A 59,366-nucleotide genomic window follows, 5' to 3' on the forward strand; every position below is an offset into this window, starting at 1 on the left:
TTAATCACGGCGCTCCCCCCTTAGCCACCCACAGACACCACACGTCCGACATGGCCGCCCACCCCTCCAGCCCGCCGTGTCCGTGGCAGCCCCGCCCCGGTGGGCGCTGAGGGCCGGGGTGGGGCAGAGGGCGAAGGGAACGGCCCTGGGGCAGAAAAGTGACCGACCCCAAGGGCAAAAAAGGGTCAAACGCAGGAAAACAAAGGGATTGTTCTGGAACAGCAAAGGGACTGCTCTGAAGGCAGTGAAGGGACCGACCCAGGGGTAGCTCAGCCATCACAAACACCCCAGTTAGAACAGGGACGGAGCCTCAAGCCCTTTTATTGCCCATTCCTGGCAGCACTGGTGGCTCCGCGCTGCTGGGGTGGGACAAGGGACGGGAGCAGGCCTGGCATGGGGACAGCGGCCCTGCCTGGCTGTCACAGCCCCACCCAGGGTGTCCCCGAGGCCGGTGGGCTCCAGGCGCTGAATTCCCCGGAATCCGTGATGTCCTTGGCGGCCACCTGGATGTGGTGGAGGCTGCCGGGCTCCAGGTCCGTCAGGGTGTGCGATGTCAGCTCGTACGGCCCCACCTGGGGACAGCGGGGTCAGGGACACGCCGGGCACAAGCACAGCTGTGCCTCAGTTTACCCAGGGGGGTGGCAGTACCGTGGTGGGGACGGAGTCGTTGTCCCGGGAGTAGCGGATGCAGTAGTGGAGCGGGAAATACTCCGGGAATGGCCAGGAGGATGGAGGGTTCCACTCCAGCAGCAGCTTCTGGGGCTCCCCAGGGATGGGGGAGACCCGCAGGGCCTCAGGGGGGTCTGGTTTTACTGGGGAGACAAGGAAGGAGAGAATTCCAGGATGGTTTGGGTGGGAAGGGACATTGAGGATCATCTCATCCCACCAGGGACACCTTCCACTATCTCACGTTGCTCCAAGCCCCCATCCAACCTGGCCTTGGACAGTCCCAGGGATCCAGGGGCAGCCTCAGCTTCTCTGGGAATTCCATTCCAGGCCCTCACCACCCTCACAACCAAGAATTTTTTTCCAATATCCCATCTGAATCCTCCTTTAGATTAAAACCAACTCTTTTGTCCCACCACTGCATGGAAAAAGTCACTTTCCTTCATTTTTAGACAAAGGGGGGATGTCGTGGCTGCAGGATCCAGCATGGGATTGTTGGGAACAGGGCCCAGTCTGAGCCCCAGCAAATCGTGGCACTGGTGATCCCACATGCCAAGCAGGGGAGAGCCCCAAAGGGTGAGACAGGAGGGTCGTGCAGGGGACCCCGGTGTCCCCATCCCGCAGCACTCACTGATGTTCTCCAGGAGGAAGGGCAGCACTCCAAAGGCAGCTCCCAGGGGGTTCCGGGCAGTCACGTTGAGCTCGTAGGGAGTGAGGGAAAACACCTGCAGGTCCCCGAAGGAGCAGCTCCGCGGGCCCGTCAGGGTGCACTCACCCGTGTCTGTGCCATGCCTGGGGACACAGGGACAGCTGCCAAGGGCTGGGTGACACGGGAGAGCCTTTGGGGACCCCCACTCACCTGTAGGTGGCCACGAAGTCGGTGTCCAGCAGGGGATCGGGGCTCAGCCCCCAGGAGCAGTTCACAGCCTGGGGGTAGCTGCTGGCCCAGCACTCGATGGCCGGTGGCGGGGGCGGGTCTGGGACAGGGGACAGGGGTCACCCCACTGCCAGCACCCCCAGGGACCCCCGGCCAGCGGCGGGGTCACAGCAGGGCTGGGGGCACTCACAGCCCAGCCGCAGGCAGATGGTGGCCCAGGTCTCGCCGGTGACAGGGTGGTGGCAGCTGTAGTGGCCCTCGTGGGCCAGGCTGGCATTGGGCAGGGCCAGCCCTGGGGCCGGGGATGTGCCCAGGACGGTGCCACCCCGGCGCCACTCGGCCTCACCCTCCGGGCACAGCAGCAGCACCTCCGTGCCCAGGGAGCCGTGCTGAGGGGTGCAGGGGGCTGGGGACACATGGGGACATGGCAGGGACACTGCATCAGGAAGGGTCTTGGCCTCCCTGGGCCCCTCAGTGCCATGCCCAGTGTCCCCAGACCCCCAGCTCTCCCCCTGGTCCCCCCATGTCCCCAGGCATCATCAATCCCTCCATGCCCGTCTTCTGTACCCCAATGTCCCCAATCCCTCCAGTGGCCCCACACTTCTCTCCCTTGAGACCCTGTCATTGTCCCCTGTCCCCTCACTGTCCCAAATCCCCTCCATCTCCAACCCCAGTGCTCCCAGTCTGCCCAGTCCTGCTGTATCCCCAGATCCCCCCAGCCTCCATCCCAGTCCCCCCTACCTCTGTCCCCGCTGTCCCCATCCCCAGTGCTCCCCGCCGTGCTGTTGTAGGGGACAGTGCAGGCGGGTGCCACCAAAGCCACGACCCAAAGCCACCTCATGCCAGGAGACTCAGCGGGGCTGCCCAGGCACCTGTGGGGACAGGCAGGACGGTCAAACCCCAGCACTGGGGACAGCACAGACACCACATGTCCCCAGGGGGAAAGGGACATCACCCTGGGGCCACCCCACATGCTGTGCCTCAGTTTCCCCCTGGCCCTGCCACACACCCTGCAGAGGGATGGGTTCCAAAGGGGTCAGACCCTACAGCCAGGACAGAGAGGGGGTGAAAATTCCCCTGTTCCTGCGGTTCCCCAGGGGGACGTGCAGCCACCCCTGCAGTCCCACACCTGGGATCAGGGGTTTGTGTCCCTCGGGTGGGTCCCCACCTCCACCCAGGGCAGGACTGTCCCCCGCAGAGAAAGCTCCCTGCTTTCCCCAACCCAGCACTACAGGGACAGGTCCTGCCCTTGTCACCTCCCGCCACAGCCATGGGCTGGCTCACCCCCCGAGGGGACATCCTCTGCTTTCCCTGGCTTTGGGGGTGCCCCAAACCCGACCCCCAAACCCCAGACCCCCAACACCCCCTGCTCTGCCCGTGGGGATCCCAGTGCCCCCAGACGCTCACCGCAGCAGGGCCAGCTGGGACCGCAGTGTCCCCGCAGTGTCCCCGCCGGATCCCGGCGCTTCCCAGCCCATTTCCTCGCAGGAAGCGCCGTTCCCGTGGGGCCGGAGCCGCTTCGAGCGTGCTGCCACCCCGCCCCGCGCCCCTGGGAGAGGGATCCAGCCCTGGCCAAGACGGTTCCCACCTCTCCCCTTCCTTCACGGTCACCTTTCCCCTCAAGGGACGGCAGGGCTGGAGATGGTGGCACCAATCCCCTGCTGTCCCCAGGTCCCCACAGCCCCCCGTGCCCACCCCGGTGCCCCCAGAGAGGAGCCACCCCATTCGTGTGACTATAAATAACTTTATTGCTGCTGTGCTGGGGGTGGGCTGGGTGGCCGGACAAGCAAAGGGACACACAGGGTGCTGTGACAGACCTGTCCCCCCTGTCCCTGTGCCACCCGTGCTGGCAGGGGCTCATCTGCCCTGCTCCTGCAGCCGCTGCATGCTCAGGATCTGGCACAGGAGTCTCTGCACGTCCTCGTCCATGTGGCCCTGGGGTGGAGGGGACATTGGTGGGCACGTTGGAGTGGGGACATCAGGGAGGCTCCTTGCGTGTCCCTGGGCTGGCACCCGGCTCAGCCCCCACCCCAGTGTCCCAGATGTCCCCAGCCCTGTCCCCAGCTCACCTGCACAGCATAGAGCAGGTGGCTCCGGTAGAGTGTCACCACCTTGCTGTGCCTCGTCTCTGTCTCCTGCAGCACAGGGAGGGGGTTTGGCCACAGGGCTGGGGGCTCGGGGGAGCCCCGAACCCCGCAGGTGACCCACCTCCAGCTTCTCCTCCAGCTCCTGGATCCGTGCCTGGAGCGCGGCCGTGTTGGGTGGGGATTGTGGGGGCCCCCCCGGCTCGGGGAGGGCATTCAGGGCTTCCTTCAGCCTGAAAACCTCCTTGGAGAGCTCCGTGATCTGCAGGGGCACAGGGGTTACGGGGTGCCCAGAGCAGCTGTGGCTGCCCCATCCCTGGCAGTGTCCGAGGCCAGGCTGGACGGGGCTGGAGCAGCCTGGGACAGTGCAAGTGTCCTTTCCCATAGCAGGGGGGAATGGGATGAGCTTTAAGGTCCCTTCCAACCCAAATTCAGTGACTCCACATGTGCAAGGCCACCATTCCCCTCCGAGCAGCCCCTCATGATTTCCCATGCCCTACCTTCCTGTCCCTGTCCCTGACCAGCCGTGCCGCGTCCTCGGCGTGGCCGTGGAGCTCCCGCAGCCGCCGCGCCTCGTCCTGGGCCTGCTCCAGCTGCTTCTGCGCGGCGCCCAGCCTGTCCTCGGCCGCCTGCCGCTCGCTCTTCATGAACAGCGCCTGCCGCTGCACGCGGAACACCTCCTCGCACGTCTTCTCGTGCCGCCGCTCCAGCTCCTGCAGCCGCTGCGCCAGCGCCGCCGCCTCGGCCCGCAGCCCGGCCTCGGCCGCCTCGTGCTGCGCCCTGGGCACGGCCGCCGCCAGCTCCGCCTGCAGCCGGGCGGCCTCGCGGGCCTTGGCGTTGGCCGCGGCCTCGAGCTGCGCCAGGCGCTCCCGCAGGGCCCGCGCCTGCTCCTGCAGCGCCGCCGTGCCGCGGGCGTGCTCCTCCCGGGGCACCCAGCCCTCGGCCCGCGCCCGCTGCGGCCACGCCGGGGCCTCCTCCTCGTGCTTCCGCAGCCGCTCCCGCAGCGCGCCCAGCTCGGCCTCCCTGCGCGCCAGCGCGGCCCGGAGCTCTGCCAGCTGCGCCTCGGCCTCCGCCTGCTGCCGCTCCGCAGCTCTGGGTGCGTCCCGCGGCCTCGCCTGCAGCTCCCGCCGCAGCGCCTCCGCCTCGGCCTCGGCGCGCCCGCAGCGCTCCAGCAGCGCTTCCTTCTCCCGCGACGCCTCCTCCGCAGAGGCTCCCGGCGAGGCCGCGGCCTCCGCAGCCTCCAGCCGGGCCTGCAGCTCCTTCAGCCGCCGCTCCCGCTCCTCCAGCTCGGTCTGTGCCCGCTTCAGGGCCGCCCGCGCCTCCGCCAGCTCCGCGCCCGGCTGGCCGGAGGGTGAGGAGGAGGAGGATGTCTGCACCCCCAGCTCGCCCAGCGCCGCCTTGCACTCGCCCCAGGCCCAGGCCGGCTCCTCGGTGGGCCGGGGCCCCGCGGTTCCCCTCAGGCTGGGCTCCGAGGCCGCGCGCTGCCCGTCCCCTCCGGCCCGCGCCGTGCCCTCCCTGGCCTGTGCCCGCAGCCGCTCCAGCTCCCGCTGCAGGGCCTGGTACTGACTGGCGGGCACCGTGTCCCCCGGGGCAGGGGGGCTGCTCTCGTCCCGCTCGTAGTTCTCCAGCACCTGCCGAGAGACCATGAGGCCACCGTGGGCCAGGGGACAAGGAACAGAGGGACAGATGGACGGACAGAGGGGGACGTGCCTGGATTTTCTCTCTCAGCTCCTTGTTCTGCACGGTCAGGGACTGCACCTGCCCCCGGAGCGTGGCCAGCAGCTCCTCAGCCGAGGGGCTCAGCGTCTTCTTGGAGAGCAGCATCTCTGCTCCTGCAGGGCACAGGGACCTGGGGCTGTGCCCACCTGTGCCCCCCTACCCAGTGCCACCTCCCCAGGGTGTCACTGGGAGGCTGGCAAGACCTACCTGGGAACTCAAGCGGGTCTCCCTCCTCGTCCTGCAGCGTCTCAATGTCGTAGCTCGTGTTCTCCTTCTCATTCTGGGGGTGCAGGGTGGAGGTGATGCCCCTGTCCCAGCCCTGGGCACTGCCAGCTGTGTCCTGCCCACACCCACCTCCATCGAGGACAGGCGGCTCCGCAGAGCCTCCACCTCCTTGCCCAGCTTCTCCTTCTCCCCGTCCCGTGCCACCAGCCGCTCCTGCAGCTCCTGGATCTGCAGGGCAGGGCATGGAAACAGGGTCCCTTTGCCTCCTGGCAGAGTCCTGGTGGCATTCCCGGCACCAGGACCCCTTGGAGAGCTGAGGTCACCTCCAGGCTCTTCCCTGGCCTCACCTGTTTCTCCATGGAGCGCAGGGAGGCCTCATCCAGCTCTGCCCGCTGGCAGGACCCAGGGAGAGAACAGGGAGGGATGAGTGCTGTCCCCGTCTCCCCTGTCCCCTCTGCATGTCCCCAGGACCCTGCAGCCGGTACCTCCCGTCTCTGCTTCTCCTGCTGCTCCAAGCCCCGGATCTTCTGCAGGAACTGGGCCCTCTCCTGCCGCAGCCGCACGATCTCCTCGTAGGCATCCCGGTCCTCCTGCAGGGAATCATGGAAAGCATTGAGTCCAACTCCTGGCACAGGAAACCCCCAAAATCCCACTGTGTGCCCCAAGGGGCTTTTTGGCACCGAATCCTCCAATGAGGAGACCCTTCATTGAGGTGTTTTGGGCTGCTCTGCACCTGCCAGGCCAGGTGAGCACCTGGGGACCCATTTCTCACCTGGCTGGGGGTGCCCAGGGGAGGCAGAGGGGCCTTCCTCTTCCTCGGGGTGCTGCTCTTCTCCCTGACAGATGACTGGCTGGGCGAAGACGTCTGCGGACACCCCAGAGCAGAGGGGACGTCACACCCACAGTGCCCTCCCTCCTTCCTGAGCCAGGGGACCCTCCAGGGACGGCCACCAGCCCCTCACCTGCGACGCCTGCTCAGTTGACTCCTCTTCTGTGGGGCACAGTGGGAGGGAAGAGAAATTGGGGAGATTCAGGGGCTCAGAGCTGAGGCACCTCAGCTGGGGACAGCCCCAAACACCCAGGAAAAGGGGACACATCCAGTGACAACCCCCAGGGATGGTGACAGGGAGCCCCGGCAGCCTCACCGCTGGCCCAGGAGCGGCGCTGGGCCGCCTCCTGCAGCAGGTGCTGGATGAGGGCGTTGCCCGTGGCCAGCCCGTAGTGAGCAGCATCGTGGCCGGTGGCGTCCACCACGCCCACGCGGGCACCGGCGCTGACCAGCACCTCCACGGTGTCCACGCTGCCGCTCTCGCAGGCCAGCATCAGCGCCGTCCTGGGCACGGGAGAGCGTGGGTGAGGGGACAATCCATCCCTGGGACCAGCCCGGCCCCCAGCGCCGCAGCCCCACCTGCCCTGCAGGTCCCGGCAGTTGACGGCGGCCCCGCGGTGCAGCAGGTACCGGCACAGCTCCGAGTGGCTCATCTTGGCAGCCAGGATCAGCGGCGTGCAGCCCTCCTGGGCAGGACGGGGAGCAGAGGGGGTTCAGATCCCCCCACGGGGCAGCCTGCTCCCGATATCACCCCAGTTTCCATGTCCCACCTCAATTTCTACGTCCCACCCCAATTTCTATGTCCCACCCCAATTTCCATCTCCCACCCCAATTTCCACATCTCCCACCCCAATTTCAATCTCCCACCCCAATTTCTATGTCCCACCCCAATTTCCATGTCCCACCCAAGTTGTGCTGTGTTTCAGGACAGCCCCAGCCTGGCACAGCAGGACCAGGAGCAGAGGGACCCCACCTTGTCCTTGCTGTTCAAGGGAGCCTTGAAGTCACAGAGGATCTCAGAGCAGGAGATGCAGCCGCTGGCAGCTGTGGGCAAGGACAGAGGCTGAGCAGGGGGGACAGGAGCAGGACAGGGCTGGCACTGCCCCCAAGGGGACAGGAGCAGGACAGGGTTGGCACTGCCCCCGAGGGGACAGGAGCAGGACAGGGCTGGCACTGCCCCCGAGGGGACAGGAGAAGGACAGGGCTGGCACTGCCCCCAGGGGGACAGGAGCAGGACAGGGCTGGCACTGCCCCCAAGGGGACAGGAGAAGGACAGGGCTGGCACTGTCCCCACTCACCCGCCAGGTGCAGCGCGGTCCGGCCACTGCCATCGGCCACATCCACAGGGCAGGAGGCCTGGGGAGAGAGCCTGGGTCACGGGAGGAGGGGGACAGAGGGACAGACTGCTCAGGTGACTCTGTGGCACGGTGAAGGACAGGGGACTGACAGACTCTGTGGTGTGGCGAAGGAGTGGGACAGACAGACAAACCCCCGCTGGCTCCGCGCTGTGGTGAAGGACAAGGGACAGAGCCCTGTGGCTCCCTGGTGCCAGGCAGCAGCACACAGAGCTGGGAACTGCCATGCCAAGGCACTGCTGAGGGAAGGGGGTTCAAGGGCAGGGCGGACACTCTGCTGGCACAGCACCTCCCTCCCTCCCTCTGTCCCTCCTCCCTCTCCCTGTACCTGCAGCAGTTTGCTGACACACTGAGGGTGCCCGTGCTTGGAGGCCAAGTGCAGGGCAGTGTAACCTGGGAAGGGACAAACAGGTCAGAGCACGGCCAGCAGGGCTGTGCCAGAGGGGACAGCTTGGGCACAGAGAGACAGGAACAAAGCAGGATCTGCTGGAACAGGGGGACAACCCCAGGAGCTCATCAGGCACTGCTTGAGCTCCTTTAGGAAACTGGGACAATTTACAGCCCCCCAGGTGTGGCCACCACCTCTGTCCCCTCAGCCTCAACACCTGGGGATGACCAGTGGCTCTGTGTGGCAGGGACACGTGGTGGCCATGCCCTCACCCGAGCTGTCCTTGGTCATGGCATCCACGCCGTGGGCCAGCATTGCTTCCAGGCAGTCCACGTTGCCCCGTGTGGCGGCCAGGTGGAACCTGCAGCGAGAGCAGGGGCTGTGGGACTCTGTCCCCTGTCCCCAGCCGTGTCCCCAGGGCAGGGCCTGGCACTCACGCGGATTTGCCCTCCGAGTCCAGCTTGGTGGGCACCAGGCCCTTGCGGAGCAGGAGCGACGTGACCCGCCCGGCATCGTTGTAGTCCACGGCCTGCAGCAGCTTCTCGTCGTTCTTGGTCCAGTCCTGGCTCTGCAAGGGAGCCCAGAGGAGGCTGTGACAGTGTCAGCTGGGACAGTGCTGTCCCCAGGGCTGGCTGTGCTTGTCCCCAGCCCTGCCGTGCTCCATCCAGCCCTGTCCCTGAGGGTGGCTGTGTCTGTGCCCCTCTCCTGGCAGCTCCCCCCCAGGTACGGAGAGTTCAGCAGGGATTGGGATGAAAATCCCCTCCAGCCCCTCCAGTTTGCAAGGGATTTACAGACACAGCCCAGTTTAGCTGTGCCAGGCTGGGATTTGGGAGTGAGCCCAACTGCCCCGGGGTTTGCCCCTGCCACCCTGAAATCCCACAGCTAAACCCAGCCAGCACCCATGGGAGCCCCATTCTCTCCTGATCCCATTCCCAGCCCTGCTTTGCTCCCGGAGGAGGAAGGGATCAAACCAGGGCGGGCACAGCTGGCAGCGAGAGCAGATCCCCGGGGATGCTCCAGCCTCCCGGGATAACGGGGCACAGCGCTGTGCCCCCCAACAGGACCGCGGCTGGTTGGGATTCGCTCTCCCTGTCCCGAAGGAGCGACCGCAGCGGGACAGGACCAGGACAGGGACTGCAAGTCCTGGGTTCACCCCGCAGCCCGTGACGACAAAGCGGCGCTGGCTGCGCTGGCGGCGGCAGGAAATGGATGTCACCTTTCGGGAGCCGCTGGCACCTGTCCCAAACCCGCCTGTGCCCGCCGGGTGCCCCCCGAGCCCCTCCAGCCCGGCGGGACCGGGGACAGGGAACAAAGCAGTGTCCCAGGGCTCTGGGCAAACTGGGAGGGTGGTGCCCGCTCCCCCCACTCCTGGTCAGGCAAGGACAAAGCGGGATGGGCAGGACACGGGGGAGCCCCGGGATGATGGGGATGGGGATGGGGGGCGCAGGTGGGGCGGGGGGGACGCGGCTCAGCCCGCGGGACGCGACCGGAGGGGAGCGGGAGGGGAGAGGGACGTACCGCGAAGGAGGCGGCGGCACAAAGGCAGATCTGCTTCATGGTGCTGAGCAGGAGGCGGCGGGAGGACGCCATGCGCCCCCCGCCCCCCGGCCCGGCCAGCACGGGCACCCCCGGGCCCGGAGCGCTCCGGCATCGCCCGGGCGGGGGCCGGGGCTGCGGCACTGGGAGCCGGACCCGCCTCCTCCACCCCCGGCCCTGCCTCCTTCCCTCCCTCCTCGGCGCATCCCTGCATCCCCGCATCCCGCCTCGGAGCGGGGAGCAGCTCCCACGCAGGGCCCCGCACCCAAAGCGGTCCCAGTTAAAGCGGGAGAGGTTACGGGGGGGCAGCTGTCCCACCTCGTGCTCAAAAGCACCCCCAAAGCAGGGCTGAGCATCCTCTTGGCCCCCGAGGAGGGGGACCTGGGACCTGGGAGGGGTAGATTCCCCCTTCCAAACACCCCTCAGAGAGGAACCCCAAAACAGAGAGGCTCCCCAGGTGCTGTCTGGGCAGTCCCGGTGCCAGCAGGACCTCGGGAGCCTCTCAGGGCAGTGTGGGGAAACTGAGGCACGGAGCACCCCAAGCAGGATGGTCCCCCAGACTCCAGGTGAGAGGCTTCAAACTGTGTCCCCATGTCCCCACCTGTGTCCCTCCCAGTGCACTGGGGAGGGACAGCGCTGTCCCCCTCTGCCCTCTGCGGCCCCGTGCCAGGCTGCTGCTGAATAATTGAGGAGCATCGACAGGCTGGTTGCACGGGCTGTGGCAGCTGGCAAAGCGGCACTTGTCCCCAGGAAGGGGACAGGGAAGGGACCTGGCACCCGCTTCCCTGTCCTTTGCTGTGCCCACTCCCAGCAATGGCTCTGGGAGCACTGGGGGTGCAGTGGGGGCTCAGTTCCACCAGCCAGAGTGGCAGTGCCAACCTCCGTGGGGCTGCTGTTCCCTCTGTGAGTGACCACCCCGTGTCCCTGTGGCACTGGGGGCATCCTGGGGGAAATCCCCAGGTCCTCACATCCCAGTGAACATCCCAGGGCAGGTCCCCGTGTCCTCATGGACATCCTGGAGCAGGTCCCCGTGTCCCCATGTACGTGCTGGGGCAGGTCACTGTGTCCCCATGTCCCCAGGGATGGCACTCACATCTGCCTTCTTGAACCTGGCCTTCAGGCTCTTCATGGTGGCTCAGCCTCAGCCCTGCGGCACCTGCTCGGGGGGATGATGGCCACGCTCCAGGAGGGTCTGTCCCTGCCCGGGGACAGCCCAGCGCCCCCGGTCCCGGTCCCGGTCCCGGTCCCGCCGCTCCCAGCCCGTCCTGGCGTTCCCAGCGCGGCGCCCGCAGCCGGAACCGGAGCCGGGGATTGTGTTACGGCCGCGGCTGCGGTTACAGCCCCGAGCAGCCGGGGGGGCCGGCCCGGGCTGTGTTTGGGGACAGGGACACGGCCCGGGGTGCTGGGGGTACCTGGGGAGGGCTGGACCCTGATGGTTGGCACCCTTTGCCCATCCCAAACACCCCTGCCCTTGGTGGCACCTCTTGTCCTGACCTGACATCCCCCCTGGCTCTGCCAGCACCTCCTGTTCTTGTCAGCATCCCCTGCTCGTCCCTGGCACCCCTGTCCTTCCCTGGCACCCCTGCCTTTGTCAGCATGCCCTGTCGTTCCCTGGTAGCCACCGCTCTGCCCTGGCACCCCTGTCCTTGCCAGCACCCCCTGTCACTCCTTCCTTCCTTCCTTGGTTTTGCCAGCACCCTCTGCTCTCCCTGGCACCCCTTGCCCTTGGTGGCACCTCTTGTCCATCCCTGGCACCCCTTGCCCATCGCTATTTCCCCCCGGGCCGGGGTTCAGTGCAGGTGGGGCAGTGTCGGGGCAGTGTCGGGGCAGTGTCGGGGCAGTGCCGGGCTCGGGGTGAGGGCAGTGTTGAGGGACAGTCGGGACAAGGTGAGGGCAGCGCCGGGGCAGTGTCCGGCAGTGTCGGGGCAGTGTCGGGATATTCTCAGGTTCAGGGCAGTGCCGGGGCAGTGCTGGGACAGTGGCACGGAGGTGTCGGGATATCTCAGGCTCAGGGCAGTGCCGGCACAGTGCTGGGACACTCAGGGCACCACCGGGGCGCTGTCGGGACGCACTGAGGGCAGCCCCGCCTTGCCCGTCTCCAAGATGGCGGCGGCGGCCCCGGGGCGTGTCCCGCGGCCCCGGCCCCGCCCGGCTCTTCCGGCCGCGCCGCGGCCGCGCCGATGGCGGTGAATTACGCGGCCGGGCTGTCGCCGTACTCGGACAAGGGCAAGTGCGGCCTCCCCGAGGTGAGCGCGGCCCCGCCGGGTGAACCCCCGCCCGCCCGGGGGAGCCTCCGCCCGCCCGCGGCGCCCCCCGCCCGCCCGGCGCTCCCCCGGGCCCTGCGCGGCCCGGCGCGTTCCCATGGCAACCGCGGCCTCGGCCCCGCACCGGGAGGCACCGGGAGGCACCGGGCCCTTGGTGTGTCCCCAGCACCGCCCGCGGCTCCCTCCCCGTGCCCCTTCCGTGGCTGCCTGTCCTCAGACACCCCATGGCTCCCTCGGCCCCCTCATGTCCCCCCCCAGGCCGCCCCCAGCTCCCTCCATGTCCCCTTCCATGGCCTCCCTGAGCCCACCCGGCGGATCCCCCCGTGGCTCCGTCCGTGTCCCCCAGCGGTTCTTGGGAAGCTTAAAACGGAGTTTGGGGGCAGCCACAGGGACATTCATGAGCCTGTCCTGAGCCAAGGGGATGGTGAGGGGACAGGGACACGCAGGGTCCTGTTCTCGTCCCTGTCTGTCCCCAGGAGATGGGGCTGGAGAAGCGTCTCAGGAATTAAATCTCGTGCCCAAACCAGTGCCTGGTGTCCCCACCTCCGTGGCTCCCGTGTCCCTCGCTGTCCCTCGGCCCTGCCCTGTCCCCAGAGCTGGTGGCACTGCTGGTGACAGCTGGGGCTCAGCACACGTGGGGTGGCCCCGGGTCGCTCCTGGAGCCCAGCCTGGGCCGGCTGCTGTCAGAGCAGCAAGCTCCCTCTTGGTGTTGGGTGTTCCCAGCCCTGTCCCTGCACGGAGATGCTCCAGACAACGCGGAGTCTCTTCTATCAGATGTTTCTGTTGTTAAGGATGGCAAAATCCTTCATGGATAAGGATTGTGGGTTACTGGGGCTCTAGAATCATGGAATCCCGGAATGGTTTGGGTTGAAGGGGCCTGAAGGGTCATTCAGTCCTTCAGCCATGGCAGAGACACCTTCCACTATCCCAGGTGCTCCAAGCCCTGTCCAGCCTGGCCTTGGACATTCCAGGGATCCAGAGGCAGCCCCAGCTGCTCTCGAAATCCATTCCAGGGCCTCCCCACCCTCACAGGGAAGAATTCCTTCCCATATCATCCACCCCACCATCTCTCCATCCCACGCTGGTTTGTGTTTTCCCAGATTTTTGACCCTCCGGAGGAGCTGGAGCGGAAGGTGCAGGAGCTGGCAGAGCTGATCCGCAGCTCCTCCCATGTGGTGTTCCACACGGGGGCAGGGATCAGCACGGCCTCGGGCATCCCTGACTTCAGGTAAGTTTGAGGTGGCACCTCCTCGAGTCCATCATCCTTGGTGGAAGGCTCTGATTTAACCCAGGCCCACCCCATCCCTGCTGTCCATCCTGGATCCAGCTGCAAACACCATTTTCCCTCTTGCACATCCCAGCTGTTGCCACAGAATCCCCACATGGTTTGTACCAACCCCCAGAATCCTGCTGATCCATGAGCTCTGCTCCTCCCAAGGATGGGGCACTGGAGCCTGAGCTCTCCCTCCCTGCTCTTCCCAGGGGCCCCAATGGTGTGTGGACTATGGAAGAGAAAGGGCTCTCCCCAAAATTCGACACCACCTTCGAGAATGCCAGGCCCTCCAAGACTCACATGGCGCTGCTGGGGCTGCAGAGGGTGGGGATCCTGAAATTCCTGGTCAGCCAGAACGTGGACGGCCTGCACGTGCGCTCGGGATTCCCACGGTATTTCCCAGCCCCACACTGAGGGTTTCATCCCCAGGGAGTCCCTGCCCTGTCTGATGTGGGGAAAGGGAAGCTGGAAGGGGATAAACCAGCTGGAATTTGGAGGGGAGAGGTTCTGGTTCTGAGGCAGAGGGTCTGTTTGTGCACAGGAAAAACAGATTATGGAATCATGGAATCGCAGAATGGTTTGGGTTGGGAGGGACCTTAAAGCCCATCTCATGCCCCTGTGCAGGGCCAGGGTTTGAATTCAGTGATCCCTGTGGATCCCTTCCAGCTCAGGACATTCTGTGATCCCTGGGAACAGTCAGGGATGGGGTTGGAGCAGCCTGGGACAGTGGGAAATGTCCCTGCCCATAGCAGGGGGGGTTTGATCTTTTCAGGTCATTTCCAACCCAACCCATTCTGTGATTCCATGAGTCTGGAGGTGACTGAGGAGCATCCCCACAAACACCTTCAGCCAGAGCTCCAGGGCTTTTCCTGCCACTACAAGCCCCAAGTGCCGGCTCCTGCTCCCAGCCCCGTGTTTGTGTGTTTAGTCTAAGCAGCCATGGGAAAAGCAGCAGGGAATGATGACAGAATTCCATGGTGCTCCCACAGCCCGCAGCCACTGGCTCCTGTTCAGTTCAGCCCAGCTCTGCCTCCCAAATGAAGCCTGTGCTTGAGTAAGCTGAACTGGGGCCAAACTGGGGGAAATCAAGTCAGTCCTGTCTCAGGCAGCCTGGAGGAAGTTCCCAGTGAGCGTGGGGCTCTGAGGAGAACAGGGAGAGCATGGCCGTGTTTTCCTCTGGCTTCTGCTCTGAGCCTCAGGGGAATTTTAGGTAAAACAGGTGTCAGAGGGCTGGAACAGCACAGGGACAGACAGGAATGTTGGGTACTGGAAAAGCAAAGATCTGGATGCTCCCAGGAGCAGAGATATGAGTGGATCAGGAGCTGCAATCAGTGCTGCAGATGGAAACATTAAAATTAAAAGGCCAGGATCTGCTGTCCCTTCTTAAGTCCCTGTTGGGGGATGAACCCAGCACCTGGCAGGGCTGGAATGCAGAGAAGCCCTTGAGGTTCCTGGGGAGGAGGTGGGGTCCCCCCAGGCTTCCCCACCCTTCCCCAACTCACCTGTGCCTTTCTCCCACAGGGACAAGTTGGCCGAGCTCCACGGGAACATGTTTGTGGAAGAGTGTGTGAAATGTGGGAAGTACGTGAGCCCTGGGGGGAAACTGGGCTGGGATCTCCATTCCGGGATGGGGGCTTGGCTGGATTCTACATCCCAGGGAGAAGCTGGGCTGGGGTTCCCATCCTGGGGGAAACTGGGCTGGGGTTCCCATCCCATTCCAGGCCGAGCTGGCCTCTCCAGCCCCTGGTGAGCAGCTCTGTCCCCACAGGCAGTACGTGCGCGACGCCGTCGTGGGCAGCATGGGGCTCAAGCCCACAGGACGCCTCTGCAGCGTCACCAAGGCCCGGGGGCTGCGGGCCTGCAGGTAGGGATCGCTCCTGGGGTGTGGGAGGGGGATGTAGGGATCCCTCCTGGGGTGTGGGAGGGGGGCACAGCCCAACAGCCCCTCAGATTTGGGAGAAGCAGCCCAAGGTGCAGGAGGATCTCTCTGGGTGCTCTCCATCCCTTCAGTGTGGGGACAGGGAGGGCAGGACAGGCTCTGGTCATTGTTCCCTTTGCCAGGGCAGCTCTGTTCCTGTTCTCCTGCCTTCTCCAGGGAGAACCACGGTCCCTGTGTGTGTTTTGCAGAGGGAAGTTACGAGACACTATTCTGGATTGGGAAGATTCCCTGCCTGACCGTGACCTGACGCTGGCAGATGAAGCCTGCAGGTACTGACGCCCTGCTCAGGAGGGGAACAGTCCCTTTCCACCCCTCCATGCCCTGGTTCTGGATTTCTCCTCCTCCCTGCAGGAAAGCCGATCTCTCTGTCACCCTGGGGACCTCTCTGCAGATCAAACCCAGCGGGAACCTCCCGTTGATCACCAAGAAGAGAGGAGGGAAGTTGGTCATTGTCAACCTCCAGGCAACCAAACACGTGAGTGAGCGTCCTACAGCGCTGCACTGCTCCTTCCCCCTCCTGTCCCCTGTTCCAGGCCCATCCCAAGTTTGTCCCTGCACGTTGTCCCCTCCCAGGTGGCCTCTCTTAGCAGGCAAACAGGCTGGGAGTCCTTGGTTGGAGGGTTTAAACCTGCAACTCCTGCTAAACACGTAGAGATGGCAGGTAAATAATAGAATCATGGAAAGGGCTGGGTTGGAAGGAACCTTAAAGCTCATCCTGTTCCCTCTCCCATGGGCAGGGACACCTTCCTCTATCCCAGGCTGCTCCAAGCCCTGTCCAACCTTATCCAAACAAGTCTTAGGAGCAGAGTAAAAGCTCAGCCTGGAGCCTGCTGTGTCCTCTTGGGGTTTACAGCCCATGGAAGGGCCACACACACAGAGCCTGTGGAGGACACGCTCAGTTCCTGCTCAGTTCCTGCTCAGATGTTGGTGCCCCAATCATCCAAAGTCTTTAACACCCAGACCTGGGGGTTCCTGGGATGTCACCAGAGCTCCCTTGTGCCTGTCACACTGTCCCTGCTCTGTGTGTGTGTCCCCATCCCCAGGTGTGGCTCAGCCCCAGGGCCAGCTTATGTCCCACTGGGAATGACACACGGGGGACATGGCCATGGCCTGTTTGTCCCCTGAGCTGTGTCCCTGTGAGGAGCTGTTTGTCCCAAGCCATGTCCCTGTGGGGAGCCATTTGTCCCCTGAGCCATGTCCCTGTGAGGAGCTGTTGTCCCCTGAGCTGTGTCCCTGTGAGGAGCTGTTTGTCCCAAGCCATGTCCCTGTGAGGAGCTGTTGTCCCCTGAGCTGTGTCCCTGTGAGGAGCTGTTGTCCCCTGAGCTGTTGTCCCCTGAGCCGTGTCCCTGTGAGGAGCTGTTTGTCCCAATCCATGTCCCTCTGTCCAGGACCGCCAGGCCGACCTGCGCATCCACGGCTACGTGGATGAGGTGATGATGAAGCTGATGAAGCACCTGGGGCTGGAGGTGCCCGAGTGGACGGGGCCGGTGGTGGTGGAGAGCGCCGAGCTGGCCGAGGGCGAGCGGGAGCAGCTCAAGGAGGAGCCCCTGGGGCAGCACAACGGCACCGCAGCGCCCCCAGAGCGCCTCAAGCAGGAGTGCCCCAGCCCGGACACGGGGCCAACGCCCGTGAAGAAGATGAAGGTGGAGCCTCTCCTCACCTGACCTGGACTGTCCCTGTCTCACCTGGGCTGCTTTTCCTACTACCGACTTTTTTTTATACCCTTAAATATTGTCCCTTTTTTTATGTCAGTATTAAACATACTTGAATTGTGGCTCGCGGAGCAGCTGCACCCACGGGCCTGAGGAGGGCCTTGCATAGGGAAATTCTTCCCTGTGAGGGTGGTGAGGCCCTGGAATGGAATTCCCAGAGAAGCTGTGGCTGCCCCTGGATCCCTGGAAGTGCCCAAGGCCAGGGTGGATGGGACTTGGAGCACCTTGGGACAGTGGGAGGTGTCCCTGCCCATGGCAGGGGTGGCACTGGATGGGCTTTGAGGTCCCTTCCAACCCAAACCATTCCATGGATGGGAATTACAGAATTCCATTCTGTAATTCCACGTACTTGGTCATGGAAGGGGACTGCAGCTGGCTGGATCCCAGTTGGACTCAGGGCTGGGAGCTGTGGGAGGGTGCCCTGGCCCCAGCTCCAGGTTGGGCATGGCCGTCTGTCCCCCCACATTTCTGGGCCCCTCATGGCAGCTGGGCTTGAGGTTACCCTGGCCCACAGCTCCTTGAAACCTTGTGGATCACCCTCTTAAATTACAGCAGGTGGATTTTTTCCAAAATATCTTATATTTAGAGATGAAAATAAAATTCTAAAACCAAAAACCAAACCAAAACCAAAACAAAACCAACCAGTTGCACCATCAGCAGCCAACCAGGGCAGGGCCCCTCCTGCTTCTCAGCCCCATCCTGAGCGACCTCAGGTCCTTTCCAGAACTCCCACTGTGCCAGAGGGGCAGGAGCAGCCCCTGTCCTCCCAGTAAGGCCAGTGGGAACCGGTCTCCTCTTCCCAGTTCCCAGAATCCAAGCAAAGCCAAGCAGGTCCAGCATCCGGAGGCAGATCCTGGAGGGGTCCCCCCGAGGGTGTGTCCTGTAGGGGACGAGGTGCTGGCACCCCGTGGCACCCCCGTGCCCCCTGCTCTGCCTACAGCTCCTCCGCCGGCTCCAGCACCGCGGGCTCGGACCACGCCAGGGATGCCAGCCCCGGGTGTGGCACGGAGCCATCCCCTGGCACAGCCTCGGCCTGCTCCCCGTGCTCGTGGCTCAGCCCCTCGGTGCCCGATGGCCGTGTGTGGTTCTGGAGGGCCCCTTTGGCCGGGAGTGCTGGGGACGTGTCCTGGAACGCCTCGTGCAGGGTCTCGGGGGTCTCGTGCAGGGGCTCCGACCACAGCGGCTCCGGGGGCTTCTCATCCCCGGCCTGGGGCTGGGTGTGAACCACGCGGGAGGCGGCGGCGTTGTGCAGGGACCTGGAGAAAACTGAGCCCCACGGAGGGTCAGGGCCTGGGCCAGGGCCATGCGGGTCTGGCACGGCTCTGGCTCAGCCCAGCCCAGCCCAGCTCAGCCCTCACCTCGCACGGGCCTGAAGTCGCCGTTTGCCTCAGCCTTGCTGGGGGCGAAGGGGCTGATGGAGGGGAAGACAATGAGGGTGAAGGAGAGCAGCAGGACCTGGGGACAGAGGGGACATCACTGAGCACAGCAGGGGAGAGGAACCAGGAGCTGGGTCACAGCTGGTGGCAGACCCAGGAGTGCATCTATTCCTCCATCCCTCCCTTCTGGTTCATGTCCTACCAGTCCACTTCCATCCATCCATCCATCCATCCATCCATCCATCCATCCATCCATCCATCCATCCATCCATCCATCCATCCATCCATCCATCCATCATCCATCCATCCATCCATCCATCCACCCATCCATCCATCCATCCATCCATCATCCATCCATCCATCCATCCATCATCCATCCATCCATCCATCCATCCCTCCATCCATCCATCCATCATCCATCCATCATCCATCCATCCATCCATCCATCCATCCATCCATCCATCCTCCCAGCCCATCTCCCAGGCTTTGGAGGCCCCACGCACCGCCAGGCAGGTCCCTGTCTGTGCTGCCTTGTTGCTCGACTGAACCACCATGGCCTGGAGCTTCTTCAGCTGCTCCAGGAGGGATCTGGGAACAGGGAGAGCCCATGAGCCTCCACGCCAACACTTCCCACCCCACCTTGTCCCCATCCCACCGTGGAAACACCTACGAGTTCTGCTTCTCCAGGTGCAGGACCTTCCTCTGCAGCTCCTGGTTCTGAGCCGTGCACGCCAACATCCTGGGACAGGGAGAGCAGCGGGGCTCAGGGGACAGGGCTGGCAGGGAGCAGAGTGCCCGGGGTGCCACCCTGGGGGTGTCACCGTGCCCAGGTGAGGGGCTGGGCTCTGTACCTGCTCTCCAGCCCATCGATGTACTCCTTCTTCTTCTTGCGGCTCTCCTGGGCCGACTGCTTGTTCCGGATCTTCCTCCGGATCTTCTTCAGCACCCGCTCCTCGTACTGGGGGAGACACGGGGGGTCAGGGCCACCAGGGAGGGCTGGGACCCCCCTCCACACCCCCCAGGTGTCCTGGCACCCACCTTGGTGAGGGGCAGCTGCGTGGGCAGGGTCACCCCCTCCTTCAACAGCAGCTTCTTCTCATCCTCTGTCAGCACCAGCTCCTGGAAGTGGCCCTGGCTGGGCCGGAGCAGGGAGCCAGGAGCCTGTGGCTGCTGTGGGGACATGCAATGGTGACACCTTTGGGTGGGGTCACCCCCCACCTGGCCCCAGGGACCCTGGCTGGGACCATGGTGAAGGTGCTTTGGGCCAGGGATCAGAGACAGGAAGGGAAGGGAACAAGTGAGGACAAGGAGGGATAGGGATGGGAATGGGGGATGATCAGGGTGCAGGAAGGGACAGGGCTGGGGACACAGGGACAGGGACTCACATTGTCAGAGCTGCCCGAGAGCAGCAGGTCCTTGACGGTGAGGGCACAGGATGCGGGCGGGGGGACCACAGGCGGGTCCTGGCTCTCCTCCAGGAAGAACCCAGGGTGCCACATGTCTGGGTGAGGGCAGAGCAGGGCTGTCAACAGTGCTGTGTCCCCTCTGTCCCCAGTGTCCCCACTGCAGGACCCTCCCCTGCCATGGCCCCAGAACCAGGGAGACTTGCTGCCCAGTCCAGTGCCCAAACTGTCCCTCTGGTCCTGCCCTAGTGCCCCCCACCACCAGTGTGCCCAGTTCACCCCAGTTCCCAATCTCTCCATACTGTCCCTATCTCTTCCCTAGCCCACCAGACCTCCCAGTTCTTCCCAGTTTCCCCCAACTCCCTCAATGTCCCCACAGTCCCCACTGCTCCCCAGTGTCCCCAGTCCCCCCAGCCCGCTCCTTTCCCAGTGTGCCTCACCCAGGTCGATGGAGACCTCGGACTGCAGGACCCCCGACCCTGCTGGGAGGGGCTGGGCCTGGTTTGGGTCAGTGTAGGGGTACAGAACCTCTCGGGGACCCCCGCCACAGCTCCGGGGGGGGCTGTCATGCTGGTCAGAGGGGGGGTCCTCGGACACCCCGCTGTCACTGGTGGCCGGGGACCAGCTGGGCGAGTCCGACACCGAGTCCCCGGAGCCCAGCACGGAGCTCAGGAGGTCACTGCTGTCCGGGGCACGCTGTGGGGACAGGGCACTGTCACCGGGAGCACCGGGGTGTGACGTGCCAGGGCTGGCACCCAGCAGGGACAGGTGGGGCAGGCTCAGGCCCGGGGCTCACCCTGTCCTGGGGCCAGGCCCCCGGTGGCGTCCCCAGCTCCACCTCGCGCAGGATCCCGTCCTCGACGTCGAAGAGGAGATCCAGCAGGTCCAGGCTCTCGAGGCTGCCCATGCTGGAGGCCATGGCTGTGGGATGGCAGGGTCACTGCCCAGCCCAGGCCCCGTGGTACCCCCCAGAGCCACCCCCACACCAGCTGCACGGCCCCAGGGACACCCCGAGTTGTGGGGCAGCTGGGAGGGGGCAGGGGAATGTTGGGATTCACCTGGAAAAGCCCTACAGGTGTGGGATAGGATGTGGGGGCTCCAGGCATGGCAGTGCCCCCCTCTCCTCCCAGTAGCTGAAGTTCCCAAATCCTCCAGTTTTCCACCCAGAGCTGCCCAGCCCGGGGGTTCCTCCTGGAGGTGGCCGTGCTGGAAGGGCTGGTTAATCATTCTGGGTGGCCAGGGGAGGGGAGGGGACTGCGGCCACCGGTCACCCCAGGGAGGGGACCCAGTCCCTCACTGCTACCCCAGGCTCTGCTCGAGACCCTGACTCAGAGCTGACCACTAACCCAACTGGCCAATCAGCCAAGTGACATCCCAACTACCCGAGCAGCTGACCCACTGACCAACTGGTTGACCAGTCAGTCAATGAACTGATCAAGAGACAGACCAAATGGTCAACCTGTTGGCCAAATGACCAATGGATGTACTGCCCCAACAACCAGCCCACGGACCAATGGACTGACCAGTCAACTCTTCGCCTGATTGACCAACCAACCAACCCACCACCCACCCAACTGGCTCAAATGTCCTCCAAGCCAGCTGGGGACGGTTGTCATTACTTGACATTTGTCTGGCCAAGGTGGACACGGTGGTCCTTCACCCTCAATCCTCTCAGAGAACCCTGATGGCCCCATGGGATCTTGTTGAGCGGTGGCAGCCAGGACATACCTGAGGGAGATGCCATTGATTGTCCTCTCAGCCCTCTCTGAGCACAGGGAGCGCAGTGGACAACAAGCTGGGCCTTCACCCTCTTCCTCTTCCTCCTCCTTTATGATTCCCTGACCCGAATGGCAAAGTTTAAACTCCAACTGCACAGAAATAATATCCTAGATTGCAAAATGTCCCAGCCCTGATTGGGGCCGTCAGAGCGAGATGGCAGGGCCACCCCGGGGCTGGACCCGTAACTCATTAGCCAAATGTTTTTGTGCTCCTCTGCCAAGCGGGGCAGGAGGGGCCGGGGCTGCCGGGCGAAGTCCAGGTGCTATAATTGTCCGTGAACCTTCACCCACTTTTGGGGACAGTTTCCCTTTTTCAGACGTCTCGGCGTTAATCACATTCGATGACTGCTGAGCGCAATATCCGGGGACCTTTGCTTGGGCTCTACCACTTGTGGTTTATCCAAAACCACCTTGGTGCCCTGTGGTTCTCCTGGAGAGAGACCATTGGCAAGGGATGGAGGGACAGCACACAGGGAATGGCTTTCCAGGGACAGAGGGCAGGGATGGGTGGGATTTTGGGAAGGAATGGATGTGAGGGTGGGCAGGCCCTGGCACAGGGTGCCCAGAGCAGCTGGGGCTGCCCCTGGATCCCTGGCAGTGCCCAAGGCCAGGCTGGACAGGGCTTAGCACAGTGAAAGGTGTCCCTGCCCATGGCATGGGTGGCACTGGATGTGTTTAAATTCCATCCCAACCCAGCCCATCCTGGGATTCCGTCAGTCCCTCATGGCTGTCTCGGGTTCACACGCTGTGTCCCCTTCATCCCCCTGCACTGAGGAGCACCGGCCCAGCTGCACCTGCATGCCCTCAGTGAATGGCACCCCGGGCACAGGGACAGAGGGGACGGAGCTGACTAAGGCTCCGTGTGGCTCAGGCGTGGCGCAGGGACAAGGCCACGGCCCCTTATCGGCCGCCCCACGGCCTCTGCCCGGGCAGGCGGCGGCTGCTCCCCGCTTTATGGCCCGCCGGGACCGGGCAAAGGCCGCCCGCCCGCTGCCGCCACCCGGGGCCGCTCAGGGCCGTTCCTCAGGAGCCTCGAGGGTCCCGGGGTCTGGATGGGGCATGGAACGGGATGGGCAGAGCAAGCAGCGGCTGAGGGGCGGCTGCCCGTTGCTAGGTCACTAACTAATGTTTATTTAATTAACGCTCCGCCCACACAGCCGGAACTCCCCGGCGCTCCTCGGGTGTGGAACCTCCGCCACAGCCACCACCTCCTTCTCTCCCTCACGGAGATCTCGCGAGACTTCGCTCCGCCGCGCGTTCTTCCTGGCGCACCTAGGCCCCGCCCCCTGTGCCTGTACAGGGCCCCGCCCCTTCGGGCTTTCCGTCCCCACCTCTCGGAGCCTCCGGTCCCGCCTCCATAGGCCCGATCGTGGCCCCGCCCCGCTACCGGCAGTGTCCCCGCCCCCAGGCCCGGCCCCGCCCCCGATTGGCCCGCCCTGGCCCCGCCCCCGCGCGCCCCCGCGCCCGGCCGCGCCCCCCCGGCCCCGCAGGCGCGGCCCGGCCCGGCCATGCCGGCCAAGAGGAAGCCGGTGCTGCCCGCCCTCAACATCGCCCCCAGCGCCGCCGAGGGGCCCAGCCCCGACGGCTCCGCAGAGTGAGTCAGGCCCGGCCGGGACCGCCCCGGCAGCGGGGCTGGGCCTGGGGGGGACGCGGGGCCTGGGGGGGACACCGGGCCCGGGCAGAGCGGGGAGGCCGGGACAGAGCGGGCACCGGGCCCGGGGGGTCGGGGCACGGCGGGCACGGGGCGTGGGGAGGGCCGGGGAAGGCCTGGAGGAGCCGGGACAGGTTTGGGGAGGCCTGGGAAGGTCTGAGGGGGGAGCTGGGGCAGGCTCGGGGGGACCGGAGCAGGCCTGGGGGGCTGGATGGGCCCGGTGTGGGGCAGGTGAGGTCAGGGAGGCAGAGCCGGGGGAGAAGGCTGAGGGCTGGGAGGGAAGGTGGGGATGGGATGGGCAGGGGGAGGCTGCTCTGGCCCCCCCGGTTTGCAGGGACAGCTCAGGCCCGGGGGGTGCCGTGCTAAGGAACGGGAGGGAAACGGGCCTGGAGGTCCAGGCTGGAGCTGGGATGGGAACCCCGGGGCTGGGGGGGCCGTGGGGCAGCACTGGGGGCTCGGCAGGTGGGAGGAGGGGGGTGCGAGGGGTGGGTGAGACCCTCCCGACATGTGCCGGTGTGGCTGAGGAGGGACAGGGGGGTGGCAGCAAATGGGACGGAGCAGCTGGAGCGGGCACGGGCGGCGGGGGCTCGGCAGCTGCTGCTGGGGCAGCACAGACCCCCCTTTGTGCTCAGGATTTGGGGTGGGGGTGTAACAGGGCTGCGGGACCCCATGGAAAGCCCTTCTCATGTTACACACCAAAGCCAAGCTTGGCTCCCCGGGACAGGGAGCAGCATCTGCTGCTGCCTCTTTAAGGGCCCAAGGATTCTTCCTGTTCCTTGGCTCTCCCAAAACACCTGACTGCTCCCCAGCTCCTCTCCAGAGGGGCTGTGTGTGCTGGGCAGGGATTTCTCCAGGTGATCCCATGGTGGGGGCTCAGGACATGTCAGGGGATGATTTTCCATCATTTCCTAAGAGCTGCACCCTCCTTTCCTTGGTGCTGAGCATCTCCCATCTCCTCCTCCCCTCTCCAGGGCTAACCTGGTGGACCTGCAGAAGAAGCTGGAGGAGCTGGAGCTGGATGAGCAGCAGAAGAAGCGCCTGGAAGCTTTCCTGACGCAGAAAGCCAAAGTGGGGGAGCTGAAGGACGATGACTTCGAGAGGATCTGCGAGCTGGGCGCTGGCAATGGCGGGGTGGTCACCAAAGTGCAGCACAAACCCTCAGGGCTCGTTATGGCACGCAAGGTAACGAGGGGCTGGGAGTGCTGGGGGACACCTGGAGCTCTCCATGGCTCAGGGAGGGCTGGCTTTGGTTGGATTCTCTCTGCATTTGCACCTTCACCACCTCACCATGGTCAGGAGCAGAGGCCTGGCGGCTCCCAGATGGAGCTCTCTCCTTTGGAGAGGCTGCACTCCCAGTGACAGATCCCTGGGCTCTGGAAAATAGGAGTTTATTTTTTTTTTCCCAATTCTGATGGACAAAGTGACTGGAATTGGCTCTCCTGAGGATTGTAGGTCATGACTGAGGAAGTGGCAGCGGGAAGGATGGGTTTGGCACACGCATCCCTCAGCCCCATTTAACACATCCCAAGGTCATTCCAAGCAGGGACAGAGGTTCCTGAGAGGTTCCTCTCAGACTTGGCTCCATTGGGAACATCCACTGTGGTGCCACAGAGTGGAAAACCAGGAGCTGCTTCACCTGCCTGCTGGGAGAGGCCGTGCTTGGCAGGAGCAGCACAACCACTGCTCTGCCTCCTCCAGAGTCCCTCCTCCCTCCTGCTGCTGGGATTGTGGAATCCTGGAGTGGTTTGGGTTGGAAGGGGCCTCACAGCTCACCCAGTTCCAGGGCAGGGCCTCCTTTCTCCAGCCCTGGGTGTTTCCCTCCCCACTCTGCTCTGACCCCGCGTGCGGCCCCAAAAGCCGCTGCTCGTTCTCGTGCAGAACCTTCACAGGGGCTTTTTCTTTTCTGTGGTTTCCTTGATCTGGGAGCACCTTCTTACAACACCTCCAGAGCTTGTGAAAATGCTCCTGGCTGCTGACTCAGAGGGGCTGAGATCAAACTCCTGACTCGTCTTTCCACCCGTGTCCGCTGCAATCCCGACGCTTTCCGTGGCTGAGGCAGCGCAGAGCTCTCCGTGTGCCTCCAGCCTGGAATCCCACACAGAGCTCTCCATGGGATCCCACACAGAGCTCTCCATCTGCCTCCAGCCTGGGATCCCACACAGAGCTCTCCCTGTGCCTCCAGCATGGGATCCCACACAGAGCTCTCCATGTGCCTGGAGCGTGGGATCCCACACAGAGCTCTCCCTGTGCCTCCAGCCTTTAATCCCACACAGAGCTCTCCGTGTGCCTCCAGCCTGGGATCCCACACAGAGCTCTCCGTGTGCCTCCAGCCTGGGATCCCACACAGAGCTGCCTCCAGCCTGGGATCCCACACAGAGCTCTCCCTGTGCCTCCAGCCTGGGATCCCACACAGAGCTCTCCATGTGCCTCCAGCCTGGGATCCCACACAGAGCTCTCCCTGTGCCTCCAGCCTGGGATCCCACACTGGATGGGGCTGGAGACACCTTCAGTCCCACCCAGTGCCACCCCTGCCATGGCCAGGGACACCTTCCACTGTCCCACGCTGCTCCAAGCCACGTCCAGCCTGGCTCTGGGCACTTCCACAGCTTCTCTGGGAATTCCATTCCAGGGTTTATTCCCAATATCCCACCCATCCCTGCCCTGGGAAGCCATTCCCTGTGTCCTGGCTCTTTATCTTTGATATTACTCTGGAAATGGGAAAAATTCTGCTCCTCCCCTGAAGATCTGATTTCCTCCCAGCACTCAGGGCTGCTGCCCATCAGTTCCTCTCCTTCCCAGGAGTCACACCTTGCCTGTTTCCTCTCTCTTGGCAGCTGATCCATTTGGAAATCAAGCCAGCCATCAGGAACCAGATCATCCGGGAGCTGCAGGTGCTGCACGAGTGCAACTCCCCCTACATCGTGGGCTTCTATGGAGCCTTCTACAGCGATGGGGAGATCTCCATCTGCATGGAGCACATGGTGAGTGAGGCCCTGCCCTCCCTGCTCCCTCCCAGCGCCTCTCCCTGCCAGCTCCTTGTCCTGGCCATTGTTCCTGGTGGGAGCCACACATTCCTGCCCAGGGCTTGGAATGAGGGAGACAGCGACTTTTGGGAAGAGGAAGCAGAGGTTTGGGGCTTGGCCAAACGGAAATGTTGCCAACTCACTGCTCTGCAGAGCCTGCTGAGAGGCTCAGTGGACACATTCTGTTCTTTCTGGTGGAGGATTATGTTGTTTCTCCTCCAAATCAGCACCATCTTGGCATTTCCACTGATGGAAGGAAGCAGAGATCCAACAGCAAGAAGCAGAGCTGTTAAAAAAACAGTTTTCAGTGATAAACCTGAGTGATATCAGTTTTCAGTGATAAACCTGAGCTCAGATCACCAGATCTTCTTTTTGGCTGAAAAAGGAGTGTGCTCAATGCACCTGCTGCCCTGTACATCCAGCTGCTCTGTTTTCCTGCTGGGAACTGCTGTGTTGGTCATTCCCACGTTCTTTGTTTCAGGATGGTGGCTCTTTGGATCAAGTGCTGAAAGAAGCCAAAAGAATTCCTGAGGAAATCCTGGGCAAAGTCAGTATAGCGGTGAGTGCTGGGGCTGCCCAGGCTTCCAGGGGGGATTTGCTGGGCAGGGACTGGGAATAATTCCTGGGCTGCCCTGGGAAGTTTTCAGTGTTTCCCAGTCCTGGGGACTTCACTTTTCCTGGGCCAGAGCAGAGGGGAAATATTCCCAACCCCTTTCCCCCTGGATAATGTTGGCTTCGCTTCGAGGAGGTGTGGGAGAAGCTTTTTTGGGGTGGTTCACCCAAAATCTGTGATGGAATTGGGGATAAATTGCAAACCCTGAGGGACATGGACACCACAGGGCAGAGCTGTTCCCTGAGCTCTGCTCTGACCCAGCCTTTGGTTCCCCCAGGTTCTGCGGGGCCTGGCCTACCTGCGGGAGAAGCACCAAATCATGCACAGAGGTGAGAGCAGGACCCTGAAAATGCCAGCCTGCAGTGCCAGGTGTCACCCAGAGCCACCCTCACACTCCTCTCTCTTGCTGTTCCCAGATGTGAAACCCTCCAACATCCTGGTGAATTCCCGAGGGGAGATCAAGCTCTGTGACTTTGGGGTCAGCGGGCAGCTCATTGACTCCATGGCCAACTCCTTTGTGGGAACTCGGTCCTACATGTCTGTAAGTTCCTTCCACCTGGGATTTTTGGGTTGTTTGGGTTCATTTCAGCTGTTTCCATCCCCTCCTATTCACAGGGACACCTTCCAATGTCCCAGGTTGTTCCAAGCCTTGTCCAACCTGGCCTTGGACACTTCCAGGGATCCAGGGGCAGCCCCAGCTTGTGTGGGAACCTGTGCCAGGGCCTGCCCACCCTCCCAGGGAAGGATCCTGAGGTCTGAGCTGCTCCTGTATTTTGGGAATGGTTATTCAAGAGCAGTTATAGTTAGTCAGGGGCTATTTAAAAATCCTGTCCCCTCTGCTCCCAGGCCCTGGCTCCAGGCTGCCTCAGAGCTGCCAGTGGGGATGACTTGCATGGATTGATTTATTTCTGATTTTTTCTTTTAATGGCCATAACCTCGAGGGGATTTTCTGCTCCTCTTGGGTGTGAACAGCAGAGAGCAGGAAAATACATTTTTATGGATAAGTTGAGTTCCTTAGATTTCAGCACACAGAGAAATAGATTCCTGCTGGGTGTTCCAGACTCCCAAACACAAGTAGCTGGGAATGCTGCTGAGTTGGGAGTGTGGATAAGATGCTCCAAGTGCTTTTTGTCTGCACATCATTCTTCTTTTCCATCCCCTTTGCACATGATCCTTCTGGGACTGTCCTTTCCCTGGAGAGCTGCCACGGAGAGGCCTTTGGGATATTACAGACTCCCAGGATGGTTTGGGTTGGAAGGGCCTTAAAGCCCATCCAGTCCCACTCCTTCCACTGTCCCAGGCTGCTCCAACCTGGACATTTCCAGGGATCCAGGGGCAGCCACAGCTTCCAGGGCCTCCCCACCTTCCCAGGGTGGAATTCCTTCCCAATCTATCTCATCTATCCCTGCCTCTGTCCATGTGGAGCCATTCCCTGTGTCCTGTCCCTTGTCCAGTTCCCCTGGAGCCCCTTTAGGCACTGGAGTCTGAGTCTCACCAATACAGGATATTTGTATTTGGTGTCACTATCCCATGTTAGCCCACATTCCTGTGTCCTGGGGGTCCATATCCCATGGCAGTGGGTGTTCCCATGCTCTGGGGACCGGCATTCCATGTCACCCTGCATTCCCTGTGCCCTGGGTGCCATTATTGCCCATTCCCAGAGCCATTATCGCCCATTCCCAGTGCCATTATCCCTGTTCCCATTCTCTCTGAGCCCCTCCCTGTGCTTTCCCATTCCCAGTGCCATTATCCCCATCTCCTCTCCCTGCAGCCCAAGCCCCTGCAGGGCTCTCCCCATTATCCCCCATTCCCAGTGCAATTATCCCTGTTATTCCCATTCCCAGTGCCATTATCCCCCATCCTCAGTGCCATCATCCCCCATCCCCAGTGCAATTATCCCCTCCTCTCCTGCAGCCTGAGCGCCTGCAGGGCTCTCCCCATTATCCCCATCCCAATTCCCATTATCCCCATTATCCCCCATTCCCAGTGCCATCATCCCAATTCCCATTATCCCCCATTATCCCCATTATCCCCATCCCCATTCCCATTATCCCCATCTCTCCCGAGCAGGGCTCTCCCCATTATCCTCATCCCCATTCCCACCATCCCCATCTCTCTCCCCATTGTCCCCATTGTCCCCATTGTCCCCATTCCCAGTGCCACCATCCCCATCTCTCTCCTGCAGCCTGAGCGCCTGCAGGGCTCTCCCCATTATCCCCATCCCCATTCCCATTATCCCCCATTCCCAGTGCCATCATCCCAATTCCCATTATCCCCATTCCCATTATCCCCATCTCCCGAGGCCTCAGGGCCTTTCCCATTATCCTCATCCCCATTCCCATTATTCCCATTATCCCCCATTCCCATTCCCACCATCCCCATTCCCACCATCCCCATCGCCCAAGCGCCTGCAGGGCTCTCCCCATTATCCCCATCCCAATTCCCATTATCCCCATTCCCACTGTCCCCTCCTCTCCCGCAGCCCGAGTGCCTGCAGGGCTCTCCCCATTGTCCCCATTGTCCCCATTATTCCCATTCCCACCATCCCCATCTCTCTCCCGCAGCCCGAGCGCCTGCAGGGCTCTCCCCATTGTCCCCATTGTCCCCATTATCCCCATTCCCACTGTCCCCTCCTCTCCCGCAGCCCGAGCGCCTGCAGGGCACGCACTACTCGGTGCAGTCGGACATCTGGAGCATGGGGCTGTCCCTGGTGGAGCTGTCGATCGGAAGGTACCCAATCCCCCCGCCAGACTCCAAGGAACTGGAAGCAATTTTTGGCCGTCCTGTGGTGGACGGGGCGGAGGGAGAGTCCCCCAGCATCTCGCCGCGGGCCAGGCCCCCAGGACGCCCCGTCAGTGGTAGGGGCTGTGGTGTGCATCGGCAGCAACGCTTCCATGGGGGAGCTGCGGGGTTGGGGTGGCTGGGGGAGCTGCCCTGCAGGAGGCTCTGCTGGGAGCGCCGCTAGGGAAGGCGACTTTGGCTCCTGCACGACACCAGGTTGGTGGAATCGAGGTGGGGAGGGACTCTCAGCATGGATTTGGGGTCTGTCCGTGGGCTCCTGAGATCCTCCTGTGTCCCACAAAAAGGCTGTGGGCACGGAATGTGGCTCCTGTGGAGAGGATGGTTTGAGGGACGTTGTCACAGCCCCGGTTCTTCTCAGCAGGTTCTTCTCAGGCAGCTTTTTGGGAAGAGCTCTGCTGGGAGCTCTCACAGAAGCACCAAACAGCTCCAGAATTCCAGGGATGCTCTGCTGGAGCCGTTTCCTTGGGAGCAGAAGGCTCTGGAAGTGCTGCCAGGCAGCCAGAGTAGATGGTCTGGTGCTGTCCAAACAATAAATGTGGACTGGAGGTCTGGTGAAAGAAATCCAAATTCTGGAAATGAACTAGATTCTATTTAATGACTCAATTTCCCTGGGAGTTGCCTCAGCCTCTCCCAGCAGAGCTCCCCCAAAGTTGTGTTTTTCACCCCAAACTGAGCCCTGAGCAGCCTCTCAGCACCGTTTGTGTCGTGTCACCCCCCAGGCCACGGGATGGACACCAGGCCTGCCATGGCCATCTTTGAGCTGCTGGATTACATCGTTAACGAGGTGGGTGTTTGCTTCCCCAGGGCTTCCTCAGGGATGTTCTGCTCTGCTGGGTCAGGCTGGGGTCTGGAATGTTTGGTCACTCATGGAATCCAACATGGTTTGGGTTGGAAGGACCTGAAAGCTCATCCAGTGCCACCCCTGCCATGGCAGGGACACCTCCCATTGTCCCACTGCTCCAGCCTGGCCTTGGGCACTGCCAGGGATCCACAGCTGCTCTGGGAATCCCATCCCAGCTCCTCCCCACCCTTACAGGGGGGAATTTCTTCCCAAAATCCCATCTAAACCTTCCCTCCCTCAGTTTAAGGCCATACCCAACTTGCAAGGCCAGCTCTCACCAACACAGCGATGGAAAATTCTCATTTTGGGATTGTTTCATCAGCCCCAGGCACGGCCAGAGCTGGGATTTGTGAGGTTGGATTTAGGATTGGGATGCTTGGTGATTTCCCAGCTTTCCCAGGGGTTCAGTGTGGGTGCAGAACGAGCTGGAGCAGCAGAGGAGGGAGTGGCAGGGAAGGGTTTTCCTGGCTGGAAAAGCAGTGAGGATGAGGAGGATGAGAGTGGCTGTAGAGCACAGCTCCCTGACACTGATTTTTGGCCCAGTAACACAGGAGTGGTGCAGGAACCCCTTTTCCTTCTCTCCACAGCCACCTCCCAAGCTGCCGAGTGGAGTCTTCACGCAAGATTTCCAGGAGTTTGTAAATAAATGGTGAGGATTTCATCTCCTGGCTGAAGGTGGAGCCTTGGACGTGCTCCTTGACAGCTCTGCAGCTCCACCCTCTGTGTTCTGCCTGATCTCTCTCTCTCTCTCTCGCTGCCTGATCCCACGTCGTGCTGGGAGCTCCTGCCTTGGGAAGGGTTGCAATAAAAGCATTTTATTATTTGTGGGGCTGCTGAGCAGGATCCCAGCTCCTTCTAAATGTGAGCCTGGCAAGGGGGGTGGCAGAGCAGCTCCTGGGGCTGAGTCACCCCGTGGGCACAGGGACACCTGAAGGTGCTGCCAGAGCTGCCAGTGAAGCAGAGATTGGATATTAAACCCCAGATTGCTGCCAAGCTTTAGGGCCTCGTCTCCATTTGCAGGGCACAGTTTGTCCCCACAGTGTGCAGGAGATGGATGCTGCAGCTCTGCCTGGGAGCTGGGCTGGCAGGGATCCCTCTCCCAGGGTCCTGAGGGGCTCTGGGGGAAGCTGGGGCTTCTCCAGCCTGATCCCCACATGGAATCTCACCTTGGCTTCCCTCTCTTCTTGTTCTTCTCATTTCAGCTTAATTAAGAACCCAGCAGAACGAGCAGATCTGAAGATGCTGATGGTGAGTGGGGAGAGGATTTTTCTGGTAGCTCTGCCCCATCCCTCTTGCTCCAAAGGCTGGGAATTCCCAGGCTGAGCTCAGGATGAGGGACTGACCCCCTTTATCCAGGGGAAGTGCAGGGCTGGGTGGGATCTTGGGCAGGAATTCCTCCCTGTGATGATGGGAGCAATATTTTCTCCAAATCCTCTTTCCCTGCCTCAGGATCTTCCCCTCCTCTCCTGGGCATATCCCACAGCACAGGGCTGGCTTTTTGGGATCTGGGCTGCTCCTCTGGGCCCTTCCTGACCGTGTTTTCCCCTGTGCTTGCAGAGCCACACGTTCATCAAGCGCTCCGAGGTGGAGGAGGTGGATTTCGCGGGCTGGCTGTGCCGGACGCTGCGGCTGAACCAGCCCAGCACTCCCACCCGAGCTGCCGTGTGAGCCCGGCTGGCACTCCTGCCTCGGGCACCGCTTCCTCTGCTCCCTGCAGGGCACAGCTGGCCCTCCTTCCTCCCTCCCAGCGCCAAAGCTCCGGCTTGGGGCGGCTCCATCCACCGGGGGCGGCTCCATCCACCGGGGGCGGCTCCATCCACCGGGGGCGGCTCATCCTCCTGGGCAGCTCCATCCACCGGGGCAGCTCCTCCCGGGGCACTCTCCTCCGGGCGCCCATCCCCTGGGGCGGCTCCATCCTCCTGGGGCGGCTCCATCCACCGGGGGCGGCTCCATCCACCGGGGGCGGCTCCATCCACCGGGGGCGGCTCCATCCTCCCGGGGCGGCTCCATCCTCCAGGGTCGGTCCCCTCAGACCTGAGGGTGTTCCAGGCCTCTGCTCCAGCTCTGGAGCTCCTGACACTTGGGAATTGTGGTGCTGCTTATGTTGGTTTTTTCTTTATTTTTAGGGTTTATTCTTGTTTTGGTTTGGGGGTTTTTTTTGTTGTTTTGGAAATTAAGAAAGAAGGTGATGGGGTGTGGGAGGTGGTGTGGGATGAGGGGCGGCTGGTGCTTCACCCCATCCCTGGTTTCTCTCTGGGATGGAGAATCAGTGGGATCAGGAATGGAGAAACCCTGCCTGGGGTGGCCCAGAGCAGTGTCCCTGTCCTGGCTGGGGGCAGAGCAGGGATTGCTGCTTGGTTTAAATCTGCTTTAAACGGTTCTGATGGAGCCTGGCTTGTCCTGAGCTGGATGTTCAGGGGAGGGGCTGGATCCATGGGCATGGCGATGGGGATGGGGATGGCTCCCACTTTTCAGTGTCCAGGTGAGGGGAGAGGGTGCATTTTGGATTTTCCTTCCCTGGAGAGGTGGAGACAGAGCCCAGCTGTGCCCAGGGTTGGGATCCCTCTCCTGACCCCATCGGGGGCACAGGGAACCTTCCAGGCTGCATTTTCCTCCCTCCAGGCTGCATTTTCCCCCCTCCAGGCTGCATTTCCTCCCTCCAGGCTGCATTTTCCCCCCTCCAGGCTGCATTTTCTCCCCTCCAGGCTGCATTTTCCCCCCTCCAGCTGCCTCCAGCCCATCCCAGGGCTGGCCTCAGCCATTGTGGCCATGGCAGAGCTCCAGGATTCCCTGTCAGAGCCCCCTGGCCGGGGATGAACCCACACAATCCACGTTGTTGTCCCTGGATTGTCCCTCCCTCCCATCGAGGACCCTGCAGCCCCCCAGGCCCCTTCCCACCACGTGGATTTTGGGGTGAATTATTCCTTTCCTCCCCCCCATGTGGGTTTGGCTGCCCCTGAGCCCTCCCCCTGTGAGGATTTGGGAATTTTTTGGTGTTTTCCTTGTATTTTTTTTGGCTGTTTTTCACTCAGTCAGGCTGGCAGCTGCCATCCCCCTGCCTGCCCTGGGTCCCACCATGGCAGCCCCCCCAAAAATTGACTCCCAGGCCTGGGTACCCCCAAACCCCTCATCCCTTTTGCTTTCCTGTTTTCCAGCCCAGGACAAAGGCACTGCCCTGCCTGGTGCCAACCCACAGGGCAGCCACATCCCCAAAGGGAGAACACCCCAATTTTTTGGGGGGAACACCCCAATTTTGGGGGGAACACCCCAGATTTGAGGGGTCTGTGCTTGCTGGCTCAGTTCATGCCCAGCCAAGCCCCTCTGGAGCCGTGGGGTGCTCAATGTGATGGATTTTGCCTCGTATTTAATATGGGAAGGTTCCTCAAGTTTCGGGCTATTTTCCATCAGTTTTGGTGCTGGGTTTTGGAGAGGAAGAGGAGGATGATGAGGAGGAGGAGGAGAGCATGGATGGAGCAGTTTGGTGGTGCAATTAATTTTGGTTTTTTTTTTTTTAAAAACTCGATATTTTCATCATGGACGGGGAGGGAGGGGAAATAATAAATAAACGGCACTTTACATTTCCAGGTGGTTTCTCTCCAAGGTTGTGGCCCCGGGTGGGTTTAACCCTTTAGGAGCCAGAATTCCAGCTGGGAATGCTGTCCCTGGGATGTGCTGGCCACTGCTGCCTCCAGTGGGAGCCGCAGACACCGGAATGATCCCGGCACGGGATGGATGTGGGATCCGAGGACCTAAATCCAGCTGGAAATAATTGGGGGGGTGAAAAATATTTAGGGGTGAAAAATATTTAGGGGTGACAAATATTTGGGGTGAGCAGCAGCTGGGTGAAGCTGAAAAAAAAAAAAAACCAAATTGGGCCCAAAATGGGAAAATATTTTGCAGTTTTTGGGCTGTGAATGATGCAGGGGCTTGGGGTGACGCCAGCATGGTGACATTCCTAATTCAGGTCTGCATTCCATGGTGACAATTTTGTTTTGGGAATACCCATTCCCCTAATTCGAGCTCGTTTGGGCATTTTTTGGGGTTCCCATGGTGCCATCCCCAATTTCATGCTCATTTTGGGACATTTTTTGGGGTTCCCATGGTGGTTCTATCCTGCTCATTTGGACATTTTGGATCCATGTGCATCCTAATTCAGCTCTTCTGGGCTTTTTGGGGTTCCCATGGTGCCATCCCTAATTCCATGCTCGTTTTGGGACATTTTTTGGGGTTCCCATGGTGCCATCCCCAATTCCATGCTCATTTTGGGACATTTTTTGGGGTTCCCATGGTGCCATCTAATTCCATGCTCATTTTGGGACATTTTTGGGGTCCCATGCCGTGGTCCCTGACTCCAGGCTCCCGTGGTGCTGTTTTGGGGGGTCCTGGTTTGTTTTTTCCCGCTGTTTTGGGGTCCCCCAGGGCTCTGGGGTGCCCTGGGATGGACTCACTGCACCCCTGGGAGCTGTGCCAGGTTTTGGTGGTGCCAGCTGGGAATTGGGGGGGTCCCCAGGGTGGGGGTGACCACGGCCCCTGTGCCACAGTGGGATTTTGGGGGTGCAGGGAGGAATTGGGGGTGGCAAAGGGGGGGATCCCCAACCCCTGTTCATTTTATGGGGTACAGTGGGGGGAGTTGGGGTTCTCCCCCCAAACACCCTCACATAGGAGGTTCCACAGCTGATTTTGGGGGGTTCCACAGCTGATTTTGGGGGGTCTCAGTGCATGGGGGGCACTCTGGGGGTTGATATTTTGGGAGGCTGGCAGAGGGGGGATCCCCAACCCCTGTTCATTTTATGGGATACAGGGTGAGGATTTGGGGTTCTCCCCCAAACACTCTAATTGAAGGGGGTTCCACAGCTGATTTTGGGGGGTCTCAGTGCAGGGGGGGCACTCTGGGGTTGATATTTTGGGAGGTTGGCAAAGGGGGGATCCCCAACCCCTGTTCATTTTATGGGGTACAGGGTGGGGATTTGGGGTTCTCCCCCCAAACACCCTCACATAGGGGGTTCCACAGCTGATTTTGGGGGTGTCTTGATGCAGGGGGGCCACTCTGGGGGTTGATATTTTGGAAGGCTGGCAAAGGGGGGGATCCCCAACCCCTGTTCATTTTATGGGGTACAGGGTGGGGATTTGGGGTTCTCCCCCCAAACACCCTCACATAGGGGGTTCCACAGCTGATTTTGGGGGGTCTCAGTGCAGGGGGGGCACTCTGGGGTTGATATTTTGGGGGCCCCCCCCCGGGCGTGCCCCGGGCGTGCAGGGGAAAGCGAAAGCAGCCGGGGCTGCTGGGGCAGGGCAGGGACGGGCTCGGGGTGCAGCCCCACACCCCAAACCCCACCCCAAAACCTCCCCCAGCTCCCTTTGGGGGTTCAGGGCCCCCCTCAATCCCCACCCCCGGCCGTGCTTCCCCGTGCTGCCTCAGTTTCCCCAGCTGCTCATTGGGGTTAATGACCCAAAACCCCCCTAAAACCTCCCCAAACCCCCCCCCCCGGGGGGCGGGGGAAGGGTGAGGGGCGGGCGGGGAGCTGGGCCGGGGTTATTTAAGGGGAAAAAAGGGGAAAAAAGGGAAATCCCAGCGTGGAACGCGACCCCCAAGGGGGGAAGGGGAAGGGGAAGGGGAAGGGGGGTGTCGATCGCAGCTTTGCTTTTCTCGCTTTCTCTTCCTTTAATGAACCCAAACCCCAAATGTCCAACAATTCCAAATGCGCCCGGATTTTCCTCTGTTCCCCGCGGCCGGGAAGGCGCTGGAATTGCGGGAGCCGAGCCGGGGGTGGCCCGGCCCCGCCCGGGTGGGGACAGCCCGCCCGTGTCCCCGTGTCCCCGTGTCCCCCGAGGCGCCGCCGTCCTTGCCGGGCTGGCTCCGAGCCCACCGTGACCTTGGGCTCCGTGTCCCCGTCCCCCAGCGGCCGCGGGGGGACACGAGTGGCGGGGAGGGGCTGCGGGGACATTGGGGACACCGAGGGCGGCACGTGGTGCCTCGGGGAGGTGACCTGGGAGGGACATGGAGGGGCGGGGGGCGTGGGGAGGTGACACCAGCGTGGGGTGACGCAGGGAGGGGCCCATGGTGGGACCCGAGTGGGTTTGGGGGGGACAGGTGGGGACACGCGTGGGGCTGGGGGCGCGGGGAGGGGGTGACACGTGGGTGGGGTGAGCCAGAGGAGCACGGGGAGGTGACACGAGGGGTGACACGAGTGGCTTTGGGGGTGTGGAGCATAAAGGGTGACCCAGAGAGCCTGAGGGGTGACATTCGTGGGGTGACACCCGTGGGTTTGGGGACACAGAGGGGTCCCAGGGGGTGACAGGTGGGCAGGGTGACCCAGAAGGGACCTGTGGGGTGACACCCGTGGGTTTGGGGGACACAGAGGGGGCCCAGGGGGTGACAGGTGGGCAGGGTGAGCCCAAGGGGCTCAGAGTGGGGACACGAGTGGGTTCGGGGCCGGTGAAGGTGCCCCGGGGGGTGACACGAGGGGGTCGGGGGGACACCAGAGTGACCCAGATGGGACCTCGGGGTGGTCCAGTGGGGACACGAGTGGGTCTGGGGTCTGTGTGACACTGACGGGGATAGGGGGACACGAGTGGGTCTGGGGTCTGTGTGTGTGACACTCACACAGGGGGGAAGTGACACCGTGTGACAAGTGTGGGTCTGGGGTCTGTGTGACACTGACGAGGACAGGGGGACACGCGTGGGTCTGGGGTCTGTGTGACACTGATGGGGAGGAGGTGACACCGTGTGACGTGTGTGGGTCTGGGGTCCGTGTGTGTGACACTCCCGGGGGGGAGGTGACACGGTGCGACACACGTGGGTCTGGGGTCTGTGTGACACTGACGAGGACAGGGGGACACACGTGGGTCTGGGGTCCGTGTGACGCACGGGGGGAGGTGACACCGTGCGACACGCGTGGGTCTGGGGTCCGTGTGACACTGACGGGGAGGTGACACGGTGCGACACGCGTGTCCCCGCTCGCGCTGTCCCGCGCTGGGGGGGGGGAGGGGTCCGCGGGTCCCCCCTGGGGTCTCCCCCGTGCGCGCCCCCCCCGAGCCCCCCCCGCGCTGCGCCCCCCCCCGGCCGGAGGCGGCTGCGCCCCGCGGGGGGGGCGGCGGGCGGGGGGGCGGCGCGCGGCCCCTTTAAGAGCGGGGCGGCCCCGGCCGGAGCAGGAAGGAGCCGCATACGGGCCTCGGCGAGCAGCTCCCGCGGGGCGGCCAGAGCCTGCTCCGCCCGCCCGCACGGCCCGGCCCGCCCGCCTCGGCACGGCGCGGCCCGCTCCGCTCGCCCGGACCGCTCGGCCCCCGCCCGGTACGGAACTGAGGGGTGGGCGCGCATTGGGGGGGGGTCGTGCATGGGGGGGGGGGGGTGGTTCGGGCCTGACCCTCCCCCCCCTCCCCGGGGGTGGTGGGGGGCAGTGGGGGGTGGGGAGGGGTCGGTTGGGTCCGTTGCGGGGGGGGTGGGGGCTGCCCCCCCCTCCGCCCCCCCTCCGTATACGTTGTACTTGGCCGGGCCGTGCTGGGGGGGTCGCGGAGGGGGGGGGAAGGGTTGGGAGCGGGGAGGAGTGGGGGGGAGCGCGGCGCGGGGGTTGCCGGGAGTTGTAGTCCCTCGGCCGCGCCGTGCCGCAGGTGCCGGTGGGCGAGCGGACTGCGCTTCCCGGCGGCCCCCGCGCGCTCGGCGAGCGGGAGGCGTGTTGATGGGCAGCGGGCGGGGCCAATCGGGGCGCGCCCTCCGCCCCGCGCGCCCGCCCCGCCCGCCGCCGCCCGGCCCAATGGCGGGCGCCGCGCGGGGTGGCCGGGGACGGGCGCGGCGGGGCCTGCGCGGCCCCCCCCGCCCGGGCCCGCGACCCCCGCCCGGGCCCGGCCCCGCCGCGACCCCCGCCCGCCCCGCCGCCCCCGCGGGGCCGCACGGACACCTCGCCCCCCCCTCCTCCCCCCCGCGCCCCCCGCCCCCGCCTCCCCCCGGCCTCCATTGCGGCGCCCGCCCGCCCGCCCGGGGGAAGGGGTGGGGTCGTGGCGCCCGGCCAAGGCTCCCTGTGGGCCCCGCGGGGGGGGCGGCCCGGGCCGGCGGGGGGGGAGGCCGGTCATGGGTGGGGTCCCCCGGGGCCGCCCCGTGCGGGGGCGTCGGGCCGCGCCGTCCCCGCGCACCCCAAGGTCGTTGGCGGCCGGGGGGCGCCGGCCCGGCCCTGCCCGCCCCGCTCCGGCCCTGCGCGCCCGGCGTTGTTTTTACCCCCCTCGGGCGTCCCTTATCTCCCCCCGGCCGGCTGCGGGCAGGGGGGGCCGCGGTGATAATCCCCCCGCGGGGCTGGGGCGCTGCTGCCCGCAGGAGCCCGGCGGGATAAGCCTCTCCCCCCGCGGGACTGCGCAGCGCCCAGGGCTCGGCGTGAGGGGCAGCATCCCTCGGAGCTGCCAAAACATTCCCCGCGTGCCCGGGCAGCCGGCGCTGCCTCCTCATCGTCATCCCCCACCCGGGGCTCGGGGTTGGGCACGGTGGTTCCGGTCAGGTGCCCAAACGTGCCGTGCCGTGCTGAGGCCCCCGTGACACAGGCAAAGGTCCCTGCCCTGTTCCCCTCGGAGCGGTGCTTGGTGGGGCTGGAGACGGGACAGAGTCACGGACACATCGCTGGGAGCGTGGGCTGGCAGCCGGGCACTGCCAGGGAAAGGGTTCCTTGGCCGTGTTGTCCCAGGAGTGTGGGGAAAGTTGGTTTGTGAAGCTGTATCAGGACAGGCTGAGGTTGGAGATGAGGAAAAGGTGCTTTTTCCAGAGCATGGTGGGGTGCTGGATGGATTCCCCAGGGAATGGGCACAGCCCCGAGGCTGCCAGAGCTCCAGGAGGGTTTGGACAGCACTGCCAAGGATGCACAGGGTGGGATTATTGGGGTGTCTGTGCAGGGCTGGATGGTCCCTGTGGGTCCCTTCCTGCTGAGGTTATTCCATGATTCCATGGAAAGCCCTGGGACTCCGGCAGCAGCCCCAGAACGTGTAAATCCCAATGTTCCTCTGCTGAAAGCGACAGTTCCTGTTGTACAAGCCCAGCCGACGTGACTGCCCGGCCCCTGCCTGGCTCTCGGTGTTCCCTGAGCTCCTGCAGACCCTCAGGACGCCTTTGGGCAGCCAAAGTTTCTGTGGGCTCAAGGACTCTTGGTGCTGAGAGTTTGCTGCCGTCCCAGCTCAAGAGCAGCCGTGTTCCCAGGGCTGTTGCTTGTCCTGGCTATCGAAACCATAACTTATATAATAACTGGTTTATGGACACGGGGAGAGAAAGGTTCTGCCTGGAAGAATTTACAACCTAATGAGGGTTGAAGTTGTGCTCGGCGTAGCAGCGGAGCTAAAAGGTCATCGTGGCGCTTTCCAAAAGTGTTTGGGGTGGTTGCTGGTGGTGTTTTTCAAGGAATTGTGTGATTTCTCAGGGCTTCTGCCCGTCCTGGTTGGAAATTGCAGCGTGTGGGCTCTTCTGGAGGCTGAGCAGGAAGAGCTGGGCTGGCTTTAATTCTGATGGTTTTGCTGGAGTTGTTGGATTTCAACTACTTTAAAAAAAAATAAAAGAGACCGAGAGAAACTGAGGAGTTTATTAGAGAGGAGCCTTTCTTGTTTAATATTCATTCTGGCCCCTGTTTAGGCTTGTTCTGGTGAAAGAGGGAGTGAAGAGGCGCAACCCAAACACGGGTGAGATGGTGGGATTTTTCCACCAAGCCTTAATTGCTTCAGTAACTCCAGGGAGGGTTTTGCAAGGCAGGAGCTCTTAATAAATGTGGTGGTGAATGAAAGTAGTTCCTCACTTTGCTGTTCTGCAACTCTTCCTCTGCCTTTTTTTTTTTTTTTTTTTTTTTTTTAATTATTAATCGTTTTTCACTCGTATTTCATCTCGTGGCCGTGGGTCTGGTGAAGATCTTTAGCTGTGGCTTCATGAGGAGCTCTGCTCTGTGGAGGAGCTGGGTGGAATTAATTTGGCACGGTGAGGGCGGCCGGGCTCCCTTCGTGTTTGGTGACTTTTGGAAGCAGAATTAAAAATTCCAGTTGTTCTCCCAGCGTGGGAATTTGGATGTGGGCACGGGAGGCAAATGAGGGGTGAAATTTATGCTGCCATCGAGGCTCTCTGGTGGTTTGGGTGCTCCTGTTTCCCTTCAAGACCTTGATTTGGGATCGAGTGCTGGGGTTGAACTGCAGGATCGAGTCCCAGGCAGGTGTCCCACCTGAAAATCCCAGGTGTGGGTTTGAAACAGAGCCTAAATGCTTGAGAACTGCGGTTCAATCTTGATTTAAACTGACACTTGAGGGTTCTCTCCCCGTCTCGGGATGCTGAGTTTTTTGGAAGACGAGCTTGTGTGGCGAACAATTAGAACCCTGCTCCTTATCTCTCCTAGTCCAGGCAATAAACAGTTGCTTTAACTTCACTCTCAACCAGCCTCAACCTCAAATTGGAGCAGACCGGTCCCAGTCTGTAATTAAAAGCCTTTTGAGGAGCAGAACTCAGGGAAAGGGAGGAGGACCGGCAGTGTCTGAGGGAAGCGTCCATCCCCAAGCCCTGGCCCTTTGATCCCGAGCGGTGCCGGGTCCGTCCGTACCTGTGCCTGCGGCGTCCCAGAGGAGCTGCAGGACGTCAGCGGGAGTAAACGAGGTCAGGCCGGGCTGGGATCCTCTCGGAGCAGCCGGGGCCGATTGTTCCTGCCCGTATCGCCTTCCCTGCGCTCAGTTTCAGTTTCCCACCGGCTCCGGTGGCGCGGCCGGGCCGGCTCCCGGTGGCGCTCCGGGGGTGTCCCGGGCTGCGGGGGAACTGAAGGGAACTGAGGGGAGCTATAGGGCTCGGCTTAGTGCCACGAGGTGCGAGAAACTGGAGACTGCTGCGAGCTGCCCCGGGGCTGCAGGTGGGAGCCAAGGGCACGGCGGGGGGATGAGCTGCAGATCCCCTGGCAAAGCAGCGGCTTCCCAGCAGCCTGGCATCGCCCATCCCTGGAAAAATGTGCGGCCAGAGAGCCGGGAGTGTGACCTGCCAGCGCTGGCCTGGCCGGCTGGAACGCTGGCATCCTCCTGGGCATGAAATCCTGACACCCTCGGGGTTGTTCTCCTCCTGTTCCCCACCCTGTGCCCACTGATGGGAGCGCTGGCATCCTCCTGGGCACAAACTTGGGGTCATTCTTGTCCTGTTCCCCACCCTGTGCCCACAGCCTGGAACACTGGCACCCTCCTGGGCACAAACTCCTCCTGTTCCCCACCCCTGTGCCCACTGCCTGGAACGCTGGCATCCTCCTGGGCACAAACTTGGGGTCGTTCTCCTCCTGTTCCCCACCCCTGTGCCCACCTGCTGAAACACTAGCACCCTCCTGGGCATGAATTTGGGATTGTTCTCCTCCTGTTCCCCACGCTGTGCCCACCTGGAGCCCGTGCCCCTCTCCCCCGTGTCCCTGTGCCTGGTTTCTGCACACCAGAGGATGCTCCCAGCGCTGGGTTTTAACTCCCTCCTTCCCTCCACTCCTGCTCCCATTTCCTTCCTGCTTCGTGCACCTCCTTATTTCCCACCATGGCACGCTGGGAACCAGTGAGTAAATGAGGTTTTTCCCCGATGTTTGCTGGAGCTGGGAAGTGCCGGAGGTGGGCTTGTAGCTACAGGTTGCAGCTCCCGGAGCCTCTGCCCCGACAGGCAGAGCAGAGAGGGATCAGGATCAGGATCAGCATTCCCTGGTGCTCCCCAGCAGGGCAGGAAGGAAGGAAGGAGGGAGATCCGTGCTTGATGGAGCCCTGCTTGCTCCAGGGATTCGCTTTTGCTCGTCGTGCCCCGAGCCGGGAATGGCGGGACGAGCTGGCTGTTAATCCACAAACTGGGAATTACATAAGGGGCTGCCCTGCCCTGCTCTCTCACCAAACTCCAGCCTTATTCTTTTATTTATTTTGCCTTTTCTTTTCCCCCCTCAACCTTCCCGGTGTGGAAAAGAAGGGCAGGTCTGTGAGGTGTCATTTGAGGCAATTCGATTGATGCCAGAGCCTCGGGCAGGGAATGGCAGGAGTGGTGGGGGGACAGTCCTGGGACAGGGGACAGCTCTGGGGGCTCCTGCAGCAAATGGGAATGGGGGATTTGGGATTTGAGCAGTTTTAGGGGTCAGGAGAGATGTGACAGGGCTGGGGAACATGTGAGGGGTAAATGCTGTCTGGCACCTGTGGGATTTGAGCAGTTTTTATGGTTCTCTCCGTTCAGGAGGCCACGAGAGCTGTGGCAGGAGAGGGGAAATGTGCGGTGAAGGGGTGGATGGGATTGGTTTCTCTCAAGGAAACACTGGAGTGACTTTGGGAGGATTTTGGCTGGAGTGGGGACAGGTTCTGGCCTCTGAAGGGGAGGGGGTGTCCAAGCATGGTTGCTCTCCAGCCTGGAGCAGCTGGGCTGTGCTGGGGGTTAAAGCTTGGAGTCCTCAGTTGCTCCCTTGCAAAGGGGCCCCACGCTGCCTTTTGCTTATTCCTGCCTGGATCCTGGAGCCTGCAGGCTCCCAGGTTGGAAAAGAGCTCCTGGGACAGAGCAGCTCCTGCAGCCAGCACTGGGGCACGCACAGCCTCGTGCTTTGTGCCCTTCTTCCCCTTTTGCCCTGACACTCCCGACACTTTGTGAAGGATTTTGGAGAACTGTGGCAGGCTCAGCCACGGCCTGGTGTTGTCCAGAATCTCCCAAAGCAGGGAGTTTTCCCACAGGAGCCAGGTGGGACAGAACCTGTTGGAGGGCCAGGGCTGCAGCAGTGTGTGCACACTGGGGCTCAGTGAAAAGGCTTTGTTTGGGCAGCAAAACTGATTTTCCTTGAGTTCCAGGGTATCCAGCCTTCCTGGGCTCTGGGCTGAGCTCAGGAGGACTCAGCTTAGCCTGAGGGTTGATGAGGCCTGTGAGTTGATGGAACAGAGGTGGGTTTGGAGCAGGAATTGGGGGTTTTTGGGCAGCTCTCAGCAGTTTGGGGTTTGTTTTGTTTCTGTGCAGGGGAATTCTGGGACCTGTTGGTGCTGCTGGGGACAATCCCAGCACACAGAGTTGGTGCCATGGATTTTAGTGCTGGGAATGGGGGAGCTGCTCACCCCAAAATACCCCTCACACCCAGAGCTGGGGTGGGAGACTCCCTGGGCTAAAAGGCGCATTCCTGCCGGATTAAATCCGGCCTCTGATGACAAAGGAGAAAATTGGCAAGGAGGGCTGGGTGGAGGAACCAGTTCAGGCTCACCTTGCAACATGAGAGGAGTTTGGTGCTGTCAGGGCTGGGGGTGGCAGCTGGGGAGGCTCTGGAACAGCACCAGTGTTTGGCCACCCCGTTGTCCATGGGGATCCATGTCCTGCCTTTGGCCAGCAGCTGGAATTGAGGTTTCCCAGGAGCTGTGCTGGGCCCTGCAAGGAAATCCCAGCCCAGTTCCATCCCTGGGAGCTGTGGGATGTGGCACTGGGCTGTGGAGGTGAATCCTGGGAGAGGGAGCTGTGGCTTTGGGAGCACCATCAGGATTCTGGGAGATGCAGAGTCTTGCCCAGGCCTTTGGGATGAGCCTGTTCTTGGTGACATTTGTCCTTCCTCTGGAGCAATTCCACACCTGGCTTGTCCAGCCTCATCAGGCCCAGCATGTGAAAGCCACTGGAGCTCAGGCAGTTTGGGAAAACCAAGAGGAACAATTCCCTTTTTTCCTGGTGGCTCTACAGCAGCATTGCCAACAACTCCCTGTTGCTGATGAGGGATCCCAGACTCCAGCCCCACCTTGGTGGTCCCTCCATGGTTCCTGCTTTCATGGCTCTTTATTCCATTAAAGCTCCTGGGATGTTCAGACCCAGGGCCCCATCCAGACTTGAGTGGGAGCAGCTGCTTTTCCTGCCAGAAGCTGCAGGATGTGGGATTCTCCTTTCCTGGCTGCTCCTGCAGTGCTTTGGGTGCTTCTTCCCTGGGCCTGGAGTGCCAGGGGAAGGGGGAACATCCCGTCTAAACCCCCTCTGTTTGAATCCATTCCCTCCATGTCCCTCCCTTCTCCCTTGGAGCCCCTTCAGGCACTGAAGGTCTCCAGAGCTCTTGCAGCAGCATTGCAGCATCCAAAGCACCTACAAGCAGTGGGGTGCTCTGATCTTTGGAAGGACCAGAGCAGTGAATCCCTCTGAGGAGCCCCTGGAGCAGGGTTTGGTCAGGGCTGTGATCTGGAGCCTCTTTGGGCACCCTCCTGGTGTGCTTCAGTCTCATTGCTCACATCCCAAATGCAGAGCTGTGGTCGCTTTTCGCTGTTGAGGGGCTGCAGGGGATGGATGCCCATGCTTGGGAAACAGAGCCAGATTGTCCAGAGCAGCCACAGACATTTGCAGGGCGCTGCTTCTGCCCCAATCTCTTCACTTCAAGAGCTGCATGATCTTGGTCATGTTACCCCAGATGGGTGTCCAGGCAGGACAGAAGAAAGCTGGAATTCACTCTTGGCCATTGATGACTCCATTGCCTTCTCAAGACCGAGGATTTCTTCTCACTGCACCATTGAAAATGTAATTTTATTTCAAAGAAAAGCAGGCTGAGGGGTTTTTTAATCTTGATTTTTCCCACCGTGCAGTTCCTTCTGTTGATGTGCAGGGTCTTCCTCTCAGGAACATCCAGCTGGTTCTCCAGGCCCAAATAATTGGGATAGCTTGGCCCTAAGGCACTGAGAGCACATTTCCTTGTTGGGAGCAGCTGAGTTTGCAGGGCTCGGTGGAGTGGTTGGAATTGTGACTTTTCCCAAGCAGACAGAACCTTCTCTTCCCTTTATCCTTCCCCTTTCCCCTTCCCTCCCCATCCCCGTTCCAGCTGTGTGTGTGTCCCGGGGCTCGCTGCAGTTTCGGGTGGATCCTGGGCAGGGTGGGACCTGCTGGGGCCTGTCCTGGGCTGCTCCCAGCCCAGCTCTGCCTCTGCTGCCCCGGCCACAGGGCTGGCACAGCCAGGCTGGCACAGCCGGGACGGGGGCACTGCGGTGGGCTGTCCTAAATTGGGGTGGGAGCTGTTCTAGGGGAAATGCCCCATTTCTGCAGGGAGTGCTGGGGTCGTGTTTGAGCCTTGGGCAGCAGCCCCTGGGGTGGTTTTTTATGTAAAGAACCATTATCAGCAGCCCCTGAGATGAATTTTTTGTGTAAATCACCATTATTTTAATAATTCTCCCCTGGTGCTGCTGCTGAAGCTGCCCTGCCTCATTCGTGTGTGTTTGCTCCAAGAAATCCCAGAGCAGCTTGGGATCCTTGGGCACCTTGAGTATCCCAAGTTCCAGAATGGTTTGGGTTGGATGGACCTGAAATATTCCTGCCATGGGCAGGGACATCCTGCAGTACCTCAGGGTGCTCCATCCTGGCCTTGGACACTGCCAGGGATCCAGGGCAGCCACAGCTGCTCTGGGAATCCTCCCCAATATCCCTCTCACCCTGCCCTGTCAGTTTGATCCATTCCCTCCTGCCCTGTCCATCCTCATGTCCAGAGTCCCTCCCCATGCCACAGCCCCAACATCCCTCTCCCAGAGCTCAGCTCTCCCCGGGAAATGCTGCTCTGTGCATGGCAGAACTCCCCAAAGCCATTTTCCTTGTGCTGCATGGGAAGGGCGATGCTGATTCTCCCTTGCTGCCCCCAGCAGGTGCCAGGTGTTGCTCAAGTTCTCACCTGTGCTGCTGCAGAGGGCGGCACCTCTGCCTTGGGAAGGGATTTGGGATCTTTTCCGGATTAGAGCATTGGCTCTTCCTGTTCCCCAGGTGTGACCCAGCTCTTCCACCTGGCTGTTCCTCAGCCCTCCCAAACTGCTCAGCTTCCTCTGAATTTTAAGGCAAAGAAGTGAAGAGAAAAGGAAAAACAACCACTGAGGTTCTGTGGAAAACTGGTAATTAAAGAGGTGTTTTGTCAGCACTTTTGGTTGGGATCCCATCTTGATGTGGTCGCCTCATTTGAATGTAAATGTCAAATTCCAGAGCTCCTGGAGGAGAGGGATTGGGTGACATCGTGCTGAGGGAAGCACAAGCTCAGGGGTTTCTGTGAGCCCTGGGTGCTGCTCGTGGGCTGGGGGGGTCTGGGAGGAGAGAGGTGAGAAATTGAGCTTAAAAAAAGGAAATAAAATGGCATTGCTGAGGTCACAGCTGGGGTGCTGTGTCAGAAGGACACAGAGGGGCTGGAGAGAGCCCAGAGAAGGGAATGGAGTCTGGAAAACATCGGAGGGAGCTGGGGAGGCTCAGCCAGGAGTGACCTTGTGGCTCTGCACAGCTCCGGGCTGGGGGGCAGCCAGGAGGGGTCAGGTTCTGCTCCCAGGGACAGCAGGACAAGAGGGAACAGCCTTGAGTGACACCAGGGTGGGTATGGGGACAATTTCTGCATGGAGAGAATGACTGGGCATTGCCCAGGGAGCTCCCGTCCCTGGAGGTGGCTCTGGGCTGGGGACAAGGTGGGGATTACACATAGCTGGGGCTCAGGGATCCTGCAGGGCTTTTCCAACCTCAGGAATTCCATTCCAGTGTTGAGGAGCAGCGTCCAAAGGCAATGGGGAATCAGCTGGATGTGGAACATCAGCTCAGGGAGGTGCAGAGCTTCCCTCACCCCCATTCAGCACCCAAAAAATGACATTTTTCCTGCCTGTGTGTGCCAGGCTGACCTGTGGAGCTGGAATAGCCACAGCTCCCCTGTGTTGGGGTTTTGTAGGTGCTGAGGGGGCTCAGAGCAGGGCTGGGGCTGCACAGGGAGTCCCACCAGGCTGTCAGTGATGTTCCTGAATCACCTGGAGGGTTCTGCTGCTGCTCCAACCCCTCCTCCTCCTCACGGGCTGTGTTTCACCTCAGTGCTTCCCTCTCAGCTGGGCCATTCCCACACTTGTCCCCCAGTGCCACTTTTGGGGTGCAGTGTGGCACCGGAGCCCTGCAGAGCCCCCCAGGGCCCTGGAGCACCCCAGGCAGGCAGGGAGGGAGGGAATGGAGGGAATGGAGCTGCTGGGAAATAAATGCAGGTCAGGAGTTGAGGCTCCCCCTTGGTGGCCCATTCAGGCCTTGCCTTGCCAGGCAGGGACGAGCTGTGGTTGTGCCAGCGGCTTTTGTCACTGTCACCTGGCTTCAGCACATTCCCAAGTGGATTTTGCCCACCCCATCGTGGCCTTGAGCCCTGGTGCCATGAGCAAACCGTGGATTTGGGGTGCTTGGAGCAGCTTTTGAGTCACCCACCTTTCCCAAAAGCCCAAACCCATCCTCTGGAACGCTCCATTTCCCATTGGAGCTGTTGGAAAGGGAATGGGGGGATGTTTTAGGGCCTCAGTCTCTGGCTGTGGCTGCAGCATCCAGGCCCTGAGCCCATTCCTGGGGGGCTCAGGACGCCCCCTTTGCCCCCAGCAGCCCCGGGCACGGCGGCCGTGGGACACAAAGGCCGTGTTGTGTGCGGGGTGGCCGAGTTGGAGCAGGCTCCAGGGGCAGTCTCATGACCCTGCAGCCATTCCCACACTGTGGGGATGATTATCCCAGCCCCGGGCTGGGGGGGGACCTTGTCTGGCTGCTCCCCAGAGCTGGGCTGTGTGGGGACAGACACAGCTCCCTCAGGACCCTCCAAACGCTGCACGCAGCTCCAGCTCACTGGCTTTGGGAGGAAAACAATTGTAAAGCATCTTTTGTGGAGAGGGGGAAGCTCCAGTGGTGGCTTTGGGGCTGGCAGGGATGTGGGATCTGCTCCAGTCAGGTTTTGGGGGGCTCTGGAGCTGCCCCGGTGGGAGTGGGACAAGTGGGGCTGAGGCAGCAAAGCCTCCCTGGAGCCCCAGCTCGGGATCCCCTGGGATGGAGAGACCTTACCCTGAAATCCCAGCTCAGAATTCCCTGGGATGGAGAGACCTTACCCTGAAATCCCAGCTCAGAATTCCCTGGGATGGAGAGACCTTACCCTGAAATCCCAGCTCGGGATCCCCTGGGATGGAGAGACCTTACCCTGAAATCCCAGCTCAGAATTCCCTGGGATGGAGAGACCTTACCCTGAAATCCCAGCTCAGGATTCCCTGGGATCCCCTGGGATGGGGCGAGCTTGTCCTGGAACCCCAGCTCAGGATTCCTTGGGGGTGCTGGGCTGGGGTGACCCTGCCCTGAAATCCCAGCTCAGAATTCCCTGGGATGGAGAGACCTTACCCTGAAATCCCAGCTCAGGATTCCCTGGGATCCCCTGGGATGGGGTGACCTTGTCCTGGGATCCCCTGGGGATGGGGTGACCTTGCCCAAGGTCACCCCTGAAGCCAGGTCTGGTGTGGAATGGTGCCACCAAACAGCCCTTTCCTCCCTGCTATTAAAAAATCCATGAAATGAAGGTTTAAAGGTCAAAGCCTGGAGCTCAGGAGGTGGCTCTGGAGTCGATCTCAGGAGGCCACCTGGCTTTGGTGCTTGGTGTTGGTGGCAGGGCTGGTGCCTGCCCTGCCCATCCAGCCCCCCAGGCCCTCCCTCCTCCTCCTCACCCCATCCCATTCCTGCTGGGAGCCCAATCCTGGTGTCCTCCTGCTGTTGGTCACCCAGGGATTGCTCCAGATCCCTTCTCCACAGCCCCAGACCTGCCTTCTCCTGCCTCTTCTCTGTATGAAACAGGAAGGTGCCAAAGTTAAACTTATTTTCTGGGCTAAACAAAACGTTTCAAAAATAAGTAAATATGGAAAACTACTGAGGAGGCCGGGGGTGGGTGGGGGAAGCCGGAGTTGTGCAACCTGGGCTCCTGCTCCGTGCTGGGACCCGGGGCTGGGAGCTGCTTCCTGGATCATTATTGCTGTTCTGGGTCCATCCTGACTCATCTGTCCCCCCATGGCCTGGGACAGCCACGTCCCGCCGTGCCTCAGTTTCCCCAGCTGGAAATCAGAAGCCCCAGCCTTGTGTTGGGGTGAATTTTGGACTGGTTTGTGTGTGGATTTCTTGGCTCCTGCTGATCCCAGTGCTTGGGATGGGGGAATTACATTGATTTTCCAGCAAATCGCTGCTTCAAGGAGCGTGTGGATTTGTGCCTGAGATGGACAGGAGGGAAATGTTATTCTTAATTTCTGGGATTGTGGGAGAATTAGGGACTGCTCAGGCTCGCAGTCAGGCCCCGGTGCCCATTTCCCAGCAAAGGCTGGGTTTTTCCAGCCTTTGGAGTCAAGTGGATGTGTCAGGAGTGACTTTATTTATTTACCTTATCCCAAACAAACCCTTGGCATTGGGAAGAGCTGCTGGAACCTGTGCAGGATCTGGGTTTGGTGCTGGCACTTGGTGATGCCGGTGTCCTTTCCTGTCTCCTGCTCCAGGAAGGAGCAGGAGGTGCCTGAGCCTCCAGGGATCAGCTCTGCTCTGTCAAACACCTGCAGCAGCAGCAGCGTGGGCAGGCCGGGGCTCCCCTCTCCCTGCCCAGTCCCTCCAGGGGTGCTGGCAGCCAGGGATCAGTGATGGGAATGGTGTCCCAGCGGTGGCATCACTGAGCCGGGGACCTTCCAGCAGGGATGGGAGTGGGACTGGGATGCCCTGGGGAGCTCAGGGGGCCGTAGCCCCACGCTGGGCACAGCTGTGCCCGCTCCAGGTGCTGCCTGGCTGGGTGATGCCAGCTCCCTGCCAAGGCTTGCTGCTCTGGCCCGGATCCGTGCTAATTCAGCTGTTCTCACTCGAGAGCACCTGGCCTCTGCTCCTCCTCCTCCTCCTCCTCCTCCTCGCCAGGTAAGCACAGGCCGGGCAGGACGGTGGGAGAGGCACGGGGACACCCTGCCAGGTGCGTCCCTGAGGAATTTGGGGATTCTCCCGATGTCTCCACGCTCTGACTCACGGCCTTGCCCTCCTTCCCCGCAGCCTTTAGCCTGGAAGATGGCGGGTGGCGTGGACGGCCCCATAGGGATCCCGTTCCCGGATCACAGCAGCGACATCCTCAGCAGCCTGAATGAGCAGAGGAACAACGGGCTGCTGTGCGACGTGGTCATCCTGGTGGAAGGCCAGGAGTTCCCCACCCACCGCTCCGTCCTGGCGGCGTGCAGCCAGTACTTCAAGAAGCTCTTCACCTCAGGGTTAGTGGTGGACCAGCAGAACGTGTATGAGATAGACTTTGTGAGTGCGGACGCGCTGTCGGCGCTGCTGGAGTTCGCCTACACCGCGACCCTCACCGTCAGCACTTCCAACGTCAACGACATCCTCAACGCCGCCACGCTGCTGGAGATCCCGGCCGTCAGGGATGTCTGCACGGATCTCCTGGAGAGGAAGATTCTGGCCAAAAATGACCAGATGGATACAGTAGATCAAATTGATCAGAGGAACCATCTCAGAGCAAAAGAGTACCTGGAGTTCTTCCAGAGCAACCCCGTGAACGGCCACCAAGGCAGCTTTCCGTGGACCAACCCAGAGTTGAGAGACCTTCAGAGACTGAACTTCCGAGGCCAAGAGGAGGAGGAGGAGGCGAACTGCAACGGCCTGGACTTCTACTCGCAAGCCACCCCAACCGAAAGACCAAAGGCAAGTGACTGTGACCCCGACAGCAACCCGGCCATGTGGCTGGAGCGCGAGGACGAGGAGCAGGCGGGCGGCGGGATGTTCTCCCCTTCCCAGAACGGACATTACAGCAGCCGCGGCCTGGCCACCCCGGCCGAGGAGGAGGGGGGCACCCCCAGGGGCCCCCTGGACCCGCAGGAGGCCGGGGACTCGCCCAGCTTCATCCCCACGGGCACGGAGACGGAGGACGATGCCAGGGAGGTGGATGACCTGGCCGCCAGCGCCCTGCTCCAGCAGATGATCAACTCGGTGGGGCGGCAGCAGCTCGGCGACGACGACCGCAAGGACGAGGACGGGGTCATGGATTATTACTTGAAATATTTCGGCAGTTCCAGCGAGGGCGACGTGTACCCGTCCTGGTCGCAGAAGGTGGAGAAGAAGATCAGGGCGAAAGCATTCCAGAAGTGCCCCATCTGCGAGAAGGTGATCCAGGGCGCCGGGAAGCTGCCGCGCCACATCCGCACCCACACCGGGGAGAAGCCCTACGAGTGCAACATCTGCAACGTCAGATTCACCAGGTACGGCTGGGAATGGGGGCTGCACACACATCTGGGGGCTGCACACACATCTGGGGGCTGCACCCAAACCTGGGGGCTGCACACAAACCTGGATCTGCACACCCACCCGGGGTCTGCACCCAAACCTGGGGTCTGCACCCAAACCCAGCCCTCCCCTCACTCCAGGAGCCAGCCCAGGGTGATTTTATCTCTCTGCTCAACTCATTTCCATCCTAACTGGCGAGTTGGGGCTGGAGGCCAAAGTTTTCCAGGGAGCACTTTGGGGGTGTGACACCTGAGCTATCTCAAAGGGCCTGGCTCCATGGCCAGTGCCACCATCCTGCTGTCCTGACTTGCTGAGCTCTGCTGGGAACCTGACTTGGGGGAAACAGAGCTGGAGCTCTTGCTCTGTCCATCGAGGCTGGAGCAGGGGCATGGTTTGGGCACAGCTCATGGCACAGCTGAGGTGTCCATGGCTGGGTTGGAGGGAGGCCGGAGCCCACTCGTGTCCTTGGCAGGGCGAGCTCTGCAGCCCCGGTGCGGCTCCCGGGGGCGTTTGCCACGGCCCCGTTCCTAATCAGGGCTGCTCTGCTCCCTGCCTGGGCCACGGGAGCACCAAAGAAAGGGGACATTGTTTGGGCAGCTCCGGTTCACTCCAGTCCGTGCCCGGGCGCCGCCTCCTCTCCCCGGCTCTGCGGGGCTGGGCCGGCCCGGGGGTCCCAGCCTGGAGAGGCCTGGGGGCAGCGAGGGGCAGCGTGGGCTGAGGCCTGGGGCTGCTGCCTTCCCTTTCCCTGCTCATTTTCCCTTCCCTTTCCCTGCTCCTTTTCCCTTTCCCTGCTCCTTTTCCCTTTCCCTGCTCCTTTTCCCTTTCCCTGCTCATTTTCCCTTTCCCTACTCATTTTCCCTGCTCCCTTCACTTCCCCTGTTCCCTTTCCTTTTCCCTGTCTGTTTTCTTCCCTTTCTGTTTCCTTTCCCTGCTCCCTTTCCCTGCTCCTTTTCCCTTTCCCTTTCCCTGCTCCCTTTCCCTTTCGCTGTTCCCTTCCCTTTCCCTGCTCCTTTTCCCTTCCCTTTCCCTGCTCCTTTCCCTGCTCCTTCCCTTTCCCTGCTCCCTTTCCCTTTCCCTTTCCCTTTCCCTTCTTGCCCTTTCCCTTTCTTCCTTTCCTTTCCCTTCCTTTCCCTGCTCATTTTCCCCTTCCCTGCTCCCTTTCCCTGCTCCTGTTCCCTTTCCCTTTCCCTGCTCCCTTTCCCTCTCCCTGCCTGCCCAGATGTTCCCACTGTGTCACTTCCCCCGGCCCTTCCAGCCCCTGGTGCTCTGGGGGCTCCATCCCGTGTGGGCTCCCCGGGGGTGCAGCCCGAGGGGCCGAGGCCGTGTCCTGCCCCTTCCCCCGGTGCCGGCCGCGCCCAGCCCACGTTGGAGAGCTGAGGAATGCAGATAATGGCAGGGGCAGGGTGCCAGCCCTCCCTCCCCGCTCCCCCGGCCCTGCCACGCGGCGCCTCCCTGCTCCGGGGCCGGGGCCGATCCCACAGCGACCCCACAGCGACCCCACAGGGACCCCACAGGGACCCCACTGCCATCCTAGAGACCCCACAGCCACCCCAGAGCCACCCCACTGCCATCCCCCCCGTGCACCATCCAGGGCACTGCAGGACCTGCAAGTGCCCCAGGGTCCCTGGCAGCTGCTGGCACTGTGACAAGAGGGGAGGCACAGCAGGGACTTGTGGGGAGGGGGAGTTGCACCTCATCCTTTTTCCATCCTGATCCCATTCCATGGGATGAAGATCCTATTCCCATGGGACCCTGCTCCCATTCTGTGGGACCCTGCTCCCATTCTGTGGGACCCCCATTCTGTGGGATGAGGACCCTGCTGTGGGATTAGGATCTGTTCCCATTCCATGGGATGAGGACCCTATTCCCATTCTGTGGGATTAGGATCTGCTCCCATTCTGTGGGATGAGAACCTGCTCCCATTCTGTGGGACCCCATTCTGTGGATGAGGACCTGCTGTGGATTAGGATCTGTTCCCATTCCATGGATGAGGACTCTGCTCCCATTCTGTAGGATGAAACCTGCTCCCATTCTGTGGGACCCCCATTCTGTAGGATAGGACCCTGCTTGTAGGATTAGGATCCCGTTCCCATCCATGGATGACGACCCTATTCCCATTCTGTGGGATTAGGATCTGCTCCCATTCTGTGGGATGAGAACCTGCTCCCATTCTGTGGGATTCTGATCTGCTCCCTGCTGGCTCCCAGGAGGGCCTGGCACCTGTAAAAAAGCTGCTTTTCCAAACCACCAGATTCCAGTCAAAACACATCATCCTCCTGCTGCTTCCCACAGCAGCTTTGGGCTGCCTGGACAGGGACAGGGAGCTGTCCTTGGCATCGCTGTTCCTGTGCCCTCAACTCCATTTATTCCATGTTATTTATTCCCTATTATTTATTCCCTATGATTTATTCCATATGATTTATTCCCGATTATTCCTTTGCTCTCCTTCCCCATCCACGGCTGGAATCAAATCCCTTCCCCGTTCCGTGGGAGGGGTCTGGGAGGAGGATCGGGGCCGCTCCCCCCGGCTGTTCCCCACCCAGCCCGGCCCTGCTCAGGGATTTTTGCTCCCTGGCGTTTCCTGGTTCCTCTGCGGTCACAGGGGGAGGAGCAGCTCCCATAAAAAAAGAGTTGGGGAGGTTATAAAATGATAAATTTTAATTTCACTTTGTGTGTCACTCAGAGCTGGACACGACCTTGGGGCTTTGATCCTTCCCTGGAGCTTTAGGGTTTTTGGGATCCTGTGGGTAAAGGGAGAAGGTTCAGGGCTGGGATCTGGGTGATCCATGCAGGAATGGGGTGGATCCCTTGGGAAGGGTCGGGAGGTGCTGGGGAGGGCAGGAGGGGCTGCCCTGCCTGGCCCCTAATGAGCCGTGTGTGACCCCATAGCTGTGATCGGGCTGGGCTGGGCAGGGGTCACCCCATAACCCTGCCCAGACCCTGTATGGGGCAATGTGTGACCCCATAACCCTGCCCAGACCCCATATGGGGCAATGTCTGACCCCCCCCCATATGTGAGTGTGTGACCCTACTGTCACACCCTGCACTGGGTGATGCCCATCCCCACACCAGGAGCTGCCCATTCCAATGCCCATTCCCACACCAGGAGCTGGCCAGTCCTTTACCAATGTCCACTCCCACACCAGGAGCTGCTCAGCCCCATTCCAGCCCCGTTCCAGCCCTGTATTGCTGCCCATCCCCACACCGGGAGCTGCCCATTCCAATGCCCATTCCCACACCAGGAGCTGCCCATTCCAATGCCCATCCCCACACCAGGAGCTGCCCATTCCAATGCCCATCCCCACACCGGGAGCTGCCCAGCACTGATGCCCATCCCCACACCAGGAGCTGGTCAGTCCTGTGCCAGTGCCCATCCCCACACCAGGAGCTGCCCATTCCAATGCCCATCCCTAACACCAGGAGCTGCCCATTCCCATGCCCATTCCCACACCAGGAGCTGGTCATTCCTGTGCCAATGCCCATCCCCACACCAGGAGCTGCCCATTCCAGTGCCCATCCCCACACCAGGAGCTGGTCAGTCCTGTGCCAATGCCCATCCCCACACCAGGAGCTGCCCGTTCCAATGCCCATCCCCACACCGGGAGCTGCCCATTCCAATGCCCATCCCCACACCAGGAGCTGCCCATTCCAATGCCCATCCCCACACCGGGAGCTGCCCATTCCAATGCCCATCCCCGCTCCAGCCCCATCCCGCTGCCGCCCCGTCCCCCACACCCCCCTGACGCGGCCGTGTCCCCGCAGGCAGGACAAGCTGAAGGTGCACATGCGGAAGCACACGGGGGAGAAGCCCTACCTGTGCCAGCAGTGCGGCGCCGCCTTCGCCCACAACTACGACTTGAAGAACCACATGCGGGTGCACACGGGGCTGCGGCCGTACCAGTGCGACAGCTGCTGCAAGACTTTCGTCCGCTCCGACCACCTGCACAGGCACCTTAAAAAAGATGGATGCAACGGGATCCCGTCGCGGAGGGGCCGCAAGCCGCGGGTCAGGGAGGCCGGCGGGGCCTCCTTGCCCCCCACGCCCACGGAGGACGGGAGCGCCCCGGCCCCCGAGGCCGAGGACGCGGCCGCGGGCAGCGAGGAGCAGCAGCAGCAGCAGCACTTTGAGGAGAATTCCAATAACGAAGCGCCGGGATTGAATGTAGCAGGAGGGTCGGATGAGGGTAATGAGCAAGGACTCTCCTAAACCAAAAAAAAAAAAAAAACAAACCATAAAACCAACCCCAAGCGATGAAACGATAAGTCACAAAATCTAGTTAGTACTTTTCCTCCGATTTTTCTCTTTAAAAGATGTTTCTCTCCCTTTTTTTTAAGGAAAAAACAAAAAAAAAAAAGCTACAAAAAAAAGCAAAAAAAAAAAAGAGAGATATTATATTAATGTTTTCCAATCTTCCCATCGTAAGCGGGGCTCTCCCCCGAGGATCCCTCATAGCCAAGGACCTTTTCTTGGAAAGGCAAGGACGCTAGGGAAGCACGAGGTGGGGATGGAAAGTGGCTCTGTCGCATGGAAAAGAGCTTCCATGTAAATCCAAAGCTTTATTTTGTGTCCAAACACATGTTTAAAAAAAAAAAAAAAAAAGAAAAGAAAAAAAAACTTATTTCAGAGAGAGATCTATTTAAGAAAAAAAAAAGGAAAAAATAGAAAAAAAAAAAAGGAGTGGTAGGAGTTGGAAGGGCTGTGGCAGGGAGGGGTTTGGGATTTGGGGGCTCCTTCCCAGCAGATCGGGGTCAGGATTTGGGGTCCCAGCCCCCCCCGAGTGCGAGGCTCAGTCGGGCAGCGAGGGCTCCGGGTGGGGAGAAATTGCTGGAAATTGCTGGGAAAATTGCCTAAAAAAATAAAAACAAAAAAATCATGTGAGAGAGAGAGAGAGAGAGAGGGCAGCAGGTTCGGCAGGGTTTGTGTGGGCACCCGGGGCTGGGGACAGGGCAGGGCTGGGACAGCGGGATGGGACAGCAGGGCTGTGGATGCAGCGTCCGTCCCTCTGTCCATCCCTCTGTCCATCCCATCCATCCCTGTGTCCATCCTGTCCATCCCTCTGTCCATCCCTCTGTCCATCCTGTGTCCATCCCTCTGTCCATCCCTCTGTCCATCCCTGTCCATCCCATCCATCCCTGTGTCCATCCCTCTGTCCATCCCTGTGTCCATCCCTGTCCATCCCTCTGTCCATCCGTGTCCATCCCTGTGTCCATCCCTCTGTCCATCCCTGTCCCCCCCATGTCCCTCCCTGTCCATCCCTCTGTCCATCCCTCTGTCCATCTCTCTGTCCCTCCCTGTGTCCATCCCTGTGTCCATCCCTGTCCATCCCTCTGTCCATCCTGTGTCCATCCTGTCCATCCCTGTGTCCATCCCTCTGTCCGTCCCTCTGTCCATCCCTCTGTCTGTCCCTGTCCCTCCCTGTCCCTCCCTGTCCATCCCTGTGTCCATCCTGTGTCCATCCCATCCATCCCTCTGTCCATCCCTGTGTCCATCCCTGTCCATCCTGTGTCCATCCCTCTGTCCCTTCCTGTGTCCATCGCTGTCCCTCTGTCCCCCCCATGTCCCTCCCTGTCCATCCCTGTGTCCATCCCTGTGTCCATCCCTGTCCATCCCTCTGTCCCTCCCTCTGTCCCTCCGTGTCCATCCCTCTGTCCGTCCCTCTGTCCATCCCTCTGTCCCTCCCTGTCCCCCCCATGTCCCTCCCTGTCCATCCCTCTGTCCATCCTGTGTCCATCCCTCTGTCCATCCCTGTGTCCATCCTGTGTCCATCCCTGTGTCCATCCTCTGTCCATCCCTGCCCCTCCCTGTCCATCCCTGTGTCCATCCCTGTGTCCACCTTGTGTCCATCCCTCTGTCCATCCCATCCATCCCTGTCCCTCCCTGTGTCCATCCCTCTGTCCATCCCTCTGTCCCTCCATGTCCCTCCCTGTCCATCCTGTGTCCATCCCTCTGTCCATCCCATCCATCCCTGTCCATCCCTGTCCATCCCTGCCCATCCCTGTGTCCATCCCTGTGTCCATCCCTGTCCGTCCCTCTGTCCGTCCCTGTCCCCCCCATGTCCCCTCCCCGCAGTGCCCAGGAAGTGCCTGATCCAGCCCAGCCCCCGCTGCCGCAGAATTTGGGGCTGGGGGTTCCCAAATCCCCCCCAGGGAATTTTTCTGTTCCCCCCTCCCCTCTCCCTCCTCCCCCAGGGAATTTTCCCCCTCCCCAGCGCAGCCCCAAAAACGCCTCCAAAAATCCCAAAAAGGTTTTTTGGGGTGACCCTAAAGGAGCAGGAGGCCTTTGGGGGGAGGGGGAGCAGCCCCCCCAGCCCCATCCCCAAAAATAAAATAAAATAAAATAAAATATATATAAATATATATCTAGAGATGCTCTATGGCTGGAGAGGCGGGTCCCGACCCTCGGGGGGAAAAGGCACCTTTGAGTTGGTCACCTGTTTTCTAAATGCACATTTTTAAATGCTAAAAAACAAAAAAAAACAAAAAAAAAGAGTAAAAAAAACCAGAGAGATTTTAAGCCCTTTTATTTTCAAAGCACTTTTTAGATTCTCTTCCTTTTATTTTAATTTTTTTTTTTTGTTGGTTATTTTGGGCGGTTTTTTTTCCTTTTTTTTTTTGTTTTTTTTTTTGGTGTTTTTATTTTCAAAAGCAAAAAAAGCAAAGAGCAGGTTTTGGCCGAATGTATTTTGGAGAGGGAGTGAGAGGGGAGTGTGTGCTGGGGGGTTGGGGTGAGTGGTGGGGATGGGGGAAGAGATGGATGTTTTATTTAATGCAGAAAAACAAAAAAAAGCAATAAAAAAATTCCAAAAAAAAAAAAAAAAGCTTAAAAATAATTAAAAAAAAAAAGAAAACAAAGAAGTCTTAGCACTTTGCGATGGAACGGGTACTTTGAGCTCACTTTATCTTAATTTAAAAAAAAAAAAAAGCAAGATTCAAGATGTTTACAAGTCAAAAAAAAAAACTTTAAAAAAAAAAAGACTTCTACGGAGAAAAAAAAAATATTATTAAAAAAAAGCCTAAATTTATTTTTGTAAGAAAAAAAAAATGTGTATATATATATATATATTTAACAAAAAAAAAACTAGAAAAAATACAAATATAGGCAGAATCCAAGTGAGATTGGAGGATGGGAGGAAGATGCTAATTAGGTTCTGTGACATGCCCTGACCCTAGGGAATTTTAAATAGATTAAAAATCCATGGAAGCTTGAATTTTAGGCAGGAATCCTGGGGGTTTGTGGTGCTCACTGCTCCCCACAGCCTTGAGGAGGTTTTTGTTGGTTTGGGGTTTTTTTGGTTTTTTTTTAATTATTTTTTTGTAGAAATAATTTTTTTTTTTTGATGTGTTTTTTTAGCCAGTGCCAGCACAGAGGTGTTGGGATCGCTGTGGGTTTGGAAAAATCCCACCTGGAGAGATTGGGAGAAATGAGATGGGAAATTGGGATTTGGCTGGGAAATTGGGATATAAACTGGGAAATTGGGGTCTGCATAGGGAAATTGGGATTTGAGCATAGAAATTGGGATCTGGATTGAGAAATTGAGATTTGGGCAGGGAAATTGGGATTTGAGTAGAGAAATTGGGATCTGGGCAGGGAATTTGGGATCTGGATTGAGAAACTGAGATTTGGGCAGGGAAATTGGGATTTACATAGGGAAATTGGGATTTTGATAGGGAATTTGGGATCTGGGCAGGGAATTTGGGATCTGGGCAGGGAATCCCATTGGGAAGGGGTCGGATCCCAAATTGGGGGGCTCTGGGTGGGCCCCGACCCTTTGGCAGCACCGGCTGAGGATTTTTGGGAATATGCCAAGAAAATTCCGGGTGGATTTTGTAAATAGAGAATTGGGGAGGTTCCCATTGGGGCTGTGGTGGCTCCGCTTGTCCTGGGGTTTGGGGTTTTTATTTTTTTTCTGGGATTTTTTTCCATCCCAATCCCAAAGGAATTTTGGGGGAAGCAGCAGCAGGAGGGGGTGAAGGGGAAAAAGGGGAAAAAGGAAAAAAAATGTGGGAGATTGATAAAAAAAAGGAAGGAAAAAAACGGGGGAAAAGGAAATTG

General features: G+C 60.9%; 7 protein-coding genes and 1 long non-coding RNA gene across 10 annotated transcripts; 4 read left to right on the forward strand and 4 right to left on the reverse strand.

The window, feature by feature from the left end:
- Window positions 1-293: 293 nt before the first annotated feature.
- On the reverse strand, window positions 294-3,021 carry EBI3 (Epstein-Barr virus induced 3). Its single transcript, XM_064733987.1, has 7 exons — window positions 2,951-3,021; window positions 2,285-2,415; window positions 1,734-1,949; window positions 1,526-1,643; window positions 1,298-1,458; window positions 649-812; window positions 294-572 (listed from the first exon to the last, which is right to left on the reverse strand). Exons 1-7 carry the CDS (start codon window positions 3,019-3,021, stop codon window positions 420-422), a joined length of 1,014 nt encoding a protein of 337 aa, XP_064590057.1. The 3' UTR covers window positions 294-419.
- Window positions 3,022-3,271: 250 nt separating this feature from the next.
- Window positions 3,272-9,827, reverse strand: ANKRD24 (ankyrin repeat domain 24). Of its 2 annotated transcripts, XM_064734460.1 has the most exons (19): window positions 9,662-9,827; window positions 8,581-8,711; window positions 8,416-8,504; window positions 8,084-8,148; window positions 7,699-7,756; window positions 7,374-7,444; window positions 6,980-7,086; window positions 6,717-6,904; window positions 6,534-6,562; window positions 6,344-6,436; window positions 6,057-6,161; window positions 5,919-5,963; window positions 5,701-5,799; window positions 5,554-5,626; window positions 5,338-5,459; window positions 4,128-5,258; window positions 3,752-3,889; window positions 3,613-3,678; window positions 3,272-3,478 (listed from the first exon to the last, which is right to left on the reverse strand). In XM_064734460.1, the coding sequence occupies exons 1-19, from the start codon at window positions 9,731-9,733 to the stop codon at window positions 3,401-3,403; spliced, it is 2,760 nt and encodes a 919-aa protein (XP_064590530.1). In that variant the 5' UTR covers window positions 9,734-9,827; the 3' UTR covers window positions 3,272-3,400. The 2 variants fall into 2 exon arrangements, with proteins under 2 accessions (XP_064590530.1, XP_064590529.1); XM_064734459.1 differs by having other exon boundaries at window positions 3,272-3,889.
- A 1,995-nt stretch (window positions 9,828-11,822) lies between these two features.
- SIRT6 (sirtuin 6) lies at window positions 11,823-16,929 on the forward strand. Of its 2 annotated transcripts, XM_064734182.1 has the most exons (9): window positions 11,823-11,925; window positions 13,044-13,171; window positions 13,426-13,608; window positions 14,738-14,797; window positions 14,985-15,080; window positions 15,344-15,424; window positions 15,507-15,630; window positions 15,729-15,816; window positions 16,544-16,732. In XM_064734182.1, exons 1-9 carry the CDS (start codon window positions 11,860-11,862, stop codon window positions 16,582-16,584), a joined length of 867 nt encoding a protein of 288 aa, XP_064590252.1. In that variant the 5' UTR covers window positions 11,823-11,859; the 3' UTR covers window positions 16,585-16,732. The 2 variants fall into 2 exon arrangements, with proteins under 2 accessions (XP_064590252.1, XP_064590251.1); XM_064734181.1 differs by lacking the exon at window positions 15,729-15,816 and having other exon boundaries at window positions 16,544-16,929.
- An 872-nt stretch (window positions 16,930-17,801) lies between these two features.
- Window positions 17,802-22,934, reverse strand: CREB3L3 (cAMP responsive element binding protein 3 like 3). Its single transcript, XM_064733988.1, has 11 exons — window positions 22,756-22,934; window positions 22,578-22,696; window positions 20,443-20,567; window positions 20,087-20,342; window positions 19,629-19,744; window positions 19,282-19,413; window positions 19,095-19,201; window positions 18,914-18,982; window positions 18,747-18,831; window positions 18,226-18,322; window positions 17,802-18,133 (listed from the first exon to the last, which is right to left on the reverse strand). Exons 1-11 carry the CDS (start codon window positions 22,932-22,934, stop codon window positions 17,802-17,804), a joined length of 1,617 nt encoding a protein of 538 aa, XP_064590058.1.
- Window positions 22,889-32,180, forward strand: MAP2K2 (mitogen-activated protein kinase kinase 2). Its single transcript, XM_064734151.1, has 11 exons — window positions 22,889-23,018; window positions 24,047-24,257; window positions 25,910-26,056; window positions 26,580-26,657; window positions 26,989-27,040; window positions 27,128-27,252; window positions 29,356-29,569; window positions 30,233-30,297; window positions 30,942-31,003; window positions 31,557-31,602; window positions 31,912-32,180. Exons 1-11 carry the CDS (start codon window positions 22,933-22,935, stop codon window positions 32,020-32,022), a joined length of 1,197 nt encoding a protein of 398 aa, XP_064590221.1. The 5' UTR covers window positions 22,889-22,932; the 3' UTR covers window positions 32,023-32,180.
- A 95-nt stretch (window positions 32,181-32,275) lies between these two features.
- LOC135458836 (uncharacterized) lies at window positions 32,276-33,938 on the forward strand. The gene is made up of 2 exons (XR_010442930.1): window positions 32,276-32,976; window positions 33,039-33,938. It is a non-coding gene; the product is annotated as an uncharacterized LOC135458836 (long non-coding RNA).
- A 165-nt stretch (window positions 33,939-34,103) lies between these two features.
- Window positions 34,104-38,794, reverse strand: LOC135458723 (basic proline-rich protein-like). Its single transcript, XM_064733989.1, has 3 exons — window positions 37,151-38,794; window positions 36,202-36,341; window positions 34,104-34,113 (listed from the first exon to the last, which is right to left on the reverse strand). Exons 1-3 carry the CDS (start codon window positions 38,792-38,794, stop codon window positions 34,104-34,106), a joined length of 1,794 nt encoding a protein of 597 aa, XP_064590059.1.
- On the forward strand, window positions 37,516-57,810 carry ZBTB7A (zinc finger and BTB domain containing 7A). The gene is made up of 3 exons (XM_064734478.1): window positions 37,516-37,645; window positions 50,081-51,288; window positions 55,076-57,810. Exons 2-3 carry the CDS (start codon window positions 50,096-50,098, stop codon window positions 55,518-55,520), a joined length of 1,638 nt encoding a protein of 545 aa, XP_064590548.1. The 5' UTR covers window positions 37,516-37,645; window positions 50,081-50,095; the 3' UTR covers window positions 55,521-57,810.
- Window positions 57,811-59,366: the final 1,556 nt, after the last annotated feature.

This window comes from Zonotrichia leucophrys, chromosome 28 (genome assembly GCF_028769735.1).
Source record: "Zonotrichia leucophrys gambelii isolate GWCS_2022_RI chromosome 28, RI_Zleu_2.0, whole genome shotgun sequence".
NCBI classification, from domain to species: Eukaryota; Metazoa; Chordata; class Aves; order Passeriformes; family Passerellidae; genus Zonotrichia; species Zonotrichia leucophrys.

What these genes read in the sequence shown, in the direction of transcription:
- CREB3L3 (XM_064733988.1), bottom strand. Translation starts at nt 22,934, where the DNA reads ATGGCCGGGCCGGGCCGCGCCTGCGGGGCCGGGGGGGCGCGGCCGGGC. An exon ending in CGAGGTCTCCATCGACCTGG is followed by an intron (nt 19,745 to 20,086) that starts GTGAGGCACACT and finishes GCCCTCACCCAG; the next exon opens with ACATGTGGCACCCTGGGTTC. An exon ending in CGCAGCTGCCCCTCACCAAG is followed by an intron (nt 19,202 to 19,281) that starts GTGGGTGCCAGG and finishes TGTCTCCCCCAG; the next exon opens with TACGAGGAGCGGGTGCTGAA.
- EBI3 (XM_064733987.1), bottom strand. Translation starts at nt 3,021, where the DNA reads ATGGGCTGGGAAGCGCCGGGATCCGGCGGGGACACTGCGGGGACACTG. An exon ending in CATCTGCCTGCGGCTGGGCT is followed by an intron (nt 1,644 to 1,733) that starts GTGAGTGCCCCC and finishes CCCCTGTCCCAG; the next exon opens with ACCCGCCCCCGCCACCGGCC. An exon ending in CTTCCTCCTGGAGAACATCA is followed by an intron (nt 813 to 1,297) that starts GTGAGTGCTGCG and finishes TTGTCTCCCCAG; the next exon opens with TAAAACCAGACCCCCCTGAG.
- ZBTB7A (XM_064734478.1), top strand. Translation starts at nt 50,096, where the DNA reads ATGGCGGGTGGCGTGGACGGCCCCATAGGGATCCCGTTCCCGGATCAC. An exon ending in TGCAACGTCAGATTCACCAG is followed by an intron (nt 51,289 to 55,075) that starts GTACGGCTGGGA and finishes GTGTCCCCGCAG; the next exon opens with GCAGGACAAGCTGAAGGTGC.
- SIRT6 (XM_064734181.1), top strand. Translation starts at nt 11,860, where the DNA reads ATGGCGGTGAATTACGCGGCCGGGCTGTCGCCGTACTCGGACAAGGGC. An exon ending in GCAAGTGCGGCCTCCCCGAG is followed by an intron (nt 11,926 to 13,043) that starts GTGAGCGCGGCC and finishes GTGTTTTCCCAG; the next exon opens with ATTTTTGACCCTCCGGAGGA. An exon ending in GTGCGCTCGGGATTCCCACG is followed by an intron (nt 13,609 to 14,737) that starts GTATTTCCCAGC and finishes TTTCTCCCACAG; the next exon opens with GGACAAGTTGGCCGAGCTCC.
- MAP2K2 (XM_064734151.1), top strand. Translation starts at nt 22,933, where the DNA reads ATGCCGGCCAAGAGGAAGCCGGTGCTGCCCGCCCTCAACATCGCCCCC. An exon ending in GGCTCGTTATGGCACGCAAG is followed by an intron (nt 24,258 to 25,909) that starts GTAACGAGGGGC and finishes CTCTCTTGGCAG; the next exon opens with CTGATCCATTTGGAAATCAA. An exon ending in TGGGCAAAGTCAGTATAGCG is followed by an intron (nt 26,658 to 26,988) that starts GTGAGTGCTGGG and finishes TGGTTCCCCCAG; the next exon opens with GTTCTGCGGGGCCTGGCCTA.
- ANKRD24 (XM_064734459.1), bottom strand. Translation starts at nt 9,733, where the DNA reads ATGGCGTCCTCCCGCCGCCTCCTGCTCAGCACCATGAAGCAGATCTGC. An exon ending in GACTCGGAGGGCAAATCCGC is followed by an intron (nt 8,505 to 8,580) that starts GTGAGTGCCAGG and finishes CTCTCGCTGCAG; the next exon opens with GTTCCACCTGGCCGCCACAC. An exon ending in GCCGCCTGTCCTCGATGGAG is followed by an intron (nt 5,627 to 5,700) that starts GTGGGTGTGGGC and finishes CTGCACCCCCAG; the next exon opens with AATGAGAAGGAGAACACGAG.
- LOC135458723 (XM_064733989.1), bottom strand. Translation starts at nt 38,794, where the DNA reads ATGACGATGAGGAGGCAGCGCCGGCTGCCCGGGCACGCGGGGAATGTT. An exon ending in CACACAGACCCCAGACCCAC is followed by an intron (nt 36,342 to 37,150) that starts GTGTGTCGCACC and finishes TGTCCCTCCCAG; the next exon opens with GTCACCTCCCCGAGGCACCA.